Source organism: Haematobia irritans, chromosome 3 (assembly GCF_050003625.1).
Source record: "Haematobia irritans isolate KBUSLIRL chromosome 3, ASM5000362v1, whole genome shotgun sequence".
Lineage (NCBI taxonomy): Eukaryota > Metazoa > Arthropoda > Insecta > Diptera > Muscidae > Haematobia > Haematobia irritans.
The window spans coordinates 30,565,194-30,635,302 of NC_134399.1; the positions used below are offsets into that span (position 1 = coordinate 30,565,194).

Sequence of the window (70,109 nt, forward strand, 5' to 3'; positions counted from 1 at the left end):
AATTAGGAACGTAGTGTTAGTATATGGTCGCTAAGGACCATACCAAAATTGGTCCAATCACACAAAAATTGGTCCATATCGGTTTATAATCATGGTTGCCACTAGAGCCAAAAATAATCTACCAAAATTTTATTTCTATAGAAAATTTTGTTAAAATTGTTCCGTTCATAATAAAATTTTCATCATTGCTAAAATTGTATTTCTATAGAAAATTTTGTCAAAATTTTATTTCTATAGAAAATTTTGTTCAAATTTTATTCGGTTCATAATCAGGTTGCCACTCGAGCCAAAAAATAATCTACCAAGATTTTATTTCTGTAGAAAATTTTGTCAAAAGTTTATTTCTATAGAAAATTTTGTTAAAATTTTATTGCTGTAGAAATTCTTGTCAAAATTTTCTTTCTATAGAAAATTTTGTGAAAATTTTTATTTCTATAAAAAAATTTTGTGAAAATTTTATTTCTATAGAAAATTTTGATATAATTTTATTTCTGTAGAAAATTTTGTCAAAATTTTATGTCTACTTTGTCAAACTGAATTATATACGTATTGGATCGATATTTTTTGATTTAATATATACCACGTATGGACTTACATACAATTTAGAAGATGGTGTTAGGAGGTGTTAAGATACCTTGCCATCGGCAAGCGTTACCGCAACTTAAGTAATTCGATTGTGGAATGCAGTGTTTAGAAGAAGTTTCTACGCAATCCATGATGGAGGGTACATAAGCTTCGGCCTGGCCGAACTTACGGCCGTATATACTTGTTTTTTTCTAAATTTCTTATGAATTTCATAAAAATGCCATTAAGTTATGCATTCAATAAAGACTGATGAACTTGCTAGTGAACCCATGAAAACCCTGCGTTAACGAAAGACAAACCAAATATGCCCCCATTAGACGTTATGTCAACAGCCAGCAAGTTTGTCTCTCTGTCTGTATGGTAACTTAAGCGCTTTTACGAAGTCATTGGTCGATTGGATTCAGTTGGTGTTGAAAACGTGAACAGTGAAGTACGACGGCATCACGCGATTTCGCACATTGTAGCAACAAGTTTGCATTGCGTTGTTGTGTCACCTCCCATTCGCCCCCACCCCTTTTATTATTGAATTCTCCATGCTAGTTGAACATAAAGAAAATCTATAAATACCGGCATTTGTATGTAAACAAACCACGAAATCAGACATATACACATACATACATACATACGTATAAAGAAATGCTTTAATGTATCTACGACATATGGGGATGATAAATAATTAAAGAAAATATATACTGTTGTTATTGTTTTTGTTTCGATAAATGCATTTTAAAAGAATATAATACAAAGTGTAAATTATTTAAAAGTTTTTTAATGTTTTTTTACAAAAATATAACGTATCAAAAAAGTGTCAATTGTTTAAAAGTTTTTTTTTCCTTTATTTCAAGAACAGACTGCAGAATCTAATCTCGAAATATAAAAGCTATGGAAATTAACGGTAATAAAGACCATGAGCAAATTATTGACCACTTACAAAATTGGTTTGAAGATAACCAAAAGCTGCCCAATAAAATTGGTAAGTTCAACTGGTAGTAGCGGCGGTCGATAACACTTGTGTGAGTTGCCTACAATGTTTGCCAACCAAGCCAATAACAACAATTTTACAACATTGCATTGTGATTAGATTGTTAAACTCTGGTTCATTGGGCCATTGAAAACCGGTAGTTAGAAGTTGTTTTTGTTGTTTGTTTGTATACATAAACAAAATAATAGGTGTGTTTTTCCGGGTTTTGCATTACTCGCAAATACTCATATACGAAACAATGTATTTGAGGTTTATCGAACAAATTTACATTATAAATACAACAAGTATGTACGGCCGTAAGTTCGGCCAGGCCGAAGCTTATGTACCCTCCACCATGGATTGCGTAGAAACTTCTACTGAAGACTGTAATCCACAATCGAATTACTTGGGTTGCGGTAACACTTGCCGATGGCAAGGTATCTTAAAACTTCCTACCACGTAATATATACCACATAGTCCATACGTGGTATATATTAAACTAAAAAAGGCCGATTAAATACGTATATAATTAAGTTTAAAGTTTCTATAGAAATAAAATTTTGATAACATTTTCTACAGAAGTAAAATTTGGAAAAAATTTTCTATAGAAATAAAATTTGGAAAAAATTTTCTATAGAAATAAAATTTTGACAAAATTTTCTATAGAAATAAAATTTTGACAAAATTTTCTATAGAAATAAAATTTTGACAAAATTTTCTATAGAAATAAAATTTTGACAAAATTTTCTATAGAAATAAAATGTTGACAAAATTTTCTATAGAAATAACATTTTGACAATGTTTTCTATAAAAATTAAATTTTGGTAGATTATTTTTGGCTCGAGTGGCAACCATGATTATGAACCGATATGGACCAATTTTTGTGTGATTGGGGATCGGCTATATATAACTATAGACCGATATGGACCAATTACACTAGGCAACAAATAACAAACTTTTTTTATATTTTATATGAATTTTTATATGTTTTTTTTTTGCCACATTTTTACTTAAAAAACGCCGTTTTTTTACCTTTTTAAGCCGCTAACATCCAAACTACTTACCCGATTTGAAAATTTTCTGAGAATGAGTTGTAGACGGCTCAATTTTCTTTAATTTGAATAGTATTAGGATCAAAAAGGTCAAAGAAAACGAAAGATATGCCCAAAATTGTAGGTGTACCTCCAGAAATTAAAAAAAAAAAATCGAAAACCAATCGACAGAAAATTTTTTAAAAATTATTTTCGTGTTTAGTAGGTCATAATCAATAAGAAAAAATATGCTAGAAACAATTCACAAAATGGTTGTTGGCTAGTGTTATTGCATGGTTATAAGCGGCCTTATACTAACACCACATTGCAAATTTCAACCGGATCGGATAGATTTTGCTCCTCCAAGAGGCTCCGGAGATCAAACCTGGGGAACGGTTTATAGGGCTATATATAATTATGGATCGATATGGACCATCTCTTGCGTGTTTGTAGAGACCACATTCTAACACTATGTTCCAAATTTCAACCGGATCGGATGAATTTAGCTCCTCCAAGAGGCTCCGAAGGACAAATCTGGGGATCGGTTTATATGGGGCTATATATAATTTTGGACCTATATAGACCAATTCTTGCATGGTTGTTAGAGACCATATAATAACACCACGTACCAAATTTCAACCGCATCGGATGAATTTTGCTCCTCTAAGAGGCTCCGGAGGTCACATCTGGGGATCGGTTTATATGGGGGCTACATATAATTATGGACCGATTTCGACCAATTTTTGCATGACCATTAGAGACCATATACTTACACCATGTACCGGATCGGATGAAATTTGCTTCTCTTAGAGGCTCCGCAAGCCAAATCGAGACTATATACTAACACCATGTTCCAAATTTCAACCGGATCGGATGAATTTTGCCCCTCCAAGAGGCTCCGAAGGACAAATCTGGGGATCGATTTATATGGGGGCTATATATAATTATGGACGAATGTGGACCAATTTTTGCATGGTTGTTAGAGACCATATACTAATACCACGTACCAAATTTCAATCGGATCGGATGACTTTTGCTCCTCTAAGAGGCTCCGGAGGTCAAATCTGGGGATCGGTTTATATGGGGGCTATATATAATTATGGACCGTTGTGGACCAAATTTTGCATGGTCATTAGAGAACATATACCAACACCATATACCAAATTTCAGCCGCATCCGATGAAATTTGGTTCTCTTAGAGGCTCTGCAAGCCAAATCGGGGGATCGGTTTATATGGGGGCTATATGTAATTATGGACCGATGTGGACCAATTTTTGCATAGTTGTTATAGACCATATACTAACAACATGTACCAAATTTCAGGCGGATCGGACGAAACTTTCTTCTCTTAGAGGCTTCGCAAGCCAAATCTGGGGATCGGTTTATATGGGGCTATATATAATTATGGACTGATATAAACCAATTCATGCATGGTTGTTGGATACCATATACTAACATCACATACCAAACTTCAACGAATCGGATGAATTTTGCTCTTCCAAGGGGCTCCGGAGGTTTATATGGGGGCTATATATAATTATGGACCGATGTGGACCAATTTTTGCATGGTTGTTAGAGACCATATACTAACACCATGTACCAAATTTCAGCCGGATCGGATGAAATTTGCTTCTCTTAGAGGCTCCGAAAGCCAAATCGGGGGATTGGTTTATATGGGGGCTATATATAATTATGGACCGATGCGGACCAATTTTTGCATGGTTGTTAGAGACCACATACTAACACCATGTACCAAATTTCAGACGGGTCGGATGAAATTTGCTTCTCTTAGAGGGTCTGCAAGCCAAATTTGGGGGTCCTTTTATATGGGAGTTATACGTAAAAGTGGACCGATATGGCCCATTTCCAATACCATCCGACCTACATTAATAACAACTACTTGTGCCAAGTTTCAAGTCGATAGCTTGTTTCGTTCGGAAGTTAGCGTGATTTCAACAGACGGACGGACGGACGGACATGCTCAGATCGACTCAGAATTTCACCACGACCCAGAATATATATACTTTATGGGGTCTTAGAGCAATATTTCGATGTGTTACAAACGGAATGACAACGTTAATATACCCCCCATCCTATGGTGGTGGGTATAAAAACGAAAAATTCAACTTTGTTTCCTAGAAGCAAGTACGCAAAACCCAAATTTAAAAGAGAATTGTGCCTTAAAAGTATCCTTATTTGTATTCTCCGCTTCTTTGGCTGGGAATCAATACCAAATTAAAGTAAAGACAATATCTTTCGAACGGGGCATGCTTTTTTTCAGTGTGGTGACCGAAATCCCGTTTTCATCTCTCGAGCACTTGAAAGACGGTCATCGGTCACCTGGTGTTTGGTTTAAAAAGCATTTTATAAATATTTTTTTTTTATACCCTCCATCATAGGATGGGGGAATATTATCTTTGTCATTCCGTTTGTAACACATCGAAATATTGCTCTAAGACCCCATAAAGTATATATATATATATATATATATATATATATATATATATATATATATATATATATATATATATATATATATATATATATATATATATATATATATATATATATATATATATATATATATATATATATATATATATATATATATATATATATATATATTTTGAGTCGTGGTGAAATTCTGAGTCGATATAAGCATGTCCGTCCGTCCGTCTGTCTGTTGAAATCACGCTAACTTCCGAACGAAATAAGCTATCGACTTGAAACTCGGCACAAGTAGTTGTTATCGATGTAGGTCGGATGTTATTAAAAATGGGCCATATCGGTCCACTTTTACGTATAGCCCCCATATAAAGGACCCTCAGATTTGGCTTGTGGAGCCTCTAACAGAAGCATATTTCATCCGATCCGGCGGAAATTTGGTACATGGTGTTAGTATATGGTCTCTAACAACCTTGCAATAATTGGTCCACATCGGTCCATAATTATATATAGCCCCCATATAAACCGATCCCCAGATTTGGCTTGTTGAGCCTCTAAGAGAAGCATATTTCATCCGATCCGGCGGAAATTTGGTACATGATGTTGGTATATGGTCTCTAACAATCATGCAAAAATTGGTCCGTATCGGTCAATAATTATATATAGCCCCATATAAACCGATCCCCAGATTTGGCTTGCGGAGCCTCAAAGAGAAGCAAATTTCATCCGATCCGGCTGAAATTCGGTACATGGTGTTGGTATATGGTCTCTAACAACCGTGCAAAATTGGTCCACATCGGTCCATAATTATATATAGCGCCCATGTAAACCGATCCCCAGATTTGGGTTCCGGAGCCTCAAAGAGAAGCAAATTTCATCCGATCCGGCTGAAATTCGGTACATGATGTTGGTATATGGTCTCTAACCACCGTGCAAAAATTGGTCCACATCGGTCCATAATTATATATAGACCCCATATAAACCGATCTCCAGATTTGGCTTGCGAAGCCTCAAAGAGAAGCAAATTGCATCCGATCCGGCTGAAATTTGGTACATGGTGTTGGTATATGGTCTCTAACAACCGTGCAAAAATTAGTCCACATCGGTCCATAATTATATATAGCGCCCATATAAACCGATCCCCAGATTTGGGTTCCGGAGCCTCAAAGAGAAGCAAATTTCATCCGATCCGCCTGAAATTTGGTACATGATATTGGTATATGGTCTCTAACAATCATGCAAAAATTGGTCCACATCGGTTCATAATTATATATAGCCCCCATATAAACCGATCCCCAGATTTGGCTTGCGAAGTCTCCAAGAGAAGCAAATTTCATCCAATCCGGTTGTAATTTGGAACATGGTGTTAGTATATGATCTTTAACAAGCGTGCCAGAATTGGTCCATATCGGTCCATAATGATATATAGCCCCCATATAAAACGTTCTCCAGATTTGACCTCCGGAACCTCTTGGAGGAGCAAAATTCATCCGATCCGGTTCAAATTAGGAACGTGGTGTTAGTATATGGTCGCTAACAACCGTACCAAAATTGGTCCAATCACACAAAAATTGGTCCATATCGGTTCATAATCATGGTTGCCACTAGAGCCAAAAATAGTCTACCAAAATTTTATTTCTATAGAAAATTTTGTCAAAATTTTATTTCTATAGAAAATTTTGTTAAAATTTTATTCGGTTCATAATAAAATTTTCATCATTGTCAAAATTTTATTTCTATAGAAAATTTTGTTCAAATTTTATTCGGTTCATAATCATGGTTGCCACTCGAGCCAAAAATAATCTACCAAAATTTTATTTCTATAGAAAATTTTGTCAAAAGTTTATTTCTATAGAAAATTTTGTGAAAATTTTATTTCTATAGAAAATTTTGTTAAAATTTTATTTCTGTAGAAAATTTTGTCAAAATTTTATGTCTACTTTGTCAAACTAAATTACATACGTATTGGATCGACCTTTTTTGATTTAATATATACCACGTATGGACTTACATACAATTTAGAAGATGGTGTTAGGAGGTTTTAAGATACCTTGCCATCGGCAAGCGTTACCGCAACTTAAGTAATTCGATTGTGGATGGCAGTGTTTAGGAAAATTTTCTACGCAATCCATGATGGAGGGTACATAAGCTTCGGCCTGGCCGAACTTACGGCCGTATATACTTGTTTTCTTAAGATTTGGGGGGAAGATACAAAACTCACCTGGCAACACTGATGGCTTGCGATACGTATCCGTGATCGGAATGGGTGCCTAAAGTCTTTTTAAAAGGGTGACACCAATGGACGAAAACAAACTTCTGCCAATGGCTGTTGAGTTCCACCGTTCTGGTCATTTGCAAGCCTCACTAATTACGGTATTGTTTTCATATTTCAGATCGCATAGTCTTGACCCGCTTCTACTATTGCATGTATAAGGATGTTGAGGAAACGAAAAAGCTGCTGGAAATCAACTATACAATGCGTAATAAAAATCCCGAACTATTCATAAATCGTGATCCCACAGATGAAGATACCCGTAATACATATGCTTTCACGTGAGTATGGTAACTCCAATATAGTGGAAAAGGAAAATTTTTGCTAATACCTTTGGTATACAGATATATGGTACCCTTGCCCGGTTTAACACCCACTAACTGTCGTGTAACATTTATACGCTTCAAAAACCCAGACCCCAAAATGGTTTGTATTAATTGCTGATTTTTTTGGAAAAATGTTATTAAATTATTTACTTGTTTTTTTTTTTTTATATAGATGCATTTTTCTCAAGATGCCAAAACTTTGCTTATGATCAATGACTGCCGTTTTAGCATGCCAGATGCTATTGTGAATAATGTCCCTGTTCTGGCTGAAGGCGATGTCCTTGTTATGGATATGGAAGGCTATAAAATGCAACATGTCACTGGCATCTCTCTGAGAACATTACGAACATTCCTGAAATTCTTACATCAAGCCTATTCGGTACGAATAAAAGGCTTGCACTTAATAAACTGTCCCTCGTATTTGAATAAAATATTGGCTGTGGTGAAACCCTTCATCAGCAAAGAGGTCTATGAAATGGTTTGTTTGATATGTTCTTGGAAGTTTCCAAAACTTTTGTAATTTTATACTTCTCTTGATTAGATGCATTTCCATGTTGATGGTGTGGAAGGCCTTTACGAACATGTTCCCCGTGATATCCTTCCCGAAGAATGTGGAGGCTTTGCTGGCAAAGTGGAAGATTTATGTGATGAATTCCACAAATCTCTAATGCAGAAAAGGTGATTGCCTTTGATTGTATAAATAGGGATAAGAAAATAGGATCCGTGATGTATTTAGCCCCTCGTAAACGTCTTATAGCGAAATTTTAGCCACAGCAGAAAAGTATTTTTGTTGTGGAAATTAAATTGTCTCCATATTCAGAAAAATGACAAATATTTGTTCTGGGTCAATAGCTGTCCCATCTACTGATTTGGTCTCATATTGTCATACATAGAAAATTCACTTACTGGATACAAATTTGTTTTCAGAGAAGGTCTTTCGCTGAATTTCAAATTTCAGTTAAACGATGAGGCCTACTTTTTAGGCCCCGAGAAAACATTTTTCCAGATGAATTGAAAAAGTTGGAGGGCCTCTGGATCAAGTACATCGAGTTGAAGGAGTTGTTGAATAATAAATCGCCCTTTTCCAAAAAGTGTTGTTCTTTTTTTAGTAGGCTAAGTACTTATAGCACCTCACCCATAATTGGTTATTGGCATTAGTGCTATAAAATGCAGTACTATTGTACTTTTTTCAATACTTTTCTTCCCTGGTCAGTACCGTAGTACCCCCGCGAATGATTTAGTACCTTCTGTGCAGAGAATGAAGCCGATACATTTTTGTCGGCGGCGGCTGACACTAGATTTTTGCCTCCGGCGGCGGCGACTTGACGGCTAAGCCGATATAAATTTGTCCATTCTGCGGCGGACAATTATCCATTATAAAATCAATTTGAAATTATTCGAATGGGTTTGAGATTAGTTGTACAACCAATCTTACAATCAAATTTACAATACATTTAAATTTTCTGAGCTAATTTTTTGCAAATTTATTATAGCAGCGTGAAATTGATTGATTGTGGGTGGAAGGTTCAAAATTTTGGATAAAATACGACAATTAGTAATACATTTTTCTGATTTAAATCGATATGTTTGATTAATTGGCGGCTAAATTTGAGTGACGGTGAGTCGACATATTCGGCGGCGGCGTCGACTGTCCAAAAATGAACGGCGGCGACTGAAATCGGCGGCGCGACTCGGCGGCTTCATTCTCTGCTTCTGTGTAGACATCTTTGAGCCGATAGATTTATGGTACAATAGTTTTGACAAAATAATTTAATATTTTGTGAAAGTCTTTAACAAATTTATTTGCTAATACACGCTTATAAAAAATCGTTTCTGTAACATTGTCTGTTTGGGTAGTCTAAGTTCCAAACATTTTGTATTTTTGCATCCAAATTCAATAATGTTGTCTTCCAAAAAACAATATGTTATTATGTGAACATATAATATGTTTGGAAGCATTTTGCACCCAAAAATATTATATGCTTAAAAAAAATTCTCCCAAACAATATTGTGCTCAAAATTTTATTTATTTATTTATATATTTACAATCATAATGAATTATGAAAATAGACAGGTAATATAGGTGCTAACAACATAGGTTTTCGACCTGAATGCTCAAAATTTTGTTTCTGCCCAATTGTATATTCCCCCACATCTTTCTCACTTCCACGAGATTTTTTAGTTCTTAGCACCTTTTTCTGTAATACAAACATTGTAGAAGAAATTATTCAATTGTATGATTTTTTTTATTTCAATTTTACCTTTTGCCGGACGGGGATTCGAACAGCGGACCACACAGTTTGTAAGGATCAAAGAAGTAGCTGATCAATTGACCAAGGAAAAATAAAATGTTAATTTTGTAATAACAAGCAACAACCACCAACTTAATTCAATATCGCTCCCTGTTAAATAGCGCTCCAAGCTACTAAACACATATATGTTTATAGGCTATTTCTAAATTAATATATGTTTGCATCCAAGCATATTATATTTACAAACATTTTATGTCCCAAACATAATATGTTCTAACATATTAACATATATGTCCCAAACATGTTATGCTAGTTTATGAACATTATATGCTTGCACTCAAAAATATTGTGTTTAAAAATTTGTGTTCCAAACATATAATGTTTATAGCCAAACATATGAAAAACAGTCTTTTTCATCCGTGTAGTCTTTTACAAATTTGCAAAACAGACAAGTTCATGCGGGAAGAAAATTTGTATAAAAACCATAGTAAAAAACACGATTTTCTTGAATTTCAAGAATGTTTTAGTCAAAAAAAGCCTGTGCTTCTTCCACACGAACACATTCTAGATAAGAAATCATGGATCGCGTACTAAAATTATGCGAACCATTACAATCACGGTCGAAACTTGAGACAAAAAAATCTACCAACATTTGGAGAAAATCTTACCAAAAAATATTATTCTACAAAAATTTATTTCCTCAGAAAGTTTTGTCAAAATTTTATTTCTACAGAAAATTTTATTTTATTCCTATATTTTTTTGTAAAAATACTATTTTGGTAAAAAAATTTTTAAAAATATTATTTCGGTAGAAAAAATTTTAAGAATTTTATAACGGTAGAACATTTGGTCACAATTTTATTTCTATATATAATTTTGTCAAAATTTTATTTCTATAGAAAATTTGGTCAAAATTTTATCTCTATAGAAAATAGGGTCAAAATTTTATTTCTATAAAAAATTTGGTCAAAATTTTATTTCTATAAAAAAAAAAATTGTCAAAATTTTATTTTTATTTACCTACCAATCTACAAACAGTAGAATTCTACCAAATGTGGCAACCGTAATACGCCAATCTTTGTAAACGGATATAAAATTAAAAAAAATATATTTAAAATTGAGGAGTTGACAAACAACATTTTATTTTCATTAAAATTCTGTCTAAAGGAGTTCTCGACAATAATCTTCTAATGAATTTTTGTTGAAATTTAGTAAAAAGTACTTTTTCGTGAAAAAAAAACTTTACTTTTTAAACTTACTTTCTTAAAAATTGTATTTTCCATCCCTGACTCTACTCACTTTCTTCTAATTTCTTGTTATTTTTCTTTTAATTTCAGAGATTACCTTATGGACCCAAATTATTGGAAAATCCAGTGATTACCAATTTTAGTAAATGTATATATAGATTTAATGTAATTACGATTGCTTTTTTAAATTTTGTATTATAAATAAAACAAGTATATACGACCGTAAGTTCAGCCAGGCCGAATCTTATGTACCCTCCACCATGGATTGCGTAGAAACTTCTACCAGAATTGTAATTATGAACTTGATTTGTGTGTGAATGGGCATCGATTAATCTGAGGGCTATATATAACTATAGACCGATATGGACCTAGTTAGGCATGGTTGTTAAGGGCCATATACTAACACAATATACCAAATTTCAACTGACTCGGAGGAAATTTACTCCTCCAAGAGGCTCCAAAACCAAATCTCAGGATCGGTTTATATGGGGGCTATATATGAATATGGACCACTTTTGGCATGGTTGTTAAATATCATATACTACCACCACGTACCAAATTTCAACCGAATCCGATGAATTTTGCTCTTCCAAGGGGCTCCGGAGGTCAAATCTGGGGATCGGTTTATATGGGGGCTATATATAATTATGGACTGATATGAACCAATTCATGCATGGTTGTTGGATGCCATATACTAACATCACGTACCAAATTTCAACCGAATCCGATGAATTTTGCTCTTCCAAGGGGCTTCGGAGGTCAAATCTGGGGATCGGTTTATATGGGGCTATGCATAATTATGGACCGATTTCGACCAATTTTTGCATGGGTGTTTAAGGCCATATATTAACACCACGTACCAAATATCAACTGAATCAGATGAATTTTGGTCGTCCGATGTGGACCAATTTTTGCATGGTCATTAAAGACCATATACTAACACCATCCTATCCGGCTGAAATTTGCTTCTCTTAGAGGTATAGGTGTGCACGTGAGTAATATTTTACTCACGCTCACGCACACTCACGACGGAAAAATCTTACTCACGCACACTCACGCACGATATTGTTTGATAGGACTCACGCACACTCACGAAAAGAAAAGAAAATTTGTATTCACACACACTCACGTACGAAAATACCGTGACTCACGAAAAATACCGTGACTCACGAAAAATATCGTGACTCACGAAAAATGTCGTGCCTCACGAACAAGTTTTTGAGTACCTTAGCGACGTATCTGAAAACATGAGCATTATTAAAATCGAGAGCGTTATTGCACTCTTAACATCCCAATTGTCACTAAATTGTAAATGAATTTAACTCTTAAGCTTTTTATGTTGGTGAGCGGGATTATTTTCGTGAGCGTAAATATTTCTCACGCACACTCACGAAGATAATATTTTCGTGACTCACGCTCACGCACACTCACGCCGTTCCCATGAGCATGACTCACGACTCACGCGTGAGTCACGAAAATTTTCGTGAGTCACGACAATTTCGTGTCACGTGCACACCTCTACTTAGAGGCTCCGCAAGCCAAATCTGGGGATCGGTTTATATGGGGGCTATATATAATTATGGACCGATTTGGACCAAGTTTTGCGTGGTTGTTAGAGACCATATACTAACACCATGTACCAAATTTCAGCCGGATCGGATGAAATTTGCTTCTCCTAGAGGCTCCGAAAGCCAAATCGGGGGATCGGTTTATATGGGGGCTATATATAATTATGGACCGATGTGGACCAATTTTTGCATGGTTGTTAGAGACCGATATGGACCTAGTTAGGCATGGTTGTTAAGGGCCATATACTAATACAATATACCAAATTTCAACTGACTCGGAGGAAATTTACTCCTCCAAGTGGCTCCAAAACCAAATCTCAGGATCGGTTTATATGGGGGCTATATATGAATATGGACTGATATGGACCACTTTTGGCATGGTTGTTAAATATCATATACTACCACCACGTACCAAATTTCAACCAGATCGGATGAATTTTGCTTCTCCACAAGGCACCGGAGGTCAAATCTGGGGATCGGTTTATATGGGGGCTATATATAATTATGGACTCATATGAACCAATTCATGCATGGTTGTTGGATGATACTAACATCACGTACCAAATTTCAACCGAATCCGATGAATTTTGCTCTTCCAAGGGGCTCCGGAGGTCAAATCTGGGGATCGGTTTATATGGGGCTATACATAATTATGGACCGATTTCGACCAATTTTTGCATGGGTGTTTGAGGCCATATATTAACACCACGTACCAAATATCAACTGAATCAGATGAATTTTGGTCGTCCGATGTGGACCAATTTTTGCATGGTCATTAAAGACCATATACTAACACCAAGTACCAAATTTCAGCCGGATAGGTTGAAATTTGCTTCTCTTAGAGGCTCCGAAAGCCAAATCGGGGGATCGGTTTATATGGGGGCTATATATAATTATGGACCAATTTTTGCATGTTTGTTAAAGACCATATTCTAACAACGTGTATCAAATTTCAAGCGGATGGGATGAAGATTGCTCCTCCAAGAGGCTCCGCAAGCCAAATCTGAGCGTCGGTTTATATGGGGGCTATATATAATTATGAAGCGATGTGGACCAATTTTTGCATGGTTGTTAGAGAACATATACTTACACCATGTACCAAATTTCAGCCGGATTGGATGAAATTTGCTTCTCTTAGAGTCCTCGCAAGCCAAGTTTGGGGGTCCGTTTATATGGGGGCTATACGTAAAAGTGGACCGATATGGCCCATTTGCAATACCATCCGACCTACATCAATAACAACTAAAGGGTGATTTGTTAAGAGCTTGATAACTTTTAAAAAAAAAAAAAAACATAAAATTTGCAAAATCTCATCGGTTCTTTATTTGAAACGTTAGATTGGTCCATGACATTTACTTTTTGAAGATAATTTCATTTAAATGTTGACCGCGGCTGCGTCTTAGGTGGTCCATTCGGAAAGTCCAATTTTGGGCAACTTTTTCGAGCATTTCGGCCGGAATAGCCCGAATTTCTTCGGAAATGTTGTCTTCCAAAGCTGGAATAGTTGCTGGCTTATTTCTGTAGACTTTAGACTTGACGTAGCCCCACAAAAAATAGTCTAAAGGCGTCAAATCGCATGATCTTGGTGGCCAACTTACCGGTCCATTTCTTGAGATGAATTGTTCTCCGAAGTTTTCCCTCAAAATGCCCATAGAATCGCGAGCTGTGTGCACGCACAGAAAAAACATGTTTGGACATGGTTGCCGCATCCATTTAATGCTTATTTAGAGTATGTAATTGTCGCGAAAACCATGTATTTTGTCTTTGTAAAAATAATTTTCGAGCGGAGAAAAATATATGTTGGTAATAAGCATTTAAATGGTTCTCAAATGCCGCAAACATGTTCTATTATTTAAATGATAGAATTTGAGACCATTATATGGTCAGGAAAATCATGTAGCTGACCATTCAATTTTTTGCATTTTTTGCAGAGAAAAAAATATTTTTATAGTTTACGTATAGACATGTCTACAACCATTACATGGCCATAAAGACCATGTACATTGTTTTCGTGACCATTTAATTTTTTAATTTTTTTGCAGCGACAAGAATTTTATAAAAACATTGAGCAGGTACACACGATTTTCATTTTGCGCGTCAGTCGTGTGTTGATTGTTTCTTGGAATGGACGGAGAATACGGAATTATTGTGTTTTGTGTTAATTTATTTATTCAGAAATGGCACGTGGTTTTATGTGAATACAAAAAAGGAAAGTGTAATTGAAAAAAATATACCTGGTTTTTGTTCTGCATTTTGATATATGGTATAATTTATTTTTATTTGCAGTTACATGATGTCTGCGTTTGTACATTTGATGGGCACGAAGTAAATATGGAATGATTACTTATTGTTGAAATTGAACCAAACTAGAGTGTGTAAAAATATGTGAAGTTTGCTTGCACGACATTATAAATACAAATAAACAATGAATTAGTTTATAAATAAATAAAAACAAATAAATAAAGTTGATTTTGTGTTTTCTTTTCTCAAGTGGCGTCCTTTTTTCGACGACGAAAAAAGTTTTTTCATAAAAATCAAAACATTTTAGGTTGTGACCATGTTCTTTTAACTAGAAGAAAAAAGAACATTTTAGATCGTGACCATTGTCTTTTAATGGAAACAAAATTCTTTTTATCAATATAATAACATTTTAGATGAGGACAATTGTATTTTTCTTAGAACCATGTTCACTGAGCCAACATGGTTGCAGGTTAAAATGTTACATGGTCGCCGCAAAAATAGCTGCTATCATATTATTTTGCTCTTCGAATATGATTGTGGCAATCATTTTTCTTCTCTGCGTGTGGCATGTAGCGCCATCTTGTTGAAACCACATGTCAACCAAGTTCAGTTCTTCCATTTTTGGCAACAAAAAGTTTGTTAGCATCGAACGATAGCGATCGCCATTCACCGTAACGTTGCGTCCAACAGCATCTTTGAAAAAATACGGTCCAATGATTCCACCAGCGTACAAACCACACCAAACAGTGCATTTTTCGGGATGCATGGGCAGTTCTTGAACGGCTTCTGGTTGCTCTTCACTCCAAATGCGGCAATTTTGCTTATTTACGTAGCCATTCAACCAGAAATGAGCCTCATCGCTGAACAAAATTTGTCGATAAAAAAGCGGATTTTCTGCCAACTTTTCTAGGGCCCATTCACTGAAAATTCGACGTTGTGGCTCGTTAGTAAGTCTATTCATGATGAAATGTCAAAGCATACTGAGCATCTTTCTCTTTGACACCATGTCTGAAATCCCACGTGATCTGTCAAATACTAATGCATGAAAATCCTAACCTCAAAAGAATCACCCTTTACTTGTGTTTGCGTGATTTCAACAGACGGACGGACATGCTCAGATCGACTCAGAATTTCACCACGACCCAGAATATATATACTTTATGGGGTCTTAGAGCAATATTTCGATGTGTTACGAACGGAATGACAAAGTTAATATAACCCTTTCCTATGGTGGAGGGTATAAAAAAAAACTGGTGTACGCTGGCATAATAAAGGAATAGTCACAAACAGGAATATAAATTTTAAGCCGGTGACAGGAACAATTGAAGCGATCAGATTGCAGGAATCGGCGAGACGACAATCAGGAAACAATAAATAGAAGAAAATAAGAGAACGGTAGTGGCAAGGACAATTTGCTGACAGACGAGATAGGTTAACAGGAACAACTTGATTTCATTAGAAAATTTCATTTAATTTTTTAATTGATACAATTAGGAATTTAATTGATGTTAATTACAAAAATCAATCAATTTTTCACTGGTTTAGTTGTCCGGTTTATTAATTAAAAATTTACAAATTTTCAATCACTGACTTAATGTTTTTAGTTTGATCAAAAAATTAATTGTATCAATTAAAATTTTAATTGAAAAAGTTGTTAGCTTCAATCAACCTTTTAAATGGAAATATGATGGTGATATTTTTTTCCGTGTGGATAGGCAAACGAGATTAATTGATTAGATTAGGGCTGATTTCCTAATCTTAATGATATGCGTGATCAAAAATTAAAAATGCCGTAAAAACGAATTAAATAAGAAGGTGACATTTAATGACATCACAAAAAAGTATCACATCAAATGAAGATACACAGAAAAAAATTTCACGAAAATTTTTCCAATTAAAATCTTAATTGAGTTTTAAGAAATATTCAATTAAAAATTTAATTGATTCTACAAATTTTTTAATTGAAACAAAAATCAACCACACAAAATAATAGTATCAATTAATTTTTTAATTGGATCAATTAATTTTTTACTTGACTGTCAATTAATTTTTTAATTGATATTATCATTTCTGTGATTGAAGACATTTCAATTAAAAAATTAATTGGATCAATTAATTTCGTGATTGAATCAGAAAATTTTTTTTTGTGTGTAGGGAATGAATCCGAACTAAAGGATTGTATTATACACAGAAAGTCGAGATATCGCTCTATATGGGAGCTAAAGGGTGACACGGTCAAAATTTGGTCAATATAAACTTGACGTATTTCTTTCAATTTTGCATTTAAAAAACCTGAACACCCCTCATTTTGAAGGTGTGTGTGTGTGTAGAATGTTGCTCCTATTTTGATTTTGGAATTCACTCTTCAGTTGTCAAAATGCCGTCCAAGCAAGAAGAGCAGCGTATCAAAATTTTGCTCGCGCATCGCGAAAATCCGAGCTACTCGCACGCAAAGCTGGCAAAATCGCTAAAAGTTGCCAAATCAACCGTTACAAATGTAATTAAAGTGTTTGGGGAACGTTTGTCGACAGCCAGGAAGTCTGGATCGGGGGGATATCGAAAACCGGAAGCCGCTGAGACGACAAAGAGAGTTGCCGGTAGTTTCAAGCGAAACCCTAACCTCTCTCTCCGAGATGCCGCAAATAAGCTGGGTGTATGGTCTACAACCGTGCATCGAGCCAAAAAACGAGCCGGACTATCGACTTACAAGAAGGTAATGACTCCAAATCGCGATGATAAACAAAATACGACGGCCAAAGCGCGATCCCGGAGGCTGTACACGATGATGCTGACGAAGTTTGACTGCGTGGTAATGGACGACGAAACCTACGTCAAAGCCGACTACAAGCAGCTTCCGGGACAGGAGTTTTATACGGCAAAAGGAAGGGGAAAGGTAGCAGATATTTTCAAGTACATAAAACTGTCAAAGTTCGCAAAGAAATATCTGGTTTGGCAAGCCATCTGTACCTGTGGCTTGAAAAGCAGCATTTTCATAGCTTCCGGGACTGTCAACCAAGAAATTTACGTGAAAGAGTGTTTGAATAAACGTCTGCTGCCTTTCCTGAAGAAACACGGTTGTTCCGTACTGTTTTGGCCGTATTTGGCATCTTGCCATTACGGTAAAAAGGCCATGGAGTGGTACGCCGCCAATAACGTGCAGGTGGTTCCCAAGGACAAGAACCCTTCCAACACGCCAGAGCTCCGCCCAATTGAGAAATACTGGGCTATTATCAAGCGGAACCTAAAGAAGACCAAAAAACTGCTAAGAACGAGCAGCAGTTCAAGGCAAACTGGCTTTCTGCGGCGAAGAATGTGGACAAGCTGGCTGTACAAAATCTGATGGTAGGTGTCAAGCGTGAGGCCCGGCAATTCGGATTTGGAAAAGCGAAAGCCTAACTGAATATTTTTCCTGAATTTTATACTAATTGAACTTGAAAAAGAAATTTAATTTGATTTTTTAAATAAACGATTTCACCGATTTACACGCGTTTTCCCTTGACCAAATTTTGACCGTATCACCCTTTATATTAAAACATGGACTTATAAGTTCCACATTGGGCATAGCTCATTATGGACTTAACGAATCGCACAATACGAGTAATAGCAACTTCTAGATGCTCAAGAAATCAAATCGGTTGCCACAGTTGATAGAATTCCACCAAAAATTATAGATTGTTTACTGTTTGGTAGATTGGTAGAATTCTTCATGTTTTGGTACACAGAGAAAAGTAAACAAGAATGAACTAACTCGTATGAAAATTGAACTAAATTATATTCCACATTTTGAGATTTCCACAAAGCTTTGTTAAAACCAGGAAAGTTTAATGATCTTGTGTACTTTTTAACTACCACTCAAAAATATATTCAATTTAGCGTCAGTTCAACTACGGATTTTTTTCAGTGTAGATCTTGCAAACTACTAAGATGTAATTTCACAAATTTTTAATAGAAATAATATTTTGACAAAAAATTTCTGTAGAAATAATTTTTTGACAAAAAATTTGTCGAAATTTTCTATAGAAATAAAATTTTGAAAAAATTTTCTATAGAAATAAAATTTTGAAAGAGTTTTCTATAGAAATAAAATTTTGACAAAATTGTCTACACCGAAAAAAAAAGAATGAACTACCTCGTGCGAAAATTTAACTAAATTGTTTTTCATATTTTGAGATTTCAACAATGCGTTTTGTCCTGTTGTACTTTTTAACAACATGTCACGAAACTTTCGGGATTGGCCTGCTGTACAATGATTACAACAGACAGACGGACATCATTAGATCAAAACCTGGACCAATACAAGCCATTTTCAAAATTGACCTGTCTGCGAAATGTTTATACAAGAGCTTCATTATTGAAGTCTGTAGGCCAGGGTTGGCCTGTCACAAACTGTGACTTTTGCGACATACATTTGCGACGGTATAATACGTATGTCGCAAAAGTCGTAAACCTACTGTAGAAAACCAAATTTTGAATAGAAGAAATCCTGAACATTTTTTAATTTAGTTTGACAGCATTCGCTGTGAGTTTCTGCAGAAATTTGTGAAAGTTTTTCCATGGTCAAGCCTATTTTCTTAGGTGGTATCGAAATTCCCGTTGGTGAGTGTGCAAAATACCTTGGGGTTATATTGGACAGGATACTGAACTTAAAGCTAAGAAAGGACGAGAAAATCCACGGTTACCCTGTACTCGTGCAAAAGACAATAGGAAAAATTGAATTGAAACTTCTTCGCACATACCATCGTCTTGGATATTATCGAATTCGCTGCCTAGCTGACGCGACTAAAGTATTTTGAGTTTGCGACTTTTGTTACTTTTTATACATTTACGACGCGTATGTGACGTTTACGACGTTTACAACTTTGCGACAGTCGCAAACCTAAAAAAGTTTGATACAGACCATCTCTGATGATTACAACAGACAGAGGAACATCATTAGATCGAATGAAAATTAATACTAACGTCACGTAACGGTAGGTTAGGTTAGGTTATGGAGGATGACACGAATCCGAACTAGCGGATTTGTGTCCACTTAGACCATAATTGGTCAATTGCGGTTCCTCAAACTTCTTTCCATCTTCATCTTCGTGTCTGTCTCGCTCCGGCCGGAATGAGTCCATTCTATGATAATGTGTCCTTCGGATGCGCCTAGGTCCTCCACCCCGATGCCTTGATGAAGGCGAGAATACTCCTCAGGCTGCATTCTCGCAAGTCGGCCATAGTCTGAAAGAAATAAGAGCCCAATATCTTGTTTCTTCTGAAAGATAGTGCTGGACACTGGCAGAGGAAGTGAAATGAATATTCCGTAGCCTCGGGGTCCAGACACCACCTACACATATCATCATTCGCTAGACCGATCCTTACCAAGCGTTTTCCCAGAGTGTTGTGTCCTGTTATGATGCCTGTTATCGCCCTCACATCCTCTCTTTGCAATGACATGAGGATTTCAGAGTTCCTAATATTATACTCGTCCCATATTAGCTTATAGAAGAAAGCCCACCGTCTCTCATAAATCTTCATATTTGCTATTGATCCTGTAAATAAACAAAGAAAGCAGAGGAAAAACGTCCGAAATGACGTTATCAGTGCAACCTGCGCCTTACTTAGCCAGTACATCTCGTCCCATATCAGTTTCGTTTATTCACAGCCTATAGAAGAAGCCCATCGTCTCTTCCATAAATCTTCATATTTACTATTAATACTCTAAATAACAAAGAAAGCGGAGGAAAAACATCCGAAATGACGTTATCAGTGCCACCTGCGCCTACCTTAGCCAGTACATCAGCCTCTTCATTACGACAGCGGCTGACTACCTTGGACCTTATGTTCGTATTGCCCGGGGCCTTTATAGCTGTGTCGTGTCGTCATATAGTCAGTTTTCATATGTCGTCCGAATAGACTATCAGTCCAGTGCGTCTGCAGCCCGTGCTCTCCAATGAGTCTAGGCCCCTCAGTCTGATCAGTACGACTTCCGCGGTCCTCCTAATATGCAGGGTCCAGGGGACATATCCCCATCAATACCTCCCATTGCTGCGGTGGCCGTTGTCCTCATCGCCCCGTTCATGTAGATGAGGGCCGTTCTATTTATTCATGCCCAATTTCAGTATATGATTGTGGTGGTTTGTGATGGGCCACCATACATGACATCCATACACAGCTACTGGCCTTATCACAGCTATATAAAGCCAGTTGAAAAGGGACGGTTTCATTCCCCACCGCTCCCCAACAAGCTTCTGACATGCGTATAATGCCGCATAGGTCTTCTTCTTACGATCCGCTAAATTCTCGAGCCAATACAGTTTGGTGTCCAGGACAATCCCCAGGTAACGTGCCGATTTCGAAAGTGTTAATTTCGTCCCCTGAAATTCTGGATCTTTGTATCCATTCAGTCTCCTTTTCCTGGTAAAGAGCACCAAATCGGTTTTCCTAGGATTTACTTCTAATCCATCACCACTGGCCCATTCTGATAGGGATTTCAGTAACTCACTCATCACGTCCGAGATCGTGTCCAAGAATTTGTTTGAAACCATTATGACAATGTCATCCGCATACGCCACCACTTGTATACCCCTATTACTCAGGACGCTAAGAATCTCATCCACTATAATTAGCCAGAGCACAGATGATAAAGGGTGATACGGTCAAAATTTGGTCAAGGGAAAACGCGTGTAAATAGGTGAAATCGTTTATTTAAAAAATCAAAATAAATTTCTTTTTCAAGTTCAATTAGTATAAAATTCAGGAAAAATATTCAGTTAGGCTTTCGCTTTTCCAAATCCGAATTGCCGGGCCTCACGCTTGACATCTACCAACAGCCACCTTGTCCACCTTCTTCGTCGCAGAAAGCCAGTTTGCTTGAACTGCTGCTCGTCTTTAGCAGTTTTATTGGTCTTCTTAGGTTCCGCTTGACAATAGCCCAGTATTTTCCAATTGGGCGAAGCTCTGGCGTGTTGGGAGGGTTCTTGTCCTTGGGAACCACCTGCACGTTGTTGGCGGCGTACCACTCCACGGCCTTTTTACCGTAATGGCATGATGCCAAATCCGGCCAAAACAGTACGGAACAACCGTGTTTCTTATTCAAAGGCAGCAGACGTTTATTCAAACACTCTTTCACGTAAATTCTTGGTTGACAGTCCCGGAAGCTATGAAAATGCTGCTTTTCAAGCCACAGGTACAGATGGCTTGCCAAACCAGATATTTCTTTGCGAACTTTGACAGTTTTATGTGCTTGAAAATATCTGCTACCTTTCTCCTTCCTTTTGCCGTATAAAAACTCCTGTCCCGGAAGCTGCTTGTAGTCGGCTTTGACGTAGGTTTTCGTCGTCCATTACCACGCAGTCAAACTTCGTCAGCATCGTCGTGTACAGCCTCCGGGATCGCGCTTTGGCCGTCGTATTTTGTTTATCATCGCGATTTGGAGTCACTACCCTCTTGTAAGTCGATAGTCCGGCTCGTTTTTTGGCTCAATGCACGGTTGTAGACGATACACCCAGCTATTTGCGGCATCTCGGAGAGAGAGGTTAGGGTTTCGCTTGAAACTACCGGCAACTCTCTTTGTCGTCTCAGCGGCTTCCGGTTTTTCGATTTCCCCCCCAATCCAGACTTCCTTGCTGTCAACAAATGTTCCCCAAACACTTAATTACATTTGTAACGGTTGATTTGGCAACTTTTAGCGATTTGCCAGCTTTGCGTGCGAGTAGCTCGGATTTTCGCGATGCGCGAGCAAAATTTTGATATGCTACCCTTCTTGCTTGGACGGCATTTTGACAACTGAAGAGTGAATTGCAAAATCAAAATAGGAGCAACATTCTACACACACACACACCTTCGAAATGAGGGGGTGTTCAGGTTTTTTAAATGCAAAATTGAAAGAGATACGTCAAGTTTATATTGACCAATTTCACCCTTTATTACCCCTCCCTGCGAAAGTCCTCTCGTCGTAGTCTCTTGTCGTTTGGAATCTGCCAATTCCGCTTCGATGCTCATGTGGCGTAGCATTGCCTCAATCCAGTTCGTTACGATCTCGCTCACACCATTCCTCTCTAGTGCGTAGTACTTTCTCGATCTTTGTGTTATTGTAGGTGCCTTCAATATCCAGAAATGCCGCCACTGTTTAGTCTCCGCAAGCTATGGATTTCTCAATGTATCGTACTACAGTGTGTAGCGCAGATTCCACCGATTTAACCTTTAAATAGGCATGTTGATAGTTTGATAGCTTCTTATCCAATTTATTCCTTAGATGGTTATCCAAGATTCTCTAGAGTCTTCAATAAAAGGATGTTAGGCTGATAGGTCTGAAGTCTTTGGCTGCTACTGTACCGGTAGCATGAGATTTAAATCAAGTTCCAGGACGACCAAAAAGTAAAATCTTGTTAAAAGGAATTTCAAATGCACTTTTAGTAAATTTCGAGCTTAATGCGAATGACATTTACACTAAAGCTACATTTTCTTTCATAGATAAATTCAATTGTTTTTGGATGTGTTACAATTTTTTTACAATTTTTACAATTTTAGCAATTATTACTAATACAATTTTAAAATTTAAAATTACTTCGAACCACTTTATATTTCTATTAATTCAATGTGTGTTTGTTTATTCGAAAAGAAGTATAGTTAATAAAATCTAAAAAAATAACTTTTGCTGTACACAGAAAAAAATTCAGTAGTTAAGCTAAAGCAAAAAAATTATTTGTTTTGTAAATTGAAATTTTCCACAGTCCAATGAAATTTTCGTTTTTTTTTTAAGTATGTCTCAAACATTTTATGAACTAAACGCGAGTATAAAGTTCAATGACCGTACACATAAGTTCATTTTTAACTAAAACAAATGAAAATGTTCGTACGATTCCCAAAAGTAGTAAGAATGAACTACTGTATGGTTAAAATGGTCATGATTTGGCGCCAATGAATTTCTTATTTACTTTTGAGAGGGAGTAATTTCGAGAACAACAGTTAAAAAGTAACATACAACATGGTACTAAATTTTCCTGGTTTTAACATTTTCATTCTTCCTATAAAACAGTGTACTTTTTTCGGTGTATTAAACATAAATATTTTTTAGGAGTATAATTAACATTCAGCTTTGTCCATGAGCCAGTGCAGCATTGTGTACTCTATAGCCATGAAGACTGGCGAAGAAACGTGCTGCTATGTTTAGCGTTAAATCAATTTTAAAAAGAACTTCAGTTAAATTACAGCAGCGATACGTCACAACAGACCAAAACCGGTTGGTTCAAACTTATTGTCTTTGAGATTAATGAAAACTAGCAACCATCCAACTTGGTTGTCTATCAAACAAAAACCACATCAAACTTTAGTTTTAGTCGAGCCCTCAAACCGAATAGTAATGTTGAACGGTGGTTATCGCTATTGCTTTTGATGTTGTGGATCCAAACAAAATCGAAAAAAAATAAAATAAAAAAATCTTGCGAATTATAATATCAAAATAAAATTGATTAACAATTTCAATTTGCGTTTTTGTGATAGCAATAATTATAAAATATTAATAAAAAACAAACAAAACATGGAAGTAAAGGGTGATAAGGAACAAGGAAAAAATCATTGATGATTTACAAGCTTGGTTCGAAGAAACCCCAACTTACCAAATAAAATTGGTAAGTGGTGAATTCAATGTAAACAATGGTATTTTTTTTTTGAGCGATTGATGTTTACAGTTTGGTTGAAGATTTGTGACCTCGTCTCCTCAACTGAATAATAATTAGTACCGGTTTTTTTGTATTTTTATTTAGCTTCAGATTTATGTTAAATAATGTAAAATGTGGTTATTTCAAATAATTGTCATTGTGAAGAAAAAAAAATCAAAATAAACCGCTAATATTTACAATGACGAAACGAATATACACATGGGAAAATATATAGTTAAAGTTTAGGCTCAAACATCATATGTTGTATGAATAAGGAAAATCATATTTGTTTTATTGACAGCCAATTATATTGTTTACAATCCACCAAAAGCACATTGAAACAAGTATATATGGCCGTTGGTTCGGCCAGTCCGATTCTACTACACTGAAAAACCAGTGAACCCATCAGGAAGAAAAGTGTTGATTATTTAAAAAAAAATTAACTAAACAGTATTACAAACGCTGATATCACGCCGATATCATAAAAATAAGTAAATATTTTCGACAAATTCAAGAAAATTTATTCGAAATATTTTTTTTTTCAATTGTTAATAAAATTTTGTCAGTTTTGTTTGTTATTGTTGGCTTCTCTTCAATCGTTTATTGTTGTTTTTGATCTCAGCTTAAAACCATGCATTGACTAAACTACAAGTGTAGCTTAACCAACAGAGGAAAAGTATGCTTGTCAAATTTATTTTGGGCAAAGCCCTATAGACTGCAAGATGGTTGGATGTACAGCTGTTTCGGAATTACCACATTCCTCATCAGCATCCTCTACTTGCAGCAAAACTATCAACCAATTATCAGAATAAATTCGGGTAATTCACTCAACCCAAAGTGAACTGCACCTGCAAATTTGTTTAGGCAGTAGCCGACTATCAAACCTTTTTTTCGGAAGGTTCAGGTGCAGTTCACTTTGGGTTGAGTGAATTACCCGAATTTATTCTGATAATTGGTTTATAGTTTTGCTGCAAAATAGAGGATGCTGATGAGGAATGTGGTAATTCCGAAACAGCTGTACATCCAACCATCTTGCAGTCTACGTGGAGAGCCAGAATTGAAATATGGGGATCGCTTAGGTTAGGTTGGGTAAGATGGCAGCCCGATGTATCAGGCTCACTTAAGACTATTCAGTCCATTGTGATACCACATTGGTGAACTTCTCTCTTATCACTGAGTGCTGCCCGATTCCATATTAAGCTCAATAACAAGGGACCTCCTTTTTATAGCCGAGTCCGAACGGCCTTCCACATTGCAGTGAAATCACTTAGAGAAGCTTTGAAACCCTCAGAAATGTCACCAGCATTACTGAGGTGGGATAATCCACCGCTGAAAAACTTTTTGGTGTTCGGTCGAAGCAGGAATCGAATCCACGACCTTGTGTATGCAAGGCGGGCATGCTAACCATTGCACCACGGTGGTCGAAAAATGGGAGTCGCTTATAGCTCCCATATAAGCGACCCCCATTTTTCGACCACAATTATGAACTAAATATGGACCAATTTTTGTGTGATTGGGGATCGATTTATCTGAGGGCTATATATAACTATAGACCGATATGGACCTAGTTATGCATGGTTGTTAACGGCCATATACTAGCAAAATGTACTAAATTTCAACTGACTCGGATGAAATTTGCTCCTCTAAAACCAAATCTCGGGATCGGTTTATATGGGGGCTATATATAATTATGGACTGATATGAACCAATTCCTGCATGGTTGTTGGATACCATATACTAACATCTCGTAATTTCAACCGAATCGGATGAATTTTGCTCTTCCAAGGGGCTCCGGAGGTTAAATTTGGGGATCGGTTTATATGGGGGTGTCTAAACTAAAGTTTAGACATAACCTTTTTATTTATTTAATTGTTCTATAAACATTTTAATTGAAATCTGTTTTGAAATTTAATTGAATTATTGTGAATTCTAATATTGATACAAGTTAAGTGTTAAGTGAATTATCGATTAATTTCCCAAGTATATTATTGTGAATTATAAACTTTACAACATGTTTCTTGGAAGGCTTATTCATACAAAATTTTTTTTCAATTCTGAATCTCAAACGGTGAGCATAGACAATAAACCGAATCTCCATAACTCCAACTCTTGGTTTTCTCCTTTTTATTGACTTGTACCACTGTGATGTCATAATTTCTCATATGCTAAGAAATTATGATAAAGATCTAACGTCCACAATACTCCTAGCTCCAAAGGTTCTCCAAGTGTTGTTCCGCCCAACTACCCACAAATACAGTCCACACACACTAAAGGAATTGGAATCCACCTACTCAACTACTTCATACACAATCCCTCTAACCCAATTCTTAAACAGGGGGCTATATATAATTATGGACTGATGTGGACCAATTTTTGCATAGTTGTTAGAGACCATATACTTACACCACGTACCAAATTTCAGGAGGATCGGATGTAATTTGTTTATCTTAGAGGCTCCGCAAGCCAAATCTGGAGATCGGTTTATATGGGGCTATATATAATTATAGACCGATGTGGACCAATTTTTGCATAGTTGTTAGAGACCATATACTTACACCACGTATCAAATTTCAGCCGGATCGGATGAAATTTGCTTCTCTTAGAGGATAGTGCTCCATTTTCTGCTGGGATATCACTTCTGAGCAATATTTCTATTAAAATGAGCAATTATATCAGCGCTATGTAGAAGCTGCTCTAAATCGGGACATCGCTCACAAAAATCAGCGCTGATTCGGTTGGTTTGTAAGCAGTTGGTACCAGGACTGTGGAGTCGAGCCAATTTTGCTCGACTCCGACTCCAGCATTTTTCATCAGCTCGACTCCGACTCCGGGTAATTTGTAGTTATATTGTGGGGGTACCGTAAGTGGATCGATATAAAGTATCGTATTTATTTTTGTGTGCAAACAAAAGGTCTTAATTTCACATTAGATGCCAATTGAACACTATATTTCAAATTTAGGGCAATGTTTAATAAATAAAATAATGATATAAATACCCATCATAATATGAGAAGATACCAACAGTATATGTATTTGTGGACCAAAATTATTGATACTATCCCAAATCCTTTAAATTTGTTGCGAGCTATATAAAGGTTTATATTCCCATATGCATGAATTTGAATCTGAATCGATTTAGACAAAATTGTATATACTTCTACAAAATCCATGTACTTAAAATTTAAATCTAACGTTATGGGACGTAACACAATTTTAACAAAAAATAAAAATGCAAGGAAAGTCTAAAGTCGGGCGGGCCGATTATAATATACTCTGCACAACTTTGTATTTAGATCTACATTTTGATAAAATCTCAAATCAGACCTCTACAAAATCTCGGGCAATATTTGGGAAATATTTATAATTGTTTAGACAATTGATTTATTCATTGAAAAATTTGAAAATTTGAGTCATTTCTACAAGTTGTCGACTAAGCAGTGAGTATCAGTGAACATACAATTTTGGAAAAATTTTTGTCTAGTAAATACAACCCAGCAAAAAATGGAGCACTATTTCAGCAGGATTGTAAGGGAGAGAGGCAGTACCAACTGCTTACAAAACAACCGAATCAGCGCTGATTTTTGTGGGCGATGTCCCGATTTAGAGCAGCTTCTATATAGCGCTGATATAATTGCTCATTTTAATAGAAATATTGCTCAGATGTGAGCAATATTGTTATTGGTATGAAGGAAAACAGCACTACCTTTCGCGTATATATACTGCATGAATTGGTTGCAATAACGTAAACGAATGATCATAAACTAGTTTGATTACTCATTTACGTTATTGCCGCCGATACATGCAGTGTGGATGCATTGCCTACTTTATTGTATACCAAAAAGCGCAACTAAATTTTACTGCTGAAATATTTTTTGCTGGGAATTTTGCAAAATGTTATATACAAAACAAAATGTTGACTAAATTTTCTACAGAAATAAAATTTTGGAAAAATTTTCTATAGAAATCAAATTTTGACCAAATATATAGAAATACAATTTTGAATAAAATTTTTATAGAAATAAAATTTGGCAAAAATTTTTATAGAAATAAAAGTTTGAAAAAATTATCAATAGAAATACAATTAAAAAAAATGTGTAGCAAACAAAATTTTCTATAGAAATATAATTTTGACAAAATTTTCTATAGAAATAAAATTTTGACAAAATTTTCTATAGAAATAAAATTTTGAGAAATTTTTCTACAGAAATAAAATTTTGGCAAGATTTTCTATAGAAATAAAATTTTGACAAAAGTTTCTATAGAAATAAAATTTTGACAAAATTTTCTATAGAAATAAAATTTTGACAAAATTTTCTATGGAAATAAAATTTTGACAAGATTTTCTATAGAAATAAAATTTTAACAAAATTTTCTATAGAAATAAGAGTTTAACAAAATTTTCTATAGAAATAAAATTTGACAAAATTTTCTATAGAAATAAAATTTTGACAAGATTTTCTATAGAAATAAAATTTTAACAAAATTTTCTATAGAAATAAAATTTTAACAAAATTATCTATAGAAATAAGAGTTTAACAAAATTTTCTATGGAAATAAAATGTTGACAAAATTTTCTATAGAAATAAAATTTTGACAAAATTGTCTATAGAAATAAAATTTTGACAAAATTTTCTATAGAAACAAAATTTTGACAAAATTTTCTATAGAAACAAAATTTTGACAAAATTTTCTATAGGAATAAAAATTTGACAAAATTTTCTATAGAAATAAAATTTTGACAAAATTTTCTATGGAAATAAAATTTTGACAAAATTTTCTATAGAAATAAAATTTTGACAAAATTTTCTACAGAAACAAAATTTGACAAAATTTGACAAAATTTTCTATAGAAATGAAATTTTAACAAAATTTTCTATAGAAATAAAATATTGACAAAATTTTCTATAGAAACGTGCTATTCACATAGAAACATGCTATTTTCTATAGAAACACAATTTTGACAAAATTTTCTATAGAAATAATATTTTGACAAAATTTTCTATAGAAATAATATTTTGACAAAATTTTCTATAGAAATAAAATTTTGACAAAATTTTCTATGGAAATAAAATTTTGACAAAATTTTCTATAGAAATAAAATTTTAACAAAATTTTCTATGGAAATAAAATTTTGACAAAATTTTCTATTGAAATAAAATTTTGACAAAATTTTCTATGGAAATAAAATTTTGACAAAGTTTTCTATAGAAATACAATTTTTACAAAATTTTCTATAGAAATAAAATTTTAACAAAATTTTGTATAGAAATAAAATATTGACAAAATTTTCTATAGAAATAAAATTTTGACAAAATTTTCTATGGAAATAAAATTTTGACAAAATTTTCTATAGAAATAAAATTTTGACAAAATTTTCTATAGAAATAAAATTTTGACAAAATTTTCTATAGAAATAAAATTTTGACAAAATTTTCTCTGGAAATAAAATTTTAACAAAATTTTCTATAGAAACAACATTTTGAGAAAATTTTCTAAAGAAATAAAATTTTGACAAAATTTTCTATAGAAATAAAATTTTGAGAAAATTTTCTATAGAAATAAAATTTTGAGAAAATTTTCTATAGAAATAAAATTTTTGCAAAATTTTCTATAGAAATTAAATTTTGACTAAATTTTCTATAGAAATAAAATTTTGACAAAATTTCCTATAGAAATAAAATTTTTCACAAAATTTTCTATAGAAATAAAATTTTGGCAAAACTGTTTATAGAAATAACATTTTGACAAAACTGTTTATAGAAATAACATTTTGACAAAATTTTCTATAAAAAACAATTTTAAAAAAATTTTCTGTCAATATTCCACATATGTATATGGCCTTAAAATAAAATTAAAAAAAAAATAATTTCGATTGTTCGAAATATTTCAAATAAATTGATATGGGCATTAAAATGGATCGATCCAGCCCATCTGCTAGTCTAACATTCTAGGAAACATAAAAAGATAGCGGTAATTGGAAGTTGATTTTCATTTACAATCATGCTGTACATTGATCGAATGAATAACGCAATTGAAACTAATTTGCGTAAAAATTTGCATAGTTACAAAAATGTGAAGTGTTTTAAAAATGTGGTTTAGGTGGAGACGGAGTCGAGCAAAATTTTTACGACTCTGACTCCAGCAAAATCTTCAGACTCCGACTCAGGCTCCACAGCCCTGGTTGGTACTGCCTCTCTCCCTTACAATACTGCTGGAATTGTGCTCCATTTTCTGCTGGGGTGTATGCTTGCAATGTACGCTTGTGTTGTATACATATGAGAGTAACACATTGTTGTGGTCCTCTCATGCTGTGAGAAAATTTGCATTTATCGATATATTATGTAAAGCTTTATGAATGTTATGAAGTAGTTCATGAAATTTATTAAATTATTTATAATTTAATAACAAGTATTTTCCAAAAATATACATAAGTAAACGTAAATCTATAAATTTTCAGAAATGTACAAATCATATTTTTTGTGTGTAACCCGCTACGACGATGGGGTTTTCAAAGGAACTATTATATTTGATTCCTGCTGGTGGAAGTCAAATATAATAGTTCCATAGCGCCGCAATTGTAGGCTCTTATCTTCTAATACCGCAATATAAACCAATCTACAGATATGACTTCTAGGGCTTCCGAAAACTCTACATGAGTGCATAATAACATATCGTGTAAGCCATATATCAAGTGACTAATAGACAATTTCAAATTGATTATTTTTTTTTTTGATTTTTTTTTTTATGCATTTAGACGGCGTTATCAAACTTTTTCCTCTATTTGGTTTAATAAAACAATTGATCTCCCACTTTAGATATAATACGGGCGGCTATATAAGCTTCACACTGACTGAACCCAATGGAATTGTTATTTGTTTGACAAACATTTGTAAACACGTTATTGTTAAAAAGAGAAAAAAACTCTTTTAAATAAATTTAAAATTAAAATGCAATACTGATATCGCAAAATAAAACAATAATAATAACTAGATTCGGAATTAATTATATGGGTATCGTATATGGGTACATGTGTACGTACTGTATAGCAGATATTTTTCGTACATACAAATTAAATTCTATATCACAATGACATTGCAAAAACCAGACTGTCTATTAGCTTCTGATAAAATTGTTTCGTATAATTATGTAGTGAAGCTCAAAACAAAATTGATTCTAGTGTAAAATTATAAGACATATGTCTTAATGTCGAAGAAAGATATACAAATAAATAATAATAAAATTAATTACCTATATTTATTAATTGTTATGTGGTTAGAGTGAAATTATTTTGAAGTACGTGAAAATGTGACTACCAGATATTGATAAAGGGTGATACGGTCAAAATTTGGTCAATATAAACTTGACGTATTTCTTTCAATTTTGCATTTAAAAAACCTGAACACCCCTCATTTTGAAGGTGTGTGTGTATAGAATGTTGCCCCTATTTTGATTTTGGAATTCACTCTTCAGTTTGTCAAAATGCCGTTCAAGCAAGAAGAGCAGCGTATCAAAATTTTGCTCGCGCATCGCGAAAATCCGAGCTACTCGCACGCAAAGCTGCCAAAATCGCTAAAAGTTGCCAAATCAACCGTTAAAAATGTAATTAAAGTGTTTGGGGAACGTTTGTCGACAGCCAGGAAGTCTGGATCGGGGGGAAATCGAAAACCGGAAGCCGCTGAGACGACAAAGGGAGTCGCGGTAGTGGCAAGCGAAACCCTAACCTCTCTCTCCGAGATGCCGCAAATAAGCTGGGTGTATCGTCTACAACCGTGCATCGAGCCAAAAAACGAGCCGGACTATCGACTTACAAGAATGTAGTGACTCCAAATCGCGATGATAAACAAAATACGACGGCCAAAGCGCGATCCCGGAGGCTGTACACGACGATGCTGACGAATTTGGACTGCGTGGTAATGGACGACGAAACCTACGTCAAAGCCGACTACAAGTAGCTTCCGGGACAGGAGTTTTATACGGCAAAAGGAAGGGGAAAGGTAGCAGATATTTTCAAGCACATAAAACTGTCAAAGTTCGCAAAGAAATATCTGGTTTGGCAAGCCATCTGTACCTGTGGCTTGAAAAGCAGCATTTTCATAGCTTCCGGGACTGTCAACCAAGAAATTTACGTGAAAGAGTGTTTGAATAAACGTCTGCTGCCTTTCCTGAAGAAACACGGTTGTTCCGTACTGTTTTGGCCGGATTTGGCATCTTGCCATTACGGTAAAAAGGCCATGTAGTGGTATGCCGCCAACAACGTGCAGCTGGTTCCCAAGGACAAGAACCCTCCCAACACGCCGGAGCTCCGCCCAATTGAGAAATACTGGGCTATTGTCAAGCGGAACCTAAAGAAGACCAAAAAAAAACTGCTAAGGACGAGCAGCAGTTCAAGGCAAACTGGCTTTCTGCGGTGAAGAAGGTGGACAAGGTGGCTGTACAAAATCTGATGTCAGGTGTCAAGCGTGAGGCCCGGCAATTCGGATTTGGAAAAGCGAAAGCCTAAGTGAATATTTTTCCTGAATTTTATACTAATTGAACTTGAAAAAGAAATTTAATTTGATTTTTTAAATAAACGATTTCACCGATTTACACGCGTTTTCCCTTGACCAAATTTTGACCGTATCACCCTTTAGTCTAAACGTCGTATCCCAGCATATCATATCCTAATACAAAATTCATAACAATTTACTTTTAGTTGGAAATCTTATTTTCCATGGCAAGGGCATGTCCAATGAAGAACTTAATTTGAACAAATCAAATATAAAAATTTCCTGTGAAAACTCTTTGTTGCAGCGGCTGACTTGAATAGATATAGAATATCAGCTAGATTTGCTGAGTAAAAAATGTTGCAAATCTTTAGCGAAATATTTATTAGATTTAACGACACCATCACGATGTCGTTATGCCAGTCGACCTTAAATAATTAAATTAAATTATTATTACTCTGAATGGAAGTAACAATTATGAACTAACTAACTAACTATATTATGTTAGAATAATAAAACAATACATTAATTAAATAATTATATATACACATACATAGTTATCACAGTTAATATTAGCATATACGCTGCCACTGAAGGGTGTACTAAAAACTAAATCATTGGAAATAACAATTTTTTTAATAAAGATTTAAGTGTTGATTTCAAATCCAGTACACACTTCATTCTCCAGCAAAAACATTTGGAAGTTCTTTAAAAGTCATTAATTTTAATGTACATACAAAAAATACTCTTCTACACTGAAACAAGTATATACGGCCGTAAGTTCGGCCAGGCCGAATCTTATGTACCCTCCACCATGGATTGCGTAGGAACTTCTACTAAAGGCTGTCATCCACAATCGAATTACTTGGGTTGCGATAACACTTGCCGATGGCAAGGTATCGTAAAACTTTTTAACACTGTCTTCTAAATTGTAAGTTAGCCCATACGGGGTATATATTAAACAAAAAACAAGTATATACGGCCGTAAGTTCGGCCAGGCCGAAGCTTATGTACCCTCCATCATGGATTGCGTAGAAACTTCATCTAAACACTGCCATCCACAATCGAATCACTTAAGTTGCGGTAACGCTTGCCGATGGCAAGGTATCTTAAAACCTCCTAACACCATCTTCTAAATTGTATGTAAGTCCATACGTGGTATATATTAAATCAAAAAAGATCGATCCAATACGTATACAATTCATTTTGACAAAGTAGACATAACATTTTGACAAAATTTTCTACAGAAATAAAATTTTAACAAAATTTTATATAGAAATAAAATTTTCACAAAATTTTCTACAGAAATAAAAATTTTGACAAAATTTTCTATAGAAAGAAAATTTTGACAAAAATTTCTACAGAAATAAAATCTTCGTAGATTATTTTTGGCTCGAGTGGCAACCATGATTATGAACCGAATAAAATTTGAACAATATTTTCTATAGAAATAAAATTTTGACAAAATTTTCTATAGAAATAAAATTTTGACAATGATGAAAATTTTATTATGAACCGAATAAAATTTTAACAAAATTTTCTCTAGAAATAAAATTTTGACAAAATTTTCTATAGAAATAAAATTTTGACAAAATTTTCTATATAACTAAAATTTCGGTAGATTATTTTTGGCTCTAGTGGCAACCATGATTATGAACCGATATGGACCAATTTTTGTGTGATTGGACCAATTTTGGTATGGTTGTTAGCGACCATATACTAACACCACGTTCCTAATTTGAACCGGATCGGATGAATTTTGCTCCTCCAAGAGGCTCCGGAACCAAATCTGGAGAATGTTTTATATGGGGGCTATATATAATTATGGACCGATATGGACCAATTCTGGCACGGTTGTTAAAGATCACATACTAACACCATGTTCCAAATTACAACCGGATTGGATGAAATTTGCTTCTCTTGGAGACTTCCCAAGCCAAATCTGGGGATCGGTTTATATGGGCGCCATATATAATTTGGACCGATGTGGACCAATTTTTGCACGGTTGTTAGAGACCATATACCAATACCATGTACCAAATTTCAGCCGGATCGGATGCAATTTGCTCCTCTTTGAGGCTTCGCAAGCCAAATCTGGAGATCGGTTTATATGGGGTCTATATATAATTATGGACCGATGTGGATCAATTTTTGCATGGTTGTTAGAGACCATATACCAACATCATGTACCAAATTTCAGCCGGGTCGGATGAAATTTGCTTCTCTTTTAGGCTCCGCAAGCCAAATCTGGGGATCGGTTTATATCGGGGCTATATATAATTATGATCCAATGTGGACCAATTTTTGCATGGGTGTTAGAGACCATATATAAACACCATGTACCAAATTTCGGCCGGATCGGATGAAATATGCTTCTCTTAGAGGCTCCACAAGACAAATCTGGGGATCGGTTTATATGGGGGCTATATATAATTAAAGACCGATATGGACCAATTTTTTCATGGTTGTTAGAGACCATATACCAACATCATGTACCAAATTTCAGCCCGATCGGATGAAATTTTCTTCTCTTTGAGGCTCCGCAAGCCAAATCTGGGGATCGGTTTATATGGGGGCTATATATAATTATGGACCGATGTGAACCAATTTTTGTATGGTTGTTAGAGACCATATACCAACACCATGTACCAAATTTCAGCCGGATCGGATGAAATGTGCTTCTCTTTTAGGGTCCGCAAGCCAAATCTGGAGATCGGTTTATATGGGGGCTATATATAATTATGGACCGATGTGAACCAATTTTTGCATGGTTGTTAGAGACCATATACCAACACCATATACCAAATTTCAGCCGGATCGGATGAAATATGCTTCTGTTAGAGGCTCCACAAGCCAAATCTGAGGGTCCCTTTATATGGGGGCTATACGTAAAAGTGGACCGATATGGCCCATTTTCAATACCATCCGACCTACATCGATAACAACTACTTGTGCCAAGTTTCAAGTCGATAGCTTGTTTCGTTCGGAAGTTAGCGTGATTTCAACAGACGGACGGACGGACGGACGGACGGACGGACATGCTTAGATCGACTCAGAATTTCACCACGACCCAGAATATATATACTTTATGGGGTCTTAGAGCAATATTTCGATGTGTTACAAACGGAATGACAAAGTTAATATACCCCCATCCTATGATGGAGGGTATAAAAAGGCGATTAAATACGTATATAATCTAGTTTGACAAAATTTTCTATAGAAATAAAATTTTGACAAAATTTTCTATAGAAATGAAACCTTGACAAAATTTTCTATAGAAATAAAATTTTGACAAAATTTTCTATAGAAATAAAAATTTGACAAAATTTTCTATAGAAATAAAAACTTGACAAAATTTTCTATAGAAATAAAATGTTGACAAAATTTTCGATGGAAGTAAAATGTTGACAAAATTTTCTATAGCAATACAATTTTGACAAAAATTTCTATAGAAATAAAATGTTGACAAAATTTTGTATAGAAATGAAATTTTGACAAAATTTTGTATAGAAATAAAATGTTGACAAAATTTTCTACAGAAATAAATTTTTTACAAAATTTTCTATAGAAATAAAATTTTGACAAACATTTCTATAGAAATAACCTTTTGACAAAACTTTCTATAGAAATGAAATTTTAACAAAACTTTCTATAGTAATAAAATTTGACAAAATTTTCTATGGAAATAAAGTTTTGGTAGATTACAAAATTTTCTATAGAAATAAAATTTTGACAAAATTTTCTATGGAAATAAAATTTTGACAAACATTTGTATAGAAATAAATTTTTGACAAAACTTTCTATAGAAATGAAATTTTGACAAAACTTTCTATAGTAATAAAATTTGACAAAATTTTCTATGGAATTAAAGTTTTGGTAGATTATTTTTGGCGTTATGGACCAATTTTTGTGTAATAAGTCATCGGCTATATATAACTAAAGACCGATTTGGACCAATTTTTACATGGCTGTTAGAGGCCATATATTGACAAAATGTACCAAATTTCAACCGTATCGGATGACTTTTGCTCCTCCAAGAGGTTCCGGACGTCAAATCTGGGGACGGTTTATATGGGAACTATATATAATTATGGACCGATATGGACCAATTTTTGCATGGTTGTTAGAGACCATATACTAACACCATGTACCAAATTTCAACTGGATCGGATGAATTTTGCTCTTCCAAGAGGCTCCGGAGGTCAAATCTGGGGATCGGGTTATATGGGGGCTATATATAATTATGGACCGATATGGACCAATTTTTGCATGGTTGTTAGAGGCCGTATACTAACATCAGGTACCAAATTTCAACCGGATCCGATGAATTTTGCCATGCTTTTTTATACCCTCCACCATAGGATGGGGGTATATTAGCTTTGTCATTCCGTTTGTAGCACATCGAAATATTGCTCTAAGACCCCATAAAGTATATATATTCTCGGTCGTGGTGAAATTCTGAGTCGATCTGAGCATGTCCGTCCGTCCGTCTGTTGAAATCACGCTACCTTCCGAACGAAACAAGCTATCGACTTGAAACATGGCACAAGTAGTTGTTATTAATGAAGGTCGGATGGTATTGCAAATGGGCCATATCGGTCCACTTTTACGTACAGCTCCCATATAAACGGACCCCCAAATTTGGCTTGCAGACCCTCTAAGAGAAGCAAATTTCATCCGATCCGGCTGAAATTTGGTATATGGGGTTTGTATATGGTCTCTAACAACCACTCATGGTTGTTAGAGACCGATGGTCCATCGGTCCATAATTATATATAGCCCCAATATAAACCGATCCCCCGATTTGGTTTGCGGAGCCTCTAAGAGAAGCAAATTTCATCCGATCCGGCTGAAATTTCGTACATGGCGTTGGTATATGTTCTCTAATGACCATGCAAAAATTGGTCCACATCGACCCATAATTATATATAGCCCCCATATAAGCCGATCCCCAGATTTGACCTCCGGAGCCTCTTAGAGGAGCAAAATTCATCCGATCCGGTTGAAATTTGGTACGTGGTGTTAGTATATGGTCTCTAACAACCATGCAAGAATTGGTCCATATCGGTCCATAATTATATATAGACCCTATATAAATCGATCCCTAGATTTGTCCTCCGGAGCCTCTTGGAGGAGCAAAATTAATCCGATGCGGTTGAAATTTGGAAAAGGGTGTTAGAATGTGGTCTCTAACAAACACGCAAGAATTGGTCTATATCGGTCCATAATTATATATAGCCCCCATATAAACTGTTCCCCAGATTTGATCTCCGGAGCCTCTTGGAGGAGCAAAATTCATCCGATCCGGTTGAAATTTGCAACGTGGTGTTAGTATAAGGCCGCTAATAATCATGCCAAAATTGGTCCATATCGGTCTATAGTTATATATAGCCGATCCCCAATCACACAAAAATTGGTCCATATCGGTTCATAATCATGGTTGCCAAATAATCTACCAAAATTTTATTTTTATAGAAAACATTGTCAAAATTTTATTTCTATAGAAATTTTTTTCCAAATTTTATTTCTATAGAAAATTTTGTCAAAATTTTACTTCTATAGCAAATGTTGTCAAAATTTTATTTCTATAGAAACTTTAAACTTAATTATATACGTATTTAATCGGCCTTTTTTAGTTTAATATATACCACGTATGGACTATGTGGTATATATTACGGTGTTAGGAAGTTTTAAGACACCTTGCCATCGGCTTCAGTAGAAGTTTCTACGCAATCCATGGTGGAGGGTACATAAGCTTCGGCCTGGCCGAACTTACGGCCGTATATACTTGTTTTTCATATGCAATCCTTTAAAAATGAGTTAACGATAACTTTATTTTCCAAATTCAGTCTCGACATTCAGTAGAAATTTTGCTATGTTTCAAGTAAAAAAGTCTTTAAAATAAAGTGTTGAAAAACATGTCCTATTTTTGAACGATTTTTTGCTTTGTAGTCAAGATGCAAAAAGACAACAAATTTAAAGATAATTTCATTAATTTTAAATATTTTTTATGAATTATTAAAGTCAAGTTGACCTTACCCCAAAATTTTTTTCTTTCATGTCATGATACCAATTTTTAAGTCAAATGACTTAATTATAAGGACAATATAACTTCATTGAAAAGTTTATCGACTTTTGGACAAGGAAAAAAACTTTATATTAGAGAAATCCGTCTTCTAATCCTAAGCTAAATTTGCATTCGTATTTTAAGGACATGAAATCTTTGGCCTCACGATAATATTTTTTTCAGTGTAGATATAGACTTAATTTTTATTTCACAAGAAGTTTAATATAAATTGAATTGATGTAAATTGAAATCAATTAATTATACCCTCCACCATACGATGGGCATAAACTAACTTTGTCATTCCATTTGTAATACATAGCAATTTTGGTATCTGACCACGGTTGCCACATTAGTTAAAAATAATCTACAAAAATTTGGAGAAAGTTTTACCAAAAAACTACCAAATAAAAAAATAGTTTGAAAATTTTCTATTTCTATAGAAAGTTTTGTCAAAATTTTATTTCTATAGAAAATTTTGTCAAAATTTTATTTTTATAGAAAATTTTGTCAAAATTTTATTTCTCTAGAAAATTTTTGCATTATTTTATTTCTAGAGAAAATATTGTCAAAATCGTATTTCTATAGAAAATTTTGTCAAAATTTTATTTCTATAGAAAATTTTTTCAAAATTTTATTTTTATAGAAAATTCTTCCATAGAAAATATTGACAAAGTTTTATTTCTATAGAAAATTTTGTCAAAATTTGATTTCTATAGAAAATTTTCTCAAAATTTTAATTTTAAAGAAAATGTTCTCAAAATGTTAGTTCTGTAGAAAATTTTCTAAAAATTTTATTTCTATGGAAAATTTTGTGAAAATTTTATTTCTACCGAAAATTTTGTCAAAATTTTATTTCTATAGAAAATTTTGTCAAAATTTTATTTCTATAGAAAATTTTGTCAACAATTTATTTCTATACAAAATTCTTCCATAGAAAATCTTGACAAAGTTTTGTTTTTATAGAACATTTTGTCAAAATTTGATATCTAAAGAAAAATTTCCCAAAATTTTAGTTCTATAGAATTTTTTTTTTAAATGTTAGTTCTATATCAAATTTTCTCAAAATTTTACTTCTATGGAAAACTTTGTCAAAATTTTATTACTATAGAAAATTTTGTCAAATTTTATTTTTATAGAACATTTTGTCAAAATTTTATTTCTATAGAAAATTTTGTCAAAATTTATTTCTATAGAAAATTTTGTCAAAATTTTATTTCTAAAGAAAATTTTGTCAAAACTTTATTTCTATAGAAAATTTTGTCAAATTTTATTTTTATAGAAAATTTTGTCAAAATTTTATTTCTATAGAAAATTTTGTCAAATTTTATTTCTATAGAAAATTTTGTCAAAATTTTATTTCTATAGAAAATTTCGTCAAAATATCATTTCTGTAGAAAATTTTGTCAAAATTTTATTTCTATAGAAAATTTTGCCAAATTTAATTTCTATAGAAAATTTTGTCAAAATTTTATTTCTATAGAAAATTTTGTCAAAATTGTATTTCTTTAGAAAATTTTCTCAAAATATACTTTTTATAGAAAAATTCAAATATTCAAGAATTCTTCCATATAATCAAACAGTAACAAGTATATACGACCGTAAGTTTTGCCACGCCGAATCTTATGTACCCTCCACCATGGATTGCATAGAAGCTTGTACTAAAGACCGTCATCCACAATCGAATTACTTGGGTTGCGGTAACTTGGCGATGGCAAGGTATCTTAAAACTTCTTAACACCGTCTTCTCAATTGTAAGTTAGTCCATACGGGGTTTATATTAAACAACAACAAAAAACCGATTAAATACGTATATAATTCAGTTTGACAAAATTTTCTATAGAAATAAAATTTTGATAAAATTTTCTAAAGAAATAAAATTTTGACAAAATTTTCTATAGAAATAAAATTTTGCCAAATTTTCTATAGAAATAAAATTTTGACAAAATTTTCTATAGAAATAAAATTTTGATAAAATTTTCTATAGAACTAAAATTTTGACATAATTTTCTATAGAAATAAAATTTTGACAATGTTTTCTATAGAAATAAAATTTTGACAAAATTTTCTATAGAAATAAAATTTTGACACAATTTTGTATAGTAATAAAATTTTGACACAATTTTCTATAGAAATAAAATTTTGACAAAATTTTCTATAGAAATAAAATTTTGACAAAAGTTTCTATAGAAATAAAATTTTGAGACAATTTTCTACTGAAATAAAATGTTGGTAGATTATTTTTGGGGATCTGCTATATATAACTATAGGCCGACATGGGCCAATTTTGGCGTGGTTGTTAGAGACCATATATCACCATCATGCACCAAATTTCAGCCGGATCGGATGAAATTTGTTTCTCTTTGAGCTTCCGCAAGCCAAATCTGGGAGTCGATTTATATGGGGCTATACGTAAAAGTGGTCCGATATGACCCATTTGCAATACCATCCGACCTACATCAATAACAACTACTTGTGCCAAGTTTCAAGTCGATTGCTTGTTTCGTTCGGAAGTTAGTGTGGTTTCAACAGACGGACCGACGGACGGACATGCTTAGATCGACTCAGAACCACGACCCAGAATATAAACTACTTAATGGGGTCTTAGAGCAATATTTCAATGTGTTAAAAACGGAATGACAAAGTTAATATACCCCCATCCTATGGTGGAGGTTATAAAAAATCTACCATTTTTGGCAGAATTCTACCAACTCTGGCAACCGTGCTTATTACACTCTTAAAGCCACCGTGGTGCAATGGTTAGCATGCCTGCCTTGCATACACAAGGTCGTGGGTTCGATTCCTGCTTCGACCGAACACCAAGAAGTTTTTTCAGCGGTGGATTATCCCACCTCAGTAATGCTGGTGACATTTCTGAGGGTTTCAAAGCTTCTCTAAGTGGTTTCACTGCAATGTGGAACGCCGTTTGGACTCGGCTATAAAAAGGAGGTCCCTGTCATTGAGCTTAACATGGAATCGGGCAGCACTCAGTGATAAGAGAGAAGTTCACCAATGTGGTATCACAGTGTACTAAGGTTCTAAGTGAGCCTGATACATCGGGCTGCCACCTAACTTAACGTAACCTACACTCTTAAATACAATATGTTTACGTTTCCATTTATCTTCCAAATACGTCAAGTGTCGGTGATCCTCTTCTCTTTCTTCGTTCAATTTTATTAATTCAGATTTCAGGAAGTGGTTTTCAATTAATAACTTAACTTAACAATTACATCTATTTTTGCCGGTAATCTTTTCACAACTCCGTCAAATAGATTAGTTGTTTCCATTAAACTAAGTAAATCTGTAAAATTTGAATTGCCAAGATAATTATTTGCGAATATTGAAGAAGTCCCATTTATAATTTATGTCGTCTTTTCCGCAGGAATTTCCATTTATATGTAATTTTGTAGTATAGTTTTAGGCTCTAATGTAAAATTCGTAACGAACATAAGGAACAGCTGTTGTCTCTCGATATTAAATAGTATTTTAAATAGTATATATTAAATAAAATATATTAAATAGTATATTTAATAAATACAACTTGCGTGTGACAGCTCTCATTGTTTTCCCCTGGCTAATAATGACCTGATCTTCACTCTTGATTATAATGAGCTTTTATCCACTTCATATAGCGAATTATTTTACTTTCCTTTCTGTGCCGGACTTTTTTACATCATTTTTACTTGTCTATACGACTATACTCTCATTACTTTATATGAAAGATGTTCTTCCACCAGTCTGTCAGAATATCATGTTTTTTTTTATTTAATATTGATAGTATAATTATATAAATAATTGCACAATAGGAGGGAGTCAAGTCTAAACTTAATACTATAGCATTTTCACTTCAATTGAATCCTTTTCATTTCAAATGAAACCTTGTATCACAATGGACAGAATAGTCTAAGTAAGGTTTCATTTGATTTGAAACCTGAAACCTTTTTCAAATCAAATGAAACCTTTTTCATTCCAAATAAACATTTTTTTCAAATCAAATGAATCTTTAAAATCAAACGAATTCTTTCTAATGAATGTATTTATAATTTATCCACAAAATTATTATTGAATAAATTGTTATTTTGCTAGAAGCAAAAATATAACATTTTGTTTAAAATTTCGTTTCGCCAGGGATCCCATTGCATCTAATCCCTTGTACCTTTATGATCTTCTTCGCCATTAAAACCAACACTTACCGGTTTCCTAAACATCTATAAAACGTTATCGTTTTCAAAAGTGTATGTGAAACAACAAAAATCTAATCACATTGATTTTAAATATAATTGCAATGATAACTCGAAATTAAACTGGTATATGAGTAATGGACAAACAAAAAACAAGTAAATACAGCCGTAAATTCGACCAAACCGACTCTTATTACGTTTTACACTTAAGGCTGTCATCCACAATCACAATACTTGGGCTATGGTAACAGTTACCGATGACAAGGTATATTAAACCTTCTTAGCATTGTCTTCTATATTATATATTAGTCCATATGGAAAGTATGTTAAATAAAAAAGCCTGAATAAATATTTATATAAGCCAATTCAGTTAGTTATGAACCGATATTAACCACTTTTCGAATGGTAATTAGAGAGTCAAATTTCAACACGATAAGATGAAATTTATTTCTATATGAGGCTTCCCCATTTAAATCTTTGGGCGTTCGGTTTTTATGGGAGCTATATATGAACACGTTTCCCGCATTTGGTAGAATTCTACCGCAAATGGCAGAGTTTTTATTGTTTGGTAGATTGGTAGAATTCTTGATATTTTGGCAGATTTTGCAAAATATTCCTCTCCAACTAAGAGGTACTTCATAAATTTTCTATAGAAATAAAATTTTGATAAAATTTACCAAAGAAATAAAATTTTGACAAAATTTTCTACAGAAATAAAATTTTCACAAACTTTTCTATAAAAATAAAATTTTGACAAAATTTTCTGAAGAAATAAAATTTTGACAAAATTTTCTAAATAAATAAAATTTTGACAAAATTTTCTATAGAAATCAAATTTTGCAAAAATCCTTTATAGAAATAAAAAATTTCCTAAAGAAATAAAATTTTGAGAAAATTTTCTAAAGAAATAAAATTTTGAGAAAAATTTCTAAAGAAATAAAATTTTGACAAACTTTTCTATAGAAATCAAATTTTGACAATTTTTTTTATAGAAATGAAATTTTGACAAACATTTGTATAGAAATGAAATTTTGACAAAATTTTCGGTAGAAATGAAATTTTGACAAAATATTCCAATAGAAATTAAATTTTGACAAAATTTTATAAGAAATAAAATTTTGAGAAAATTTTCTAAAGAAAAAAAATTTGACAAACTTTCCAAAGAAAAAACTTAAAAACTTAGAAATAAAATTTTGACAAAACTTTCTATAGAAATGAAAATTTGACTAAATTTTCTATAGAAATAAAATTTTGACAAGATTTTCTATAGAAATAAAATTTTAAAAAAATTTTCTATAGGAATTAAATTTTGACAAAAGAAATAAAATTTTGACAAAATTCTCTATATATATAAAATTTTGAGAACATTTTCTAAAGAAATAAAATTTTGACAAACTTTTCTATAGAAAAAACAAGTATATACGGCCGTAAGTTCGGCCAGGCCGAAGCTTATGTACCCTCCATCATGGATTGCGTAGAAACTTCTTCTAAACACTGTCATCCACAATCGAATTACTTAAGTTGCGGTAACGCTTGCCGATGCCAAGATATCTTAAAACCTCCTAACACCACCATCTAAATTGTATGTAAGTCCATACGTGGTATATATTAAATCAAAAAAGATCGATCCAATACGTATAAAATTCAGTTTGACAAAGTAGACATAACATTTTGACAAAATTTTCTACAGAAATAAAATTTTAACAAAATTTTCTATAGAAATAAAATTTTCACAAAATTTTCAACAGAAATAAAAATTTTGACAAAATTTTCTATAAAAATAAACTTTTGAAAAAAAAATATTGTATAGAAATAAAATCTTGGTAGATTATTTTTGGCTCGAGTGGCAACCATGATTATGAACCGAATAAAATTTGAACAAAATTTTCTATAGATATAAAATTTTGAAAATCTTTCTCAAAATTTTGACAAAATTTTCTATAGAAATAAAATTTTGGTTGATTATTTTTGGCTCTAGTGGCAACCATGATTATGAACCGATATGGACCAATTTTTGTGTGATTGGACCAATTTTGGTATGGTTATTAGCGACCTCCAAGAGGCTCCGGAGGTCAAATCTGGAGAACGTTTTATATGGGGGCTATATATAATTATGGACCGATATGGACCAATTCTGGCACGGTTGTTAAAGATCATATACTAACACCATGTTCAAAATTACAACCGGATTGGATGAAATTTGCTTCTCTTGGAGGCTTCGCAAGCCAAATCTGGGGATCGGCTTATATGGGGGCTATATATAATTATGAACCGATGTGGACCAATTTTTGCATGGTTGTTAGAGACCATATAACAATATCATGTACCAAATTTCAGTCGGATCGGATGCAATTTGCTTCTCTTTGAAGCTCCGCAACCCAAATCTGGGGATCGGTTTATATGGGCGCTATATATAATTATGGACCGATGTGGACCAATTTTTGCACGGTTGTTAGAGACCATATACCAATACCATGTACCAAATTTCAGCCGGATCGGATGCAATTTGCTTCTCTTTGAGGCTCCACAAGCCAAATCTGGGGATCGGTTTATATGGGGGCTATATATAATTTAGGACCGATGTGGACCAATTTTTGAATGATTGTTAGAGACCATATACCAACACCATGTACCAAATTTCAGCCGGATCGGATGAAATATGCTTCTCTTAGAGGCTCCACAAGCCAAATCTGGGGATCGGTTTATATGGTGCTATATATAATTAAGGACCGATATGGACCAATTTTTGCATGGTTGTTAGAGACCATATACCAACATCATGTACCAAATTTCAGCCGGATCGGATGAAATTTGCTTCTCTTTGAGGCTCCGCAAGCCAAATCTGGGGATCGGTTTATATGGGAGCTATATATAATTATGGACCGATGTGGACCAAGTTTTGCGTGATTGTTAGAGACCACATACCAACACCATGTACCAAATTTCAGCCGGATCGGATGAAATATGGTTCTGTAAGAGGCTCCACAAGCCAAATCTGAGGGTCCCTTTATATGGGGGCTATACGTAAAAGTGGACCGATATGGCCCATTTTCAATACCATCCGACCTACATCGATAACAACTACTTGTGCCAAGTTTCAAGTCGATAGCTTGTTTCGTTCGGAAGTTAGCGTGATTTCAACAGACGGACGGACGGACATGCTTAGATCGACTCAGAATTTCACCACGACCCAGAATATATACTTTATGGGGTCTTAGAGCAATATTTCGATGTGTTACAAACGGAATGACAAAGTTAATATACCCCCATCCTATGATGGAGGGTATAAAAATAATAAACTTTTCTATAGAAACCAAATTTTGAAAAACTTTTTTATAGAAATGAAATTTTGACAAAATTTTCTATAGAAATTAAATTTTGACAAAATTTTCTATAGAAATGAAATTTTGACAAAATTTTCTATAGAAATGAAATTTTGACAAAAGAAATAAAATTTTCTATAGAAATAAAATTTAGACAAAATTCTCTATAGATATAAAATTTTGCGAAAATTTTCTAAAGAAATAAAATTTTGACAAACTTTTCTATAGAAAAAAATTAACAAACTTTTCTATAGAAATCAAATTTTGACAAAAATTTTTATAGAAATGAAATTTTGACAAAATTTTTTATAGAAACGACATTTTGACAAAATGTTTTATAGAAATGAAATTTTGACAAAATGTTTTATAGTACTAAAATTTAGACAAAATTCTTTATAGATATAAAATTTTGAGAAAAATTTCTAAAGAAATAAAATTTTGACAAACTTTTCTATAGAAAAAAAAATTAACAAACTTTTCTATAGAAATCAAATTTTGACAAAATTCTTTATAGAAATGAAATTTTGACAAAATTTTTTATAGAAATGAAATTTTGACAAAATGGTTTATAGAAATAAAATCTTGACAAAATTTTCTATAGAAATGAAATTTTGACAAAATTTTCTATAGAAATGAACTTTTGACAAAATTTTCTATAGAAATGAAATTTTGACAAAATTATTTATAGATATAAAATTTTGGCAACATTTTCTAAAGAAATAAAATTTGTACCAAATTTTCTAAAGAAAAAAAATTGATACTCGTAAACTTTTCTATAGATATAAAATGTTGACAAAATGTTTTATAGATATAAACTTTTGACAAAATTTTCTATAGAATTGAAATTTTTAAAAAATGTTTTATAGAAATGAAATTTTGACAAAATTTTCTATAGAAATGAAATTTTGACAAAATTTTTTATAGAAATGAAATTTTGACAAAATTTTCTATAGAAATAAAACTTTGACAAAAGAAATAAAATTTTGACAAAATTTTCTATAGAAATAAAATTTAGACAAAATTCTCTATAGATATAAAATTTTGAGAAAATTTTCGAAAGAAATAAAATTTTGACAAACTTTTCTATAGAAAAAAAATTAACAAACTTTTCTATAGAAAACAAATTTTCACAAAATTTTTTATAGAAATGAAATTTTGACAAAATCTTTTATAGAAATGAAATGTTGACAAAATTTTTTATAGAAATGCAATTTTGACAAAATTTTTTATAGAAATAAAATTTTGACAAAATGTTTTATAGAAATAAAATTTCGACAATATTTTCTATAGAAATTAAATTTCGGCAAAATTTTCTATAGAAATGACATTTTGACAACATTTTCTATAGAAATAAAATTTTGACAAAATTTTCTATAGAAATACAATTTAGACAAAATTCTCTATAGATATAAAATTTTGAGAAAATTTTCTAAAGAAATAAAATTTTGACAAACTTTTCTATAGAAAAATGAAGGGAATAAAAATTAAAAAACTTTTCTATAGAAATCAAATTTTGACAAACTTTTCTATAGAAAAAAAAATAAAAAACTTTTCTATAGAAATCAAATTTTGACAAAATTTTTTATAGAAATGAAATTTTGACAAAAATTTTTATAGAAATGAAATTTTGACAAAATTTTTTTATAGAAATGAAATTTTGACAAAATTTTTTATAGAAATGAAATTTTTACAAAATGTTTTGTAGAAATAAAGTTATGACAAAATTTTCTATAGAAATGAAATTTTGCCAAAATTTTCTATAGAAATGAAATTTTGACAAAATTTTCTATAGAAATGAAATTTTGACAAAATTTTCTATAGAAATGAAATTTTGACAAAATTTTCTATAGAAATGAAATTTTGACAAAATTTTCTATAGAAATGAAATTTTAACAAAATTTTCTATAAAAATAAAATTTTGACAAAATTTTCTATAGAAATAAAATTTTGTTAAATAATTTTTGGCTCGAGTGGCAGCCGTGATTATGAACCGATATAGACGAATTTTTGTATGATTGGTGATCGTGCCAAATTTTAACCGGATCGGATGAAATTTGCTTCTCTTAGAGGCTCCGCAAGCCAAATCTGGAGATCGGTTTATATGGGGGCTATACGTAAAATTGGTCCGATATGGCGCATTTGCAATACCATCCGACCTACATCAATAATAACGACTTGTGCTAAGTTTCAAGTCGATAGCTTATTTCGTTCGGAAGTTAGTGTGATTTCAACAGACGTACTGACGGAAGTGGCTAGATCGACCCAGAATTTCACCGTGATTCAGAGTATTATACTTTATCGTTGGGCTGGGGAAAATTTCTTACAAAATTTTAAAAATAAACTAAAAGCTCATTCACATAAGGCTCAAAATCTGCTAAAAGTAGATTTGAAATCCCTTTTTTATAAGGCAAATGACATTTGAAATATGAGTAATGTGGCTTTCGGAAGTATAATGTGAATGAGGTATTAAACAAAATAATTGTTTTGCAATAAATTTAAATTAATTAATTAATTTTCTGTGTACATATTTACTCTTTTGTACAAACGAATTAAATTGTACCCCCAATAAAATTCCCAAAGCCAATTTAATTATACCCACAACCATAGGTTGATGGTGGGAGCATAATAAAATTGTCATTCCGTTTGTAATACATCGAAATATTGATTTCCGGCTATAGTTTAGGTCCATAAAGAGCTGTAAAATTTGGTAAAAATCTGTGCATGCTTTGATATAGCATCCATACAGACCGATCTCCCGATTTGTCTTCCTGAGAGCAAGGACACAGCAATTTTCATCCGATTTGCTGAAAATTTGAAATCTTGAAATATTTTCAGTTTTCAAAGAGCTGTGCCAAATCTGGTACATGTTTTGGTATATTGTGTTACGGCCCGGCATTTACAACGTATAGGTCTCAACATCTGGGAGTGGAAAACTTCAAGAGCTTAAATCGATTGAAGGGAGTAAAATGGGAACAAATCAAGGAAGTCGTCGAGGTCACGGAATTTTTAGAATAATCAAAAAACTAGAACGCCCAACAAGTCGATTTCTGACTTAGGTGTATGTCATATGAAATGGGTCAGAGAAATCAGTCTTCTGGTCTCAGCTGAAAGATAGGTGACACACAAGATAGGTGAGTATTACTTTATGGGATGGCGTCAGCATTAGTGAAGGTTGTGACAGAACGAATTGAATTTTTTATTGTACATGGTCAAAATTGTAAAATAACTACACCCAGAAAAAAGTGCCTTCGAAACTAAAGGAAAAATTTTTCATCAATATAGTTTATCCATTTTATTTCCATTAAAGTAAATTTTTGTGAGAAATAATAAAATTTACTCGATTCAGTAAAAAAATCCTAAACTGTAAGCAGTTAGGAATAGTTCATTAACTAGAATAAGGCATGGAATTTTACTCATACTATTTTCTTCGCTGGGTATAAGAATTTACTACTGAACAAGAAAATTTTATTCACCGATAACAAAGCATTCGTAAAAATAAACAAAAACCGAACTAAAACCAAGTTTCCTCAAAATTAGTAAAATTTCTTATAAAATGATAATTGCAACTTCCTTTATAATAGAAAGTTTTTCATACATACGAACAACACTTGGCATAGAAAAATATTTTAGTTCATTCGTACTAAGAAGTATGCAATCCTTTCAAAACTTAAGGAAACACACTTGTTAGAATATAGGAAATTTTCCTATATTTCTATTGTCTACCTGTAATCGATACCTGTCATCGCAATCGATGTGTTTGCGCGTGGGTTTAATCGATATGTTTGCGCGTGGGTTGTTTTTTTAGTTGGAATCGCGTTGTTTTGGTATAAGGAGAGATTGTTAAAAAATAATATGGTAAAATAATATAATAAATAACAAATAAAATATATAAAATATTTGTTATTTTAAATTAGTGAGAAAAATTAGTTTTTTTTTAATAAATCTATCAATGTTCGTGATAGTGTTTAAAGAAAGAAAACACCAGCAGAATAACAACCCTTTCATTTGTCTTCATTTTGGAATCTTCAATTATCAGGTAATATTCAGTGACGCTAACCTTTTGCAACAAAAATGTTTTATGATTTTTTATATTTGTAGGTATTGAAATTGTAAAAGGAGGACAAAATCGTTAGGCAGCAATTTATTAAAAGTGAAAAGTACAAGAAGAAGAAAAAGTGCGTTTTACAGTTGATAATATCACACGGAAATTGGAAATAGTGGAATAATAAACTAATATTTCAAAGAGATTCGATGCTGTTGATTCTTAATAAATATATTCAATATATTAATAAAACATGTCTTTTATTGAAGATAAAATTGCTTATAGAAATAAATAAAATTGTATTTAAAATCGAAGGTAAGCAGTTCTAATTATGAAGTAAAAGTTTTACCACAAATGTGTAAGATTTGTCGAAATGAATGAAAAAATTTCAATAAAATCATTCCATATATGAATTCAAATTAGTTAAATTTTTTCATTCTGTAGTAGATATAGGAAAATGTTAACTAATATATGGAATGCATTATTCCTAATTTCTACGAAAATCACATCGTTCAAACAAATAAAAATGTCTTTGGCGCTATACGAAGTTCAACTTTCTTCACAATGAGTTCATTTTAACTTAAAGAAGGGGTTACTTTTTTCTGGGTGTACTTGCCTGTAACTAATACGAGGATCGGTTCCAAAGTATATGATTGTAATCTTTCCTTTATCTCAAAAAAAAAAAATATTTATAACAATGATATGATTTTTTTCTCATTTACAGATCGTATTCTCCTTACCCGATTCTATTATTGCATGCACAAAGATGTTGAGAAAACCCAAAAACTCCTTGAGACCAATTATTCTATGCGGCTTGCAAATCCAAAAATTTTCATAGATCGTGATCCCTTAGATCAAGATACAAAGAATACCATGGACTATGCGTGAGTTAATCGATCAGATTTCCCAAAAATCAAAATGTACTCACTAAAATTTCTTTACAGGGATATAATACCATTACCGGGATTGACTCCAAATGATTTTCGTATAGTCCTACATCACATTAATAATCCTGATCCTAAATTGGTACATGACAAAATTTTACCTCAAAATTTTGATAATTTTATTTACTCTCTATTTCAGATGCATCATGCTGAAGACACCAAGACCTATATGCTTCTTAACGATTGCCGTTTCAGTTTACCCGATGCTATAGTCGATGGCATTCCAGTATTAGCCAAAGGTGATGTCCATATCACAGATATGGCTTGTAATACCATGGGCCACATGCGCCAAATGTCATTTGGGATATTACGATTAATGCTTAAATTCCTGCAAGAAGCCTATCCCATACGCATAAGAGCCATTCACATGATTAACTGTCCCTCATATATGAATAAGATTTTGGCAGTCGTAAGACCATTTGTTCACAAAAGAGTTTTTGAACTGGTAAGAATTGCAATTTATGTATCATAAAAAGTATATAAGGACGCGAGATCCGAACAGGGCCGAATTTTAAATATCCACCACCCTGTCGCGGGTTACTTGATAATAGTCTTTCAGGTGGATTTGATGAAGCATACACCCTCCTCAAGAAAATCGCTCCAAATGATTGTCGAACATTAACATTAAAATTTCCAAATATTCAGACACCGGTTCAAACGGTTGCCAACTAAAAGATACTACAACAAGTATATACGGCCGTAAGTTCGGCCAGGCCGAATCTTATGTACCCTCCGCCATGGATTGCGTAGAAATTTCTACGAAAGACTGTCATCCACAGATTTCAACTCACTCGGATGAAATTTGCTCCTCCAAGAGGGTCCAAAACCAAATCTCGGGATCGGTTTATATGGGGGCTATAAATGATTATGGACTGATATGGACCACTTTTGGCATGGTTGTTAAATATCATATACTACCACCACGTACCAAATTTCAACCAGATCGGATGAACTTTGCTTCTCCAAAAAGGCACCGGAGGTCACATCTGGGGATCGGTTTATATGGGGGCTATATATAATTATGGACTGATATGAACCAATTCCTGCATGGTTGGTGGATACCATATAGTAACATCACGTACCAAATTTCAACCGAATCGATGAATTTTGCTCTTCCAAAGGGCTCCGAAGGTCAAATCTGGGGATCGGTTTATATGGTGGCTATAAATGATTATGGACTGATAATGACCACTTTTGGCATGGTTGTTAAATATCATATACTACCACCACGTACCAAATTTCAACCAGATCGGATGAATTTTGCTTCTCCAAAAGGCACCGGAGGTCACATCTGGGGATCGGTTTATATGGGGCATATATATAATTATGGACCGATACCGACCAATTTTTGCATGGGTGTTTGAGGCCATATATTAACATCACGTACCAATTTTCAACTGAATCAGATGAATTTTGGTCTCCCAAGAGGCTCCGGAGGTCAAATCTGGTGATAGGTTTATATGGGGGCTATATATAATTATGGACCGATATGGACCAATTTTTGCATGGTCATTAGAGACCATATACTAACATCATGTACCAAATTTCAGCCGGATCGAATGAAATTTGTTTCTCTTAGAGGCTCTGCAAGCCAAATCGGGGGATCGGTTTATATGGGAGCTATATATAATTTTGGACCGATGTGGTCCAATTTTTGCATGGTTGTTAGAGACCATATACTAACCCCATGTACCAAATTTCAGCCGGATCGGATGAAATTTGCTTGTCTTAGAGCAATCGCAAGCCAAATTTGGGGGTCCGTTTATATGGGGGCTGTACGTAAAAGTGGACCGATATGGCCCATTTGCAATACCATCCGACCTACATAAATAACAACTACTTGTGCCAAGTTTCAAGTCGATAGCTTGTTTCGTTCGGAAGTTAGCGTGATTTCAACAGACGGACGGACGGACATGCTCAGATCGACTCAGAATTCCACCACGACCCAGAATATATATACTTTATGGGGTCTTAGATCAATATTTCGATGTGTTACAAACGGAATGACAAAGTTAATATACCCCCCATCCTATGGTGGAGGGAATAACAATTTTCTATAGAAATAAAATGTTGCCAAAAATTTCTAAACAAATAAATTTTACTAAAATTTTCGATAGAAATAAAATTTTGAGAAATTGTTTTATATAAATAAAATTTTGACAAAATTTTCTAAAGAAATATTTTTTTTTCAATAGAAATAAAATTTGACAAATTTTTCTCTAGAACTAAAATTTTGACAAAATTTTCAATAGAACTAAAATTTTGACAAAATTTTTTTATAGAACTAAAATTTTGACAAAATTTTCTATAGAAACAAAAATTTTGATAAGATGTTCTATAGAACTAAAATTTTGACAAAATTTTTTATAGAAATAAAATTTTGACAAAGTTTTCTATAGAAATAATTTCCCTGAAGACCAGCATCGGAGATGTCTCGAAATATTGGATATTTTCAAATAAAAATTACAACTCAATAAAACAACAACATCTGTTTTTATTTACATGACCTCAAGCCAAACTCAACAAATATAATTAACAGTTTAAAGGTCAACTATCAAACAACGAAATAAAATTCTGACAAAATTTTCTACAGAAATAAAATTTGGACAATATTTTCTATAATAGTAAAATTTTGCAAAAAAATCTATAGAAATAAAATTTTGACTAATTTTTCTATAGAACTAAAATTTTGACAAAATTTCCTGTAGAACTAAAATTTTGACAAAATTTGTTATAGAAATAAAATTTTGACAAAATTTTCTATAGAAATAAAATTCTGACAAAATTATCTACAGAAATAAAATGTTAACAAAATTTTCTATAGAAATAAATTTTGAGCAAATTTTTATAGGAATAAAATTTTGACAAAATTTTCTATAGAACTAAAATTTTGACAAAATTTTCTATAGAAATAAAATGTTGAAAAAATTTCCTATAGAAATAAAATTTTGCAAAATTTTTCTATAGAAATAAAATTTTGACAACATAAATAATAATAAATAAATAATAAAATGATGACAAAACTTCCCATAAAAATAATATTTCGCAAAAAATAATATTTTGCAAAAAGTTTCTATAGAAATACAATTTTGCAAAAAATTTCTATAGAAGGTAAATTTTGCAAACAATTTCTATAGAAATAAAATTTTTGTTGTTGCTTTTGATTTCAGCTTAAAACCATGTATTGACTAAACTACAAGTGTAGCTGAACCAACAGAGGAAAATAATGTTTGTCAAATTCATTTGGGCAAAGCCCTATAGACTGCAAGATGGTTGGATGGACGCACGTTTCGGAATTACCACATTCCTCATCAGCATCCTCTACTTGCAGCAAAACTATCGACCAATTATCAGAATAAATTCAGGCAGTTCATTAAACCCAACAATGAACCACACTTGAACTTCCCGAAAAAAGGTTTTGTATGATAGCCGGCTTATGCCGAAATAAATTCAAAACAAACATATCTCTTTTCCTATATATAAAATTTTGACAAAATTTTCTATGCAAATCTAATTTTGACAACATTTTCTATGGGAATCTAATTTTTACAATATTTTCTATAGAAATAATAAAGGGTGATTTGTTAAGAGCTTGATAACTTTTTTTTTAAAAAAACGCATAAAATTTGCAAAATCTCATCGGTTCTTTATTTGAAACGTTAGATTGGTCCATGACATTTACTTTTTGAAGATAATTTCATTTAAATGTTGACCGCGGCTGCGTCTTAGGTGGTCCATTCGGAAAGTCCAATTTTGGGCAACTTTTTCGAGCATTTCGGCCGGAATAGCCCGAATTTCTTCGGAAATGTTGTCTTCCAAAGCTGGAATAGTTGCTGGCTTATTTCTGTAGACTTTAGACTTGACGTAGCCCCACAAAAAATAGTCTAAAGGCGTCAAATCGCATGATCTTGGTGGCCAACTTACCGGTCCATTTCTTGAGATGAATTGTTCTCCGAAGTTTTCCCTCAAAATGGCCATAGAATCGCGAGCTGTGTGGCATGTAGCGCCATCTTGTTGAAACCACATGTCAACCAAGTTCAGTTCTTCCATTTTTGGCAACAAAAAGTTTGTTAGCATCGAACGATAGCGATCGCCATTCACCGTAACGTTGCGTCCAACAGCATCTTTGAAAAAATACGGTCCAATGATTCCACCAGCGTACAAACCACACCAAACAGTGCATTTTTCGGGATGCATGGGCAGTTCTTGAACGGCTTCTGGTTGCTCTTCACTCCAAATGCGGCAATTTTGCTTATTTACGTAGCCATTCAACCAGAAATGAGCCTCATCGCTGAACAAAATTTGTCGATAAAAAAGCGGATTTTCTGCCAACTTTTCTAGGGCCCATTCACTGAAAATTCGACGTTGTGGCTCGTTAGTAAGTCTATTCATGATGAAATGTCAAAGCATACTGAGCATCTTTCTCTTTGACACCATGTCTGAAATCCCACGGGATCTGTCAAATACTAATGCATGAAAATCCTAACCTCAAAAGAATCACCCTTTATTTTGGCAAAATTGTCTATAGAAATAAAATTTTGACAACAGTTTCTACAGAAATAAAATTTTGCAAAAATTGTCTATAGAAATAAAATTCCGAAAAAAATTTCTATAGAAATAAAATTATGAAAAAAATTTCTATAGAAATAAAATTCTAAAAAAAATTTTGTATAGATATAAAATTTTGATAAAACTTTCTATAGAAATAAAATTTTGACAAAATTTTCTATAGAAATAAAATTTTGACAAAATTTTCTATAAAAATAAAATTTTGACAAAATTTTCTATAAAAATAATATTTTGCAAAATTTTTCTATAGAAATAAAATTTTGCACAAATTTTCTGTGTAACTAAAATTTTGACAAAATTTTCTATAGAAATAAAATTCTGAAAAACAATTCTATAGAAATAAAATTTTGACAAAATTTTCTATAGAAATAAAAGTTTGACAAAATTTTCTATAGAAATAAAATGTTGACAAAATTTTCTATAGAAATAAAATTTTGACAAAAATTTCTATAGAAATAAAATTTTGCAAAATTTTTCTAAAGAAATAAAATTTTGCAACAATTTTCTATGTAACTAAAATTTTGACAAAATTTTCTTTAGAAATAAAATTTTAACAAAATGTTCTAGAGAAACAAAAAATTTATCAAACTTTTTATAGAAATAAAATTGTGACAAAATTTTCTATAGAAAAAAATTTTATCAACATTTTCTATAGAAATAAAATTTTGACAAAAATTTCTATAGAAATAAAATTTTGACAAAATTTTCTATGGAAATAAAATTCGGACAATATTTTCTATAATAATAAAATTTTGCAAAAAAATTTCTATACAAATAAAATTTTGACAAAATTTACTATAGAAATAAAATTTTGACAAAAATTTCTACAGAAATTTTTGCAAAATTTTATTTCTATAGAAAATTTTGTCAAAATTTTAGTTATAGAGAAAAATTTGTCAAAATTTTAGTTATAGAGAAAAATTTGTCAATAGAAAATTTTGTCAGAATTTTGACAAAATTTTCTATTGACGAATTTTTTTCTATAACTAAAATTTTGACAAAATTTTCTATAGAAATAAAATTTTGCAAAAAAATTTCTATACAAATAAAATTTTGACAATATTTTCTATACAATAAAATTTTGACAACATTTTCTATAGAAATAAAATTTTGCAAAAAATTTTTATAGAAATAAAATTTTGACAAAATTTTCTATAGGTATTTCTATAGAAAATTTTCTTTTTTTTTGTTTGGTAGTTTTCTAGTAAAATCTTCTCCATATTATGGCAGATTTTTTTGACTCAAGTGGCAACCGTGATCATAATGCTTGCTTTTCTTCATTGCATCAGTGTTTATATAAAAAGAACTTGTTATACCCTCCACCATAGGATGGGGGTATATTAACTTTGTCATTCCGTTTGTAACACATCGAAATATTGCTCTAAGACCCCATAAAGTATATATATTCAGGGTCGTGGTGGAATTCTGAGTCGATCTAAGCATGTCCGTCCGTCCGTCCGTCTGTCCGTCTGTCCGTCCGTCCGTCTGTCCGGCTGTCCGTCCGTCTGTGGAAATCACGCTAACTTCCGAACGAAACAAGCTATCGACTTGAACTTGGCACAAGTAGTTGTTATTGATGTAGGTCGGATGGTATTGAAAATGGGCCATATCGGACCACGTTTACGTATAGCCCCCATATAAACCGATCCCCAAATTTGGCTTGGGGAGCCTCCCGGAGCAGCAAAATTAATCCGATCCGGTTGAAATTTGGTACGTGGTCTAAGTATACGGTCTCTAACAACCATGCAAAAAATTGGTCCATATCGGTCCATAATTATATATAGCCCCCATATAAAACCGATCCCCAGATTTGACCTCCGGAGCCTCTTGGAGGGGCAAAATTCATCCGATCCGATTGAAATTTGGTACCTGATGTTAGTATATGGTCTCTAACAACCATGCAAAAATTGGTCCATATCGGTCCATAATTATATATAGCCCCCATATAAACCGATCCCCAGATTTGACCTCCGGAGACTTTTGGAGGGGCAAAATTCATCCAATCCGGTTGAAATTTGGTACCTGATGTTAGTATACGGCCTCTAAAAACCATGCAAAAATTGGTCCATATCGGTCCATAATTATATATAGCTCCCATATAAACCGATCCACAGATTTGACCACCGGAGCCTCTTGGAGGAGCAAAATTCATCCGATCCGGTTGAAATTTAGTACGTGGTCTTAGTATACGGTTTTTAACAACCATGCAAAAATTGGTCCATATCGGTCCATAATTATATATAGCCCCCATATAAACCGATCCCCAGATTTGACCTCCGGAGCCTCTTGGAAGGGCAAAATTCATCCGATCCGGTTGAAATTTGGTACCTGATGTTAGTTTACGGCCTCTAATAACCATGCAAAAATTAGTCCATATCGGTCATAATTATATATAGCCCCATATAAACCGATCCCCAGATTTGACCTCGGAGCCTCTTGGAAGAGCAAAATTCATCCGATCCAGTTGAAATTTGGTACATGGTGTTAGTATATGGTCTCTAACAACCATGCAAAAATTGGTCCATATCGGTCCATAATTATATATAGTTCCCATATAAACCGTCCCCAGATTTGACGTCGGGAACCTCTTGGAGGAGCAAAAGTCATCCGATACGGTTGAAATTTGGTACATTTTGTCAATATATGGCCTCTAACAGCCATGTAAAAAATTGGTCCATATCGGTCTTTAGTTATATATATCCGATGACTTATTACACAAAAATTGGCCCATATCGCCAAAAATAATCTACCAAAACTTTATTTCCATAGAAAATTTTGTCAAATTTTATTTCTATAGAAAATTTTGTAATCTACCAAAACTTTATTTCCATAGAAAATTTGTCAAATTTTATTACTATAGAAAGTTTTGTTAAAATTTCATTTCTATAGAAAGTTTTGTCAAAAGTTTATTCTATAGAAATGTTTGTCAAAATTTTATTTCTATAGAAAATTTTGTAAAAAATTTATTTCTGTAGAAAATTTTGTCAACATTTTATTTCTATACTAAGTTTTGTCAAAATTTCATTTCTATACAAAATTTTGTCAACATTTTATTTCTATAGAAAATTTGTCAACATTTTACTTCCATAGAAAATTTTGTCAACGTTTTATTTCTATAGAAAATTTTGTCAAGTTTTTATTTCTATAGAAAATTTTGTAAAATTTTTATTTCTATAGAAAATTTTGTCAAAATTTTATTTCTATAGAAAATTTTGTCAAGGTTTCATTTCTATAGAAAATTTTGTCAAAATTTTATTTCTATAGAACTTACAATTTAGAAGACAGTGTTAAAAAGTTTTACGATACCTTGCCATCGGCAAGTGTTATCGCAACCCAAGTAATTCGATGTGGATGACAGCCTTTAGTAGAAGTTCCTACGCAAGCCATGGTGGAGGGTACATAAGATTCGGCCTGGCCGAACTTACGGCCGTATATACTTGTTTTATTAAATCTCAACATTTTGTTTACAGATGCATTTTCATACCGACGGTTTGGAAGGTCTATACGAGCATGTACCAAAAGAAATGTTACCAGAAGAATATGGCGGCAATGCTGGTACTATTGCCGAATTAAAGGAAAAATACTTTGCAACTGTGATCGAAAAGAGGTATATCAATTTATTAGCTATTGTATAAAAAATTTTATATACACTTCATATATTTTTCCAGAGACTATCTAATGGATCCTGACTATTGGTCTAAGTAGATTTTCTAGCGGTAAATGAAGGCTACGAGCCAGCCGTGGATGAAGAAGTTATAAGACTTAGTTGTTATTTTTTAGATAATTTTTTTAAAAGGGTTAATAGTTGTGTATATAAATGTATTAAGAAAAATTTTTTTATATAATGTCTTTAATATACTATGAGGTTAAATCTAAGAAATGGAACTTATTAAATTTATGGCGGATTAGGATTGGAGGAAAATAGATATTGCATCTTAAGGTGGGTATTAAATTCCAGTATAGCCGCTAAAATCAAAAATAAATCTTCCAAGGCAGAATAAAATTATAATTTTCTTTATAAATTTAACAAGTATATACGGCCGTAAGTTCGGCCAGGCCGAAGCTTATGTACCATCCACCATGGATTGCGTAGAAACTTCTACTGAAGACTGTCATCCACAATCGAATTACTTGGGTTGCGGTAACACTTGCCGATGGCAAGGTATCTTAAAACTTCCTAACACCGTCTTCTAAATTGCAAGGTAGTCCATACATGGCATATATTAAACTAAAAAGGCCGACTAAATACGTATATAATAAAGTTTGACAAAATTTTCTATAGAAATAAAAATTTGACAAAATTTTCTATAGAAATAAAATTTTGGTAGATTATTTTTGGCTCGAGTGGCAACCATGATTATGAACCGATATGGACCAATTTTTGTGTGATTGGTGATCGGCTATATACAACTATAGACTGATATGGACCAATTTTGGCATGGTTATCAGCGGCCATATACTAACACCACGTTCAAATTTCAACCGGATCGAATGAAATTTGCTTCTCCAAGAGACTCCGGAGGACAAATCTGGGGATCGGTTTATATGGGGGCTATATATAATAATGGACCGATATGGACCAATTTTTGCATGGTTGTTAGTGACCATATACAAACACCACGTACCAAATTTCAACTGAATCAGATGAATTTTGGTCTTCCAAGAGGTTCCGGCGGTCAAATCTGGTGATCGGTTTATATTGGGGCTATATATAATTATGGGCCGATGTGGGCCAATTTGTGCATGGTTGTTAGAGACCATATACTAACACCACGTACCAAATTTAAACCGAATCGGATGAAGTTTGCTCATCCTAGAGGCTCCGGAGGTCAAATCTGGAATCGGTTTATATGGGGGCTATATATAATTATGGACCGATGTGGACCAATTTTTGCATGGTTGTTAGAGACCATATACTAACACCATGTACCAAATTTCAGCCGGATCGGATGAAATTTGCTTCCCTTAGAGGATCCGCAAGCTAAATTTGGGGGTCCGTTTATATGGGGGCTATACGTAAAAGAGGACCGCTATGGCCCATTTGCAATACCATTGGACCTACATCAATAACAACTACTTGTGCCAAGTTTCAAGTCGATAGCTTGTTTCGTTCGGAAGTTAGTGTGATTTCAACAGACGGACGGACGGACATGCTCAGATCGACTCAGAATTTCACCGCGACCCAGAATATATACTTTATGGGGTCTTAGGGCAATATTTCGATGTGTTACAAATGGAATGACAAAGTTAATATACCCCCATCGTATGGTGGAGGGTATAAAAAATGTTGTTCCACCAAGACAACGCACCGTGCCACAAGTCATTGAGGACGATGGCAAAAATTCATGAATTGGGCTTCGAATTGCTTCACCACCCACCATATTCTCCAGATCTGGCCCCCAGCGACTTTTGCTTGTTCTCAGACCTCAAAAGGATGCTCGCCGGGAAAAAAATTTGCTGCAATGAAGAGGTGATCACAGAAACTGAGGCCTATTTTGAGGCCACACCGAAGGAGTACTACCAAAATGGTACCAACAAATTGGAAGGTTGTTATAATCGTTGTATCGCTCTTGAAGGGATCTATGTTGAATAATAAAAACGAATTTTGACAAAAAAATGTGTTTTTCTTTGTTAGACCGGGGACTTATCAGCCAACCTGTTATGGTGGATGGTATAAAAATGTAAGTGACTCGCAACAACTTGATCTCTTGTATTCAGTGTTTTGGTTCAAGTGGTAGAGGGTTTAGCTATCCGACTAATCATAAATGAAATTCACGAGTAGCTCAAGGTATACCGTTGAAATCTACTACGTGAATGTTGAATGGAGTGAAACATAAAAAAAAAAACATTTTTTTTTATAAACAAGCGGACTTGAATCAGCACGATCTAAAGACTCTATTTTATAAAGCTAGATCATGCACTCTATCATAGATAATGAAAATGAATCATGGTTGATTCCTATCCACTAAGTAGTTTCACGAGAGAATTCTTCGGATTTCCATTTCACCCAACGAGTTCTTCGAATCTCCTGTTCCCCCACTGAGATCTTCGGATTCACAGCTCCTCCACTAAGTTCTTTAGTTCCCCACTGAATTCTTCTGATGTACAGTTCAACCAATGATTTCTTCGGACCACACTGAGTGTATTACATCTCCAGTTCCCACTGAGTTCTTCAGATTAATAGCTCCTCTGAATGAATTCTTCTTATGTAATATTTTTCTTAGTGTATTTATGTATACACTTTAAACGATATCGACAAAAAGTTTGAGTTACTGAATACCAAATCCAAAACACGCAAATCAATGATCCGAAACCATAGAAACATTGAACTGTATTTAAAGTACAGCTGACATAGCTATTACGAATCAGCCAAAATAATTGCACTAAATGGGTTTAGTCATTAAATTGTAACATCTGCCTTCGAAAATATACATATAAAATTTCCGATACAAACTAGTGAGAATACTAGCAGTTGAAGTTAAAAAGTGAAACATTGAACATTGGATTGATCCATATTTTGTGTGAGAAAAAAATTAAATTGAATTGAAAAATGGAATTTATTGGAGATTCAGAGCAAGAAAAGATCATTGATGAATTGCAAAAATGGTTTGAAGATAATGCAAAGTTACCCAAGAAAATTAGTAAGTTTGGTTGATTGATTTATTGATTTGATTGATTGAAAAACGCAAGGTCTCAGTTCGATTCTCAAAATAATGTCAAATGAGCACACTTTGTTGAATCGTTCACGACAAGAAATTGTTAAAAATTAATTCCCAACAATGAGGCGTGGTACACACAGACTCTGGTATAGAGTTTTAATCCGATGACTCCAAACTGAATGGAATGAAGTAGACGATACATTTTTAAAGGACCTGGAACTTCATACATTCAGGGGGCGGAATCTTTTCAATTGACCTGTGGTTCTAAAGGGTGGTTAAAATTTCAAGGGTCGATGTTGATTTTGAATAAAACACAAACTATTTAGGAAATTATTGTAATTTTATTTTATTATGATATATTGGTATTATACAATTATGTATGGAACAAAATATCGGCCAAATGGGCGCCGCGACCTCGGTGGCACACCTTCATCCGATAGTCCAAATTTTCGATGAAGCTGAGGCATAATGGGGGTTCTATGCCGTTAATGTGCCGACTTATCTCATCCTTTAGCTCTTGAATTGTTGCTGGTTTATCGACGTTCACCTTTTCTTTCAAATAACCCCAAAGAAAAAAGTCCAACGGTGTCAAATCACATGATCTTGGCGGCCAATTGACATCACCATTACGTGAGATAACACGGCCATTGAATTTGTTGCGCAAAAGAGCCATTGTTTCGTTATCTGTGTGGCAAGTGGCACCGTCCTGCTGAAACCACATATCGTCCACATCCATATCTTCCAATTCGGGCCATAAAAAGTTCGTTATCATCTCACGATAGCGAACACCATTCACAGTAACTGCCTGACCGGCCTCATTTTGGAAAAAATACGGCCCGATGATGCCGTCTGCCCATAAACCGCACCAAACAGTCACTCTTTGTGGGTGCATTGGTTTTTCGACAATCACTCTTGGATTCTCATCGCCAAAATGCGGCAATTCTGTTTATTGACGAATCCACTGAGGTGAAAATGTGCCTCATCACTGAAGATGATTTTCATCGAAAATTGATCATCCACATCATAAAAAGTCTGGATAACCTTTAACACGTTGTTGGACTGTGTATCTCTCCATGGTTCAAATTGAGTAAGTCTGAAATAGAGAAATGTCAAATAAATATAATAAAATTCGGAAAAAACTTGGCGTTTAGGTGTGGTTCACATTCAACATCGGCCCTCACAATTTAACCACCCTATTATACTCTCTAACTTATACACAATCATATAAATCCATCCCAATCTTCTTCCCTTTTTAGATCGAATTCTTTTGACGCGCTTCTACTACTGTATGTACAAAGATGTCGAGGAAACCAAAAAATCTTATAGAGATCAATTACACCATGCGCCAAAAATCACCCTACAATTTTTGCAATTCGAGACCCTACCGATGAAGATACACAAAATTCTGCAGCATAATGCGTAAGTCATACAAGCAATTAAATGAATATAGAAAGCACGAAAGGAGCCACCATGGTGTGGGTATTCCCAGGAATTTCCGGGGGTTTGGCCATATATTCACTAGTGCTTTTCAGGGAATTAAGTGAGGAAATTCACGGGAATTTTTCTTCACAATATTACATATTTACAACAATACTACTAAAACTTCAAATATTATTATTATTACCGCTAAATTATTAGCCTCAATGTTTCCAAAATACTTAATTTGACAAAATTTTCTAAAGAAATAAAATATTCACAAATTTTCTCTGTGGAAGAAAATTTTGAGAAAAAATTCTATAGAAATAAAATGTTGACAAAATTTTCTATAGAAATAAAATTTTGAGAAAATTTTCTATACAACTAAAATTTTGAGAAAATTTTCTATACAACTAAAATTTTGACAAATTTTCTATAGAAATACAATTTTGAGAAAATTTTCTATACAACTAAAATTTTGAGAAAATTTTCTATAGAAATAAAATTTTGAGAAAATTTTCTATAAAAATGAAATTTTGAGAAAATTTTCTATACAAATAATTTTTTGACAAAATTTTCCTATAGAAATAAAAGTTTGACAAAATCTATCTATATATAAAATTCAATCTATGTTTGTTTATTTGTTTGTTGTTTGATTGTTTGTTTGTATGTTCCGACTTGGCTCCGAAACCGCTGAACCGATTTACTTGAAACTTGGAGAGATCGTAGGTGCGTTCATGTGCTGAAATAGGGTACCTCATCTTTTGACACCTGTCGCGGAGGGGGCGATGAATTGTAATTCATCACTGTGATGAACACTTTGACATCCCATAGATCACTGTATTACGTCCAGGTGATGAAAATATTTCATCTATGCGATTATGTATTTCGTATCTGCGATTATTCTCTTTCATCCATGCGATGATGAAATTTTCATAAGTGAAAAATACAGTGAAAAAACTAAAATTCTCTAAATTATCTGAGATTTACAGAGAACATGCGTTGATCTTATGGAATTAATATGGGGTACCTGATGATTTCATATGTGGACGGAGAGGTGGACCTCCCCCTTGCCCTACTTTTTGAAACTTGGAACAAAGTTTTGCGATTTGCTTGAAATTTTCATTGAATGTTGGGGTTGGCATCTAGACAAAAATCCGCTACATTATTTTTCGATATTTGGTCGGGGAGGGGGACCACCCCTTTGCCCGACTTTTTTTTTAAGTACAGTGAAAACAAAACTAAACTCCCCCGACTGAAATTTTACGGAAAAAATGGGGAGGTTATGAAATTTATATCAGATTCCTGATTTTTATACCCTGCGCCACACTGTGGAACAGGGTATTATAAGTTAGTGCATATGTTTGTAACACCCAGAAGGAGACGAGATAGACACATGGTGTCTTTGGCAATAATGCTCAGGGTGGGTCCCTGAGTCGATATAACCGTCCGTCCGTCTGTGAACACATTTTTGTGATCAAAGTCTAGGTCACAATTTAAATCAAATCGCCTTCAAATTTGGCACATGTTCCTAATTTGGGTCAGAATAGAACCCTATTGATTTTGGAAAAAATCGGTTCAGATTTAGATATAGCTCCCATATATCTTTCGCCCGATATGCACTAATATGGACCCAGCAGCCAGAGTTTTATACCGATTTGCTTGAAATTTTGTGCAAACATAACACTTAGTCGTATAGTCAATTGTGCAAAATTTGATTGAAATCGGTTCAGATTTAGATATAGCTCCCATATATATCTTTCGCCCGATATGGACTTATATGGCCGCAGAAGCCAGATTTTTGGCCGAATTTGGTTGAAACTTTGCACTAGGAGTACAATTAGTAGTATAGTCAAGTGTGCAAAATTTGATTGAAATCGGTTCAGATATAGATATAGCTCCCATATATATCATTCGCCCGATATGGACTAATATGGTCCTAAACGCCAGAGTTTTTGCCCAATTTGGTTGAAATTTTGCACAGGGAGTAGATTTAGCATTGTAGCTATACGTGCCAAATTTGGTTAAAATCGATTCAGAGTTAGATATAGCTCTCATATATATGTTTTTCTGATTTCGACAAAAATGGTCAAAATACCAACATTTTCCTTGTAAAATCGTCACTGCTTTGTCGAAAAGTTGTAAAAATGACTCTAATTTTCCTAAACTTCGAATACATATATATCGAGCGATAAACCATAAATAAACTTTTTCGAAGTTTCCTTAAAATTGTTTCAGATTTAAATGTTTCCCATATTTTTTTTATACCCTCCACCATAGGATGGGGGGTATATTAACTTTGTCATTCCGTTTGTAACACATCGAAATATTGCTCTAAGACCCCATAAAGTATATATATTCTGGGTCGTGGTGAAATTCTGAGTCGATCTGAGCATGTCCGTCCGTCCGTCCGTCTGTTGAAATCACGCTAACTTCCGAACGAAACAAGCTATCGACTTGAAACTTGGCACAAGTAGTTGTTATTGATGTAGGTCGGATGGTATTGCAAATGGGCCATATCGGTCCACTTTTACGTATAGCCCCCATATAAACGGATCCCCAAATTTGGCTTGCGAGGCCTCTAAGAGAAGCAAATTTCATCCGATCCAGCTGAAATTTGGTACATGGTGTTAGTATATGGTCTCTAACAACCATGCACAAATTGGTTCACATCGGTCCGTAATTATATATAGCCCCCATATAACCGATCCCCCGATTTGGCTTGCGAGGCCTCTAAGAGAAGCAAATTTCATCCGATCCGGCTGAAATTTGGTACGTGATGTTAGTATATGGTCTCTAACAACCATGCAAAAATTGGTCCACATCGGTTCATAATTATATAGCCCCCATATAAACCGATCACCAGATTTGACCTCCGGGAACCCCTTGGAAGACCAAAATTCATCTGATTCAGTTGAAATTTGGTACGTGGTGTTAATATATGGCCTCAAACTCCCATGCAAAAATTGGTCGAAATCGGTCCATAATTATATATAGGCCCCATATAAACCGATCCCCAGATTTGACCTCCAGAGCCCCTTGGAAGAGAAAAATTCTTCCCATTCGGTTGAAATTTGGTACGTGATGTTAGTATATGGTATCCAACAACCATGCAGGAATTGGTTCCTATCAGCCCATAATTATATATAGCTCCCATATAAACCGATCCCCAGATTTGACCTCCGGTGGCTTTGGAGAAGCAAAATTCATCCGATCTGCTTGAAATTTGGTTCGTGGTGATCGTATATGATATTTAACAACCATGCCAAAAGTGGTTCATATCAGTACATAATCATATATAGCCCCATATAAACCGATCCCGAGATTTGGTTTTGGAGCCTCTTGGAGGAGCAAATTTCATCCGAGTGAGTTGAAATTTGGTACATTGTGCTAGTATATGGTCGTTAACAACCATGCCTAACTAGGTCCATATCGGTCTATAGTTATATATATCCCTCAGATAAATCGATTTCCAATCACACAAAAATTGGTCCATATCAAGTTCATAATTGTATATAGCCCCCATATAAGCGACCCCCATATTTCAATTCTGGCTCTCTACGTACCGTGCAAAAAGTCCATTTCGATTCGTAATTATTTGTAGACTTAACTATACATAACTTTTTTGTCTTATATATACCACGTATGGACTAACTCACAATTTAGAAAACGATGTTAAGAAGTTTTAAGATACCACAACCCAAGCATTTTGATTGTGGATGACAGGCTTTCGTAGAAGTTTCTACGCAATCCATGGTGGAGGGTACATAAGATTCGGCCTGGCCGAACTTACGGCCGTATATACTTGTTTTTTACTAACATTGTGTTCCACCCTAGTGCATTAGCCGACTTAAATTTTGAGTCTATAGATTTTGTAGAAGTCTATAAAATTCTGTCCAGATCGAGTGATATTTAAATGTATGTATTTGGGACAAACCTTTATATATAGCCCCCAACACATTTGACCGATGTGATATGGTATCGAAAATCTAGATCTACAAAGTGGTGCAGGGTATAATATAGTCGGCCCCGCCCGACTTTAGACTTTCCTTACTTGTTTTTCTTAAATTGAAAGTAAAGGTTTGTCCGTAAATGGGAACTCGGTACATAATTTTATGATTTTTGCACAGGCTTCTGCCAGACTTCTTTAAACTTACTTCTTAGTAAAGAACTTATTTACATGAAATTGGCAGCCAACGTAGAGGGTGTGGTAAAATTTTTTACTACTTTTGCTTTTTCGATTTATTGGATGGGATACAGTAATTTTTTGTATGTTATTATAATATAGTGCTTAATTTTCAGATATGCTGAGGAGAAGGATACCATTTCTTGACAAACCTCACTTAAAATTCACAAGAAATATAGAAGATTGTCCAACTACTTGAATACAGAATATTATTTAAAAAATTTGGAGGAAAGGGTACACCCTCTCCCCGACATTTTTTAAGACGAACCGTTTTACATATGCATATCCGCCGTATTTGTACATATGAACGAAAAAGCAAGTAGTCCGATTTGTTTGAAAGAATTCAAATCATTTCGAATTTGTTTTCAGCACGAAGGATATGGTTGACTAAGTTAAAGCAAAATGTTCCTACAAATACGCTTCGGAAGGCGCAGCGAAGAAAACTAGCGTAACCCGGCCCGCTTACGCTAGTTTTCTATAGAAATAAAAGTTTGACAAAATTTTCTATACAAATAAAATTTTGACAAAGTTTTTTATAGAAATAAAATTTTGAGAAAATTTTTTATAGAAATAAAATTGTAAAAATTTTCTATAGTAATCAAATTTTCCTATAGAAATACAATTTTGACAAAATTTTCTATAGAAATACAATTTTGACAAAATTTTCTATAGAAATACAATTTTGAATAAATTTTCTATAGAAATAAAATTTTGACAAAATTTTCTATACAAATAAAATTTGACAAAAGTTTCTATAGAAAAAAATTGATAAATTTTTTTATGGAAATAAAATTTTGACAAAATTTTCTATCGAAATAAAATTTGCAAAATTTTATTTCTTTCGTAGATTATTTTTGTCTCGAATGGCAACCGTGATAATATGTGCAATGATAATCCAAATTGCCCGAAACTACAAGTGAAATTTCCCGACTTTACTTGTTGTAAACACATCATTTTTATAACCGTATCATTTGAACCGATGTTTTTGAGGGAATAGGTTTTTTAAAATTCACCTGAAATTATATATATTTTCAAGTAACCACTGGGGATTTTCAAAACAAACTATAATATTTTATCCATGGTGGAGGCCCGGCGAACTTTCGGCTTTTTATTATTCCAACATCAACATGTACCCAGCAAAAAAAAAATTTGGAAGTTCTTCCGAAGGCACAACTTTAAAGGCACTTCCAGAGGATGCACTCCCAATGATGTTCTTTATTTTAACTGCTCAGGAAGTTCTTTTCATTCAATTTTGTATAACATGCTTTTTTCATATTTTTAATGGGCAATTTTAACTTTTTTGTTTTAAATAGGTTAAAAACAGAGTAAGAATTCATAAAATGGTACAAACTATATAAATTTTGTTGAAAAAAAATCTAAATCCAATCTTCCAAAAAATTGTGAATTTTTGAAAATATTTGTGGTCAAACGTTTCATACAATCGTTAGGATCCATTAAAAATTATAAAAATTATTTATTTGACAAAATATCACAGAATTTTGTAATTTACATCAAAAACAGTGAATTCGGATCACACCTAAAGAAGTGATGCAAATTCAGTGCAACGGCTGTTGAAATGGAGGACTTCCGTCCTATGACAAGCCCATGTTAAATTCATCGCTTCTGCGTCAATTATGCACCACTTCCGGATCCAAAAAGAACATTTTCATTAC

The 70,109-nt window shown here is 33.4% G+C and overlaps 2 protein-coding genes across 7 annotated transcripts; both read left to right on the forward strand.

Moving 5' to 3' along the window:
• The first annotated feature begins 980 nt into the window (after positions 1-980).
• LOC142230246 (alpha-tocopherol transfer protein-like) lies at positions 981-11,345 on the forward strand. Of its 6 annotated transcripts, none has more exons than XM_075300882.1 (7): positions 981-1,333; positions 1,431-1,558; positions 7,416-7,575; positions 7,639-7,720; positions 7,793-8,098; positions 8,162-8,298; positions 11,210-11,345. In XM_075300882.1, exons 2-7 carry the CDS (start codon positions 1,468-1,470, stop codon positions 11,247-11,249), a joined length of 816 nt encoding a protein of 271 aa, XP_075156997.1. In that variant the 5' UTR covers positions 981-1,333; positions 1,431-1,467; the 3' UTR covers positions 11,250-11,345. The 6 variants fall into 6 exon arrangements, with proteins under 6 accessions (XP_075156997.1, XP_075156996.1, XP_075156995.1 ...); XM_075300881.1 differs by having other exon boundaries at positions 1,436-1,558; XM_075300880.1 differs by having other exon boundaries at positions 981-1,160.
• Positions 11,346-24,258: 12,913 nt separating this feature from the next.
• Positions 24,259-60,055, forward strand: LOC142229839 (alpha-tocopherol transfer protein-like). The gene is made up of 6 exons (XM_075300421.1): positions 24,259-24,539; positions 51,387-51,546; positions 51,607-51,688; positions 51,746-52,051; positions 59,646-59,782; positions 59,844-60,055. The coding sequence occupies exons 2-6, from the start codon at positions 51,419-51,421 to the stop codon at positions 59,878-59,880; spliced, it is 690 nt and encodes a 229-aa protein (XP_075156536.1). The 5' UTR covers positions 24,259-24,539; positions 51,387-51,418; the 3' UTR covers positions 59,881-60,055.
• The last annotated feature ends 10,054 nt before the right edge of the window (positions 60,056-70,109 follow it).

Coding starts and splice junctions, on each gene's coding strand:
- LOC142230246 (XM_075300882.1), top strand. CDS start 1,468: ATGGAAATTAACGGTAATAAAGACCATGAGCAAATTATTGACCACTTA. Junction 1,559..7,415: donor AAAGCTGCCCAATAAAATTG/GTAAGTTCAACT, acceptor TTCATATTTCAG/ATCGCATAGTCTTGACCCGC. Junction 7,721..7,792: donor AAAACCCAGACCCCAAAATG/GTTTGTATTAAT, acceptor TTTTTTATATAG/ATGCATTTTTCTCAAGATGC.
- LOC142229839 (XM_075300421.1), top strand. CDS start 51,419: ATGCACAAAGATGTTGAGAAAACCCAAAAACTCCTTGAGACCAATTAT. Junction 51,689..51,745: donor ATAATCCTGATCCTAAATTG/GTACATGACAAA, acceptor TCTCTATTTCAG/ATGCATCATGCTGAAGACAC. Junction 52,052..59,645: donor ACAAAAGAGTTTTTGAACTG/GTAAGAATTGCA, acceptor TTTTGTTTACAG/ATGCATTTTCATACCGACGG.